The sequence below is a fragment of the Heptranchias perlo genome, chromosome 25 (genome assembly GCF_035084215.1).
Source record: "Heptranchias perlo isolate sHepPer1 chromosome 25, sHepPer1.hap1, whole genome shotgun sequence".
NCBI lineage: Eukaryota > Metazoa > Chordata > Chondrichthyes > Hexanchiformes > Hexanchidae > Heptranchias > Heptranchias perlo.
In genome coordinates, this window is record NC_090349.1 from 3,871,446 (window position 1) to 3,929,062 (window position 57,617).

Genomic DNA, 57,617 nt, shown 5'->3' on the forward strand with positions numbered 1-57,617 from the left:
CCTGAACGGCCTAGTTCTAATTTTAAGATTATGTCCTCTTGTTCTTGATTCTCCCAGCTGAGGAAAGAGTTTATATTTCTCTCCATAGGAATTGTTAAACAAAAACAGACCGAGGTCCATCGAGTTCACCTTTGACCACCCTGGTATTCACAATGTTAGTAGAGTTGTCGATGAATAATCATCATAGTCTCTACCATCTATCCTCTCAATTGCTTTTTATAATTTCGCCCCCCTCGGCCTGCTCTCAGGGGTTGTGCGACACCCGCTCACTGCCTGGACTAACGGACGCTTCTTACCTGCCGCCGCTTTTGTACTCTTCCCGCCAAAAGTCCCACGCACGACGTCCCTTTGACGTCATCGCGCCACCCGACGCCAAAGGCGAAGCCCAGCGCGGCCGCCATCTTAACCATAGCCGAACCGATCCCCAGTAAAGTGGAGCAGCGAGCGAGCGGGAACCCGGAGCCAGCACCGAGCGACCCACCGGCCGGCCGACCGACCACTCCGTCATGCGGAGGCGGCTGTGAAGGGGGGCGGGGAAGGAGCGACCCGAAAGCAGGCCGCGCCCCCAGCGCTACCTGTGAGCGAGGCCCACCCTCGCCTGGCCGCGGGCCCCGGGAAGGCGCCGCCGTGTGCTTTCCTAAGTGTGTCCCGGGGCCTTAGGCTTGGGCCTCGGGCTTGATTACCTCAGGGTGGGGTGGGTGGGAGAGGGGGGGGGGGAAAGGGATCATCGTCGTCATGGCGGCCGCCAAGTTCGAATCGCACGACCGGACGAGCTGGTACTTCGGGCAGCTGAGCCGGCAGGAAGCGCAGGCCAAGCTGCAGGGCCAGCGGCACGGCACTTTCCTGGTGCGGGACAGCACCACCTGCCCGGGCGACTACGTGCTGTCGGTGTCGGAGAACTCTAAGGTGTCTCACTACATCATCAACAGCCTGCCGGGCAAGTTCAAAATCGGCGACCAGGAGTTCGACAACCTGCCGGGCCTCCTCGAGTTCTACAAGATCCACTACCTGGACACCACCACCCTGATCGAGCCGGCTCCCCGAACCGCAGGCCCGCCCGCCTCGCTGGGGAAAAGCCAAGGCCACGGCCTGGTGGGGTCTGGCTCATCCTCGGGCGGCGGCGAGGAGAGCGCCGAGTACGTGCGGACGCTGTACGACTTCCCCGGCAACGACATGGAGGACCTGCCGTTCAAGAAGGGCGAGCTGCTGGTGATCGTGGAGAAGCCCGAGGAGCAGTGGTGGAGCGCCCGCAACAAGGACGGCCGGCTCGGCATGATCCCCGTGCCTTACGTCGAAGTGGTGGTCAAGTCGCCCCAGCAGCAGCAGGCGCCGGGCTACCGCAACTCCAGCAGCTACGGCATCCCCGAGCCGGCCCACGCTTACGCCCAGCCCCAGACCAGCAGCCCCCTGCCCACCGGCACCGGCGCCAACCCGCTGCCCACCACTCAGAACGGACCCATCTACGCCAGGGCCATCCAGAAGAGAGTCCCCTGCGCCTACGACAAGACGGCCTTAGCATTGGAGGTAGGTGCAATATTCGGTTGGCCAAAAACTTGGTTCAAGATCCTTCCGGGAGACTTTAAAAGAAAGTCCTTTGCTAAATTTATTTTTACAATTTTTCTACTTTTCAAAACAAAAGTGATGAGGGACTTCAGTTATGTGAAGAGACTGGAGGAGCTGGGATTGTTCTCGGAGCAGAGAAGGTCAAGGGAGATTTAATAGAAATTATCAGGGGTTTTGATGAGTAAATCGGTGCTGTAAGATTCTGTGATACTTCAATTTTAAAAAAGGTTTTGCATCTAGGTTAAAATGTGAAACTAATTCCTGTGAAAACTAGTGACTAATATCAGTCTTCAAAAGATTGAGGTGGGGGGGGGGAACTTCATTCAGATTCACAACATACTAAATGGAGCAAACCCTGAATACTCATTGTAATCGGCCAAGAAAGCAGGAGCAGAGAACATGAATTTTGAATTAGTTTTAAAACTTGTCGTGTTTGGAGTAAGCTGCCAGGTGTGGTATTGGAGGCACAGACAGGCTGTTCAGAAAATGCCTAGTTTTTAAGACGAGAGTTCAGGAGAGATTCCCACGTTTTTGACTTCACAGACTCCACCCTTTACAAACCTCAGACTGTAAAATTTAAACCAACCTAGTGAGTGAGAAAAAAAAAATGCAAATATGATTGAGATACTAGAGTTGGGAGTGGGGCATGGGTTAGGTTAGGTAGCAAGTTAGGTCACTAAGCGTTGAGGCTTGATGAGCTCAAAGTTTTGCTTTTGCCTATTTGAGAGGATTATTTTAAAAGACAGTTTACGTTGTACTTTGTGTTTCAGAAACCTCTCCCAAGTCATTCAAGACTGTTTTATGGTCTATGCAGCAGCTGTTATTTTGTATTTGCAAGCTGCCTGTTTGCATATTGAGGTTGAGTCCATGGTTTGCAATGGCTAGTCCTGGCAACAATTCTATTGAAGTGTTTGACGGCCTGGAGTTCGCCAACTTTATTGCAGCGTGTGGTCAGTGGTGGGAGAGTTGTATGTGCGCAGTTGACAGTTGTTCTGGTGTAAGAGCCTAAGGGATTTTAGGTTAACAACCTCAGATAATTTTTGGCTCAAAAGTGCACACACATAGATAGTGTGTATGCTGATTGGATCTTCAAAACTAACTCGGTGATTTTGGAATGTGCCATATTTTGAAGATGATGTGGAGATGCCGGTGATGGACTGGGGTTGACAATTGTAAACAATTTTACACCACCAAGTTATAGTCCAACAATTTTATTTTAAAATCCACAAGCTTTTGGAGGCTTCCTCCTTCCTCAGGTGAATGTGACATTCACCTGAGGAAGGAGGAAGCCTCCGAAAGCTTGTGGATTTTAAAATAAAATTGTTGGACTATAACTTGGTGTAAAATTGTTTACAATATTTTGAAGAGGCAGATGAAAGAATAGAATTCTAAACATGTAGTTCTTTCTGTCACCTGTAGAACTAAAGGTGAACTGTGGAGAGAGCTTTAGGATGAGCACTTCAGAGGCAATCTAAAGTTTCATCCTTGCTAACCTCTGATAAATGGAAATATGTTGAATGTATGAAATGGTGATCCTTGCGAGGGAGGACAATGAACCATCTCCCCAGGTGGGTTGTGTAAAATCTGAGTTAGAGCTTTCTTGAAGCAAGACACAATGGAATTCTTGAGCAGATATGCTCATAGCCAATGAAGGCCTTCCATTTGAAACTGCAGTGTCATTTCCTAAATTTGCTTCAAGTATTTTCTTTGGGTTTGCAAGTTGGTATTGCAACGAGATTTTCACAATTTCATTGTGTGTTAACCAGGTGGGATGTGGAAGTGGAGAAAAGCCACTGCTGCCAGCCCTTCTATTCTTCCTTGGGTGAACAATTTAACGATATATACACATTGGGATGTGCCAGAGTAATTGGCAATTTATATTACATTTTTTTTGTCTTTCAGTATGATCTGGTTGTTAGTTTTGTATCCAGTAAATGTGCTTTTCATAATTTTTTGCCATATAATCTCCATTTATATTGTGCTATCTGTCTGATTTTGAGCTGGTTATAAAACCAAATGATGGCAGATCTGGCAACTTGCAGGCAGCCATCAACTCAGTGGCACTTGGGCCACAACTTGCCATAACCAAGTTATGGATATGATGACTGCCGTGAATACAGCCAATGGAAGTTAGAGGGTTCCTACTCCAACCATCTATGCTGTTCAGGCCAACTTGGTGCATTGAAATTCAACTAAACTGACTTGTATACTCTTGCATTAGAGTTAGCTTGGTAATCAATTTTTAAGAGGTTGAGGGTTACAAAGTGGTGCTAAGGATTTTTGGTTAGCCTGAATACTCTTCTATCTTTGTCAATTATTGTTTAGTTTGACACGGGGGTTACTGACTTTGTATGAGAGCTGAATCATCAGTTGGAATCATTAACTTGTATTCCTCATGGTACTGAGCTCTCTTTTCTCTATAAGGTTTTTTCCCTCCGTGTGAAGGTCATTGTTGAAACAGAAATAGAAAGACATTAACGTTAATCTTAATTGGCTGATTTTTTTTTTAAAGTACTTCGAGTCCCTGAGTATTGTGACCTGATCATAGAGTTATTAATTCTGGAGAAAGTTATTTGTGCTTGCAGGAAGAGGCCATGTGGAATATTGAATCTGATTTTATAGTATCACTTAAATTGGTTTTATTGGACTAAAAGAGGTCTTCCAGATAGCACCTGTGCAATGCTGGCATCTGGCGTAGAGATTCTGTATTTAAACTTGTCCCTTGAAGTGTTTGGCCTGGCAGGAGTTCCCCTATTGTAATGTTCATATACTGCTGTGCTTGCAGTGCAATTTGAAAGATGTCCAAGATCCTGATGTTTGGATTCACTCTTGAAGAGGAGTGGGGAGAGCAGTAAGTAGGGTCTCTGAGGTTAAGCTGGCTTCAAGGTAGTTCATTTGGCAATGGAAGATTAGCACCATCAGTGATCTGTTATCTGAGCCAGGTAGATCTGCAGTATTCCAAGACATTGTTGAAGATTGGTCAGCCAGCCTGGTAAATTGACTTTCTCCAGGCCTTGTCACTTGGGGGCTGGTATTCTTTCCATTTTGCTCCAATGTCTAATGAGCGAGTGGTCCTAGCTGGCTAACCAGCAGGCAGCTTACCAGAGTTGCGTGGTGGTGAGCTGTGCAGTTTTACCTTGTTAACCTCTAGCAAAACACACACACACACCACTTGTTTGGGGGGGAGGGGAGGAGAGATACTAATCCTTGTCAACTGCATCCAAGTCCTCCTAGATAAGTGGAGTCTGTTCCTACTGGGAGAAACTGAATTCCATAGTCTTGTGTGGACTTCTCATTATCTTAGAGGCTCTTTAAGATGGTCATGGATTCTGTGCATCTCTGACCAAGAAATAACAATATTTGCCTATTGGATTTCTGGCCCCATTTGATCTTGCATAGAATCATCATATGATAGAACACAGGAGGCGGCCATTTGGCCCATCGTGTCTGTGCTGGCTCTTAATGAAGAGCTGTCCAATTAGTTCCATAGCCCTGCAAATATTTCCACTTCAAATATTTATCCAATTCCCTTTTGAAAGTTATAATTGATTCTGCTTCCACCACCCTTTCAGGCAGTGCATTCCAGATCATAATAACGCCTCATGTCAGCCCTGGTTCTTTTGCTAATCACCTTAAATCTGTGTCCTTGGGGTTACCGACCCTTCTGCCACTGGAAGCAGTTTCTCCTTATTTACTCTATCAAAACCCTTCATGATTTTGAACACTTATCAAATCTCCTCTTAACTTCCTCTGCTCTAAGGAGAACAACCTCAGTTTTTCAAGTCTCTCTGCATAACTGAAGTCCCTCATCCCTGGTACCATTCTAGTAAATCTCTTCTCCGCCCTCTCTAAGGCCTTGACATCCTTCCTAAACTGTGGTGTCCACAATTGGACACAATGCTCCAGCTGGGACCTAACCAGTGCTTCATAGTTGAGCATAACGTCCTTGCTTTTGTACTCTATGCCCCTATTTATAAAGTGAAGGATAACGTATGCCTTTTTAACATCCTTCTCAACCTGTCCTGTCACCTTCAAAGACTTGTGCACATACACCCCCAGGTCTCCGTTCCTGCACTCCTTTTAAAATTGTACCATTTAGTTTATATTGCCTCTCCTCATTCTCCCTATCAAAATGAATGACTTCATACTTCATAAATTTCATCGACTACGTGTCTGCCCATTTCACCAGTCTGTCTATATCCTCCTGAAGTCTGTTACTATCCTCCTCACTGTTTACTTCATTTCCGAGTTTTGTGTCATCTGCGAACTTTGAAATTATACCCTGTCTACCCAAGTCCACATCGTTAGTGTATATCAGAAAGAACAATGGTTCGAACACCGACCATGGGGACACCACTTCACACTTCCCTCCAGTCTGAAAAACAACCGCTCTCTGTCCCTTAGCCAATTTTGCAGCCACTGGACCTTTAATCCCATGGGCTTCCATTTTGCTAATGAGTATTATGTGATACTTTGACAAATGCCCTTTGACAAGTCCTTATGAATGTCAGCCACACTATCCTCATTAGCCCTCTCCGTTACGTCATCAAAGAACTCAATCCAGTTAATCAAACACTCTTTGCTTTTAACAAATCCGTGCTGGCTTTAATTTACTAACCGATATTTTTCCAAGTGCTGATTAATTTCCACACCACCAATGTTCGGTTGACTGACCTGTGGTTGCTGGGTTTATCCCTCCTTTTATGAACAGGGGTGGAATGTTTGCAATCCTCCGGTCCAGTGGTACCACTTCCATATTTAAGGAGGATTGGAAGATTATGGCCAGGGTCGTTGCAATTTCCACCCTTACTTCCCTCAACAACCAAGGATGCATCCCATCTGGACCATGTGACTTTTCTACTTTGAGCACTGCCAACCTTTTAAGTATCTCTCTTTTTAATTCATATTTGAGCTGTTTAACCATGAATAGAATCATAGAATGGTTACAGTATGGAAGGAGGCCATTCGGCTTGTCGAGTCCGCGCCAGCTCTCCAAGAGCAATTCAGCTAGTCCCACTCCGCAGCCCTTTCCCTGCAAATTTTTTCCCTTCAAGTACATATCCAATTCCCTTTTGAAAGCCACGATTGAATCTGCCTCCACTACTCCCTCAGGCAGTGCTTTCCAGATCATAGCCACTTGCTGTGTGTAAAAAAAAAAAAAGCTTTTTCTCATGTTACCTTAGGTTTTTTTGTCAATCACCTTAAATCTATGTCCTTCTGCCAGTGGAAACCATTTCTCTCTATCTATTCTGTCTAGATACTTCATGATTTTGAATACCTCTATCACATCTCCTCTCAACCTTCTCTGCTCTAAGGAGAACAACTCCAGTTTATCCACATAACTGAAGTCCCTCATCACTGGAACTATTCTAGTAAATCTCTTCTGCACCCTTTCTAAGGCTTTCACATCTTTACTAAAGTGCGGTGCCCAGAGCTGGACCCAATACTCCAATGTGGCTGAACCATTGTTTTATAAAGGTTCAGCATGACTTCCTTGCTTTTATACTCTATGCTTCTATTTATAAAGCCCAGAATCCTGTATGCTCTTTTAACCGCTCTCTCAACCTGCCCTGCAATCAAAAATTTGTGCATCTATACCACCAGATCTCTGTTCCTGCACTCCTTTAAGAATTGTATCCTTTAGTTTAGCCTCTCGTTCTTCCTATCAATGTATCACTTCACACTTTTCTGGATTAAATTTCATCTGCCATTTGTCCACCCATTCCACCAGCCTGACTATCCTCTTGAAGTCTATTACTATCCTCTTCACTGTTTACTACACTTCCAAGTTTTGTCTTATCTGCAAATTTTGAAATTGTGCCCTGTACACCCATCATTAATATATCAAAAAAAGCAGTGGTCCTAGTACCGACCCCTGGGGAACACCACTGTATACCTTCCTCCAGTCCAAAAAACAACTGTTCACCACCACTGTTTCCTGTCACTTAGCTGACTAATTAGAGCCTTTCAGCCAATAGTGTCCGATGGGCAGTTTCCCTGCTGCTTTAGTGCCTGGTCAGATCTTTCCTGCCCTGTTTACAGTGAAAGCATCTTTTGAGGCAAATATTACATTCTTGAAGATAATAGAATCCATCTAAAGATTTAGCATGATCTTGGGAGGATGGGAGTTGAGATGGATGGATAGAGACCGAAGCAAATGACAACATTAGAGGCCAAAGAGAGGGACAGATGAGGGGGTTAGAGGACTAAAGGAGAAGATGTCTAAGAGAAGCCTGGAAAGATAAATCCAGAGGAAGGAATGGGGACCAGAAAAGGTGGGTAAGGAGCTGGAAGATAGAGAGCAGCAGATTCAGGCTTTGGAAGTGGGGGTGCTGGCAAGAGGGCGAGGCTGACCTCAAAAGATGTAATGAGGGGAAAAAGAAGATGGGGCCCTTGCATGTTCTTTTGTGTTAAAGGATGGGGCTCACTCTTTTGTGTGACATCGTGTGTGGGCCACTCATTGATATTGATATATAATGTATATATTTGGCCCACAGCTCCAAACGGTTGGACATTATGGCTTTAATATATTCAAGATAATGATTAGGGAACAAGTCCTCAGAATTTCCTGGTAGTTCCTTTTTTTAATTCTTCATTTGATAAAGGAACTTTTCTCTCCCTTCCTGTCACTGCCCTATTCTGACTCAACTTAACTTTGGAACTTGAAGTGGGTACAGCAATTTCTATTCAACTGATAAAAGTTTACTTCAGTAAGAAGCACAGTGAGGATGGAATGTTAGGGTAGATATCAGGAAAGTGGAAACACAGGCAGACAACATCTTTAAAGAGAAAAGATAGGTTACGATGATTTTGGGCGTGTACCCTTTAGTCTTGCAGACCAAAAGATAAGCAAGTAATGAAGATTGTGGACTTTCTGTATAGGAGGGGTGTTTCAGGGTGAGGCTTTAATTGAGTGTAACTGGTTTCAGTGGGGTCACTGGATGATTGTTTGGGCTGTAAGAGAAGCTACAAGTTGGGGCATGATCTTTTAAAAAAAAAAAAAAATTAAATACCAAACTGGCAACAATATTCTAACTGCCCACATTAAGCACATTCCAGCTGGGTTCACTGTATGCACCAGGATACCAGTGAGTTGCTGCTCGCCTTCTAATCAAAGTCCATAAATGAATGTTTCCACAATTATTTTTTAAAAACTTTATAAAAGACTTTGAAACTTGTGTAAGAGATCTACAGGGCTTTCTTATGCCTGAAATATTTGTGAATTATGCTTATGGAAGAGTGCTGTTCAATCCTTTTCTGTGAATTCTAGTCAAGATTGGTGTGTTTGTTTGTCCTGAGGTTTTGCTGTGATAGGAAGAACGTAAAACATCAACATGTAAATGTGCTCACAGTTCTGAGCAGGATTTTATTGAAATGTAACATTAGGGGTAAGGACTCCTCAAAGCTACACTGCAGATTTTTTTTTACTATTTTAGTTAAGTATCATACTGAAGTGAGCATAATTATACAGAGAAACATCTTGCATTTATATAGTGCCTTTTAAAGTAAATATACCATTCCATGGCACTTCAAATAGGCATAGGGAAATGGTCTAGACAGGAAAGGAGATATTAGGGATGACTGAAAGCTAGGGCAAAGAGATGGGTTTTGAGGTTTCGGGAAGGCGTTCTAAAGATTGGAGATAGCTGGGTGCTGTACTACCAATGGAGGGGTGGGGATGTACAGGGGCTGGAGTGGGAGCAATGAAGGGGATAGAGTTGAAGGAGGAATTTAAAGAGGAGAGTGAGGATTTTGAATTGAATATGTTGGGGGAGCGAGTGTAGGGCAGAGATGATGGCAGGGGTGGGGTGGAGGTGATGATAGGCGAGTAGAACTTGGGGCAGTCATGGATATGTGCGACAGGTTGGAGTTTGTTTAGGATGGGAGGCCAGCAAGGGAGGGTGTCGTAGTCGAGTATGTGACTAAGGTGTATAAATTAATCAGTAGTACAATTAAAGATTCTTTTTACTAACTGCAATTATAGATTCTGTCCCTCCAAACTTGGAGACAGTATTTTGAGAATATTAGGGTGAAGTATTTGATTAAAAAACTGTCATTGACTATGAAAGGAATTTGAGAGGATTAAGAGCATGTCAGAGAACAATGAATTGTCTTGGCTTAAGTTTTTTTTCAGTATGAAGCAATTGGTAGTTTTTCTTGGGGTCCTAGCAATCATTATGGTGACAGATGGCTATGAGAGAGGAAACAATACAATTGTCTACTGATAACTTATTTTTATAGCGAGACTTGTTGGTTCAGTAAAGTCTTAAAACCAGTTGTTTTGGTCCAGGACAGTTTCCTGTAAATACAGTAATCCCTGGATTCAGGAGACTGGAGTATTTGGCCAGTCAGATTTTTTTTAAAAAAACAATTTAAAAAAAATGAAGCTCAAACTGATCTTCCTGAGTCCTTTGTGCTGTGGCTTGGTTGAGTAATTACTTTGTAGTTTCTTTTTAGTCCTAGAACTTGTGCAAACTTGGACAAGTTACTTTGACGAATGCAGTTACTGCAGTTTATTTCTCTTGATTCAAATTATTGGGTAATTCTGAAAAAAATTAATGGCAAAAAAGGACTTTGATTTTCAGATATCTTGCAGTGTAAAATCAAATTTGTCCAACTTTTTTTAAAAAAATCTGAGAAATCACCACTGAAGCACTCTTAAATTGTAGTACATGTTCACTTGCCAGTCATGCCTTCCTGTGAGTAGCAGTGAAGGACTAAAGCCCATATTTGCAGTAGTGGAATCAACCTATTTACCAAGCCATATAGATTAAAGCGTCCCAGGTTCAGAGCAACAGTATCTTGTATTTGTGGTGATTTTAACATGAAGACATTCGAAGGCAATTCTCAGAGGGGAGGCAAAATAATTGAAGGATTGGATGCTGATAAAAGATGGATTTAAAAAAGAATACATAAAGCAGCAGATTCTTGTTCTGTGCCTAGTTAGTTTATCTGGGGTGGGGTAGAGATAATACAGACAATTTCAGCGTCCTTGGGTACAGAGTGGGAAATCAGCCAGAGTTTGTACTGTCACTTTCCTGCTGGAAAGGGCATGTGTCATGTGTGGGGACGTTGGATGAGGAAAGAATCAGGATCTACTTTGATGGTACCCAACATTGAATAACCTGCTAACATTAACTGATGACACACACACACACACACACACACACACACACACACACACACTATCTGGGCAATGTACTGGAGCTTACCTGGTAACTGCGGAACTACAGTAGCACAAGTCAGTGCTGGGAGAGCCATTATTTGTGCATACAGTAATATTTTTTCCCCCAAAAAAGCTTTACGTTGGACACTTAATGATATTACAAGATAGACCTTTGGTTAGTTTGGACCTCCAAGATGTGTTTAGAATGCACCCAATGTAGCACATGCTATAGCAGAATTCTCTTTCTCACCATGTTTGAATTTGTTTGTGTGGCAGATGTGCTGGCAAATTAAGCCTATATCCAGCCATCATTCATTTGTTTTAAGCTTGCTCAGGGGGTAGAAATTAAGAATAAGCAACACAACAGTGTGAATGCTATTGTAGTTCTGCAGCTGTTACAAGGGTTATGTTTGGATTTTGGGGGGAGGGGAAGAATCTTGAATTAAGAAAACTGCTGATGAAATACTTCCTCAAGTCATGAATACTTGGCTCGAGTTCCTTAATGTCTTTTGTCTTCCAGACAGTGCAACACATAACTGTGTAATTTAGACATCTTTGCCAAATCAAATGGGGTGTAGCCAATTTTGTGTTAGGACATAGTAGTGCTTTAAAAATGGTTTTGTTTAGAAGGGTAATAAAACTTTTTTTTATTTATGGTGGGTCTCTGAGGTGAACCATTAGCATACACGATTTGGAATATCTTTTTATAGTCCAGTTTTATTCCCCTCTCAAGTTGTTGATATGCTGGGGTGAGGTTCCACGGATCCCAGCAGTATTCAAGTACTTCATCCAAGTGCTGCTTTGTGAGCCTATAATGCATGTTGTAGGCTATTTGACTGTCATGCCATCAGACCAAAGCCTGAACCTAGGCTCCTGTAATGTTCATGTGTTAAAGGGGTCATATATTAACTTGATGAATCCATCAACTTATATACTGTCGAGCCACACTGATAGGGTTTGATTGATCCCTGGCTGGCACTGCGTTTAGCTGAACTCAAATCGGGCCAGTGATTGGGATATATTCCTCCTCCCATCAACATTGTGTTATTCAAAATCAAGGCCTTGGGAGAAGACATCCAATATTAGCATCATGCATTCCCACATAAGGCACAGCACAGTTCAATAAAAAGCTCTATTCTGACCAGTGTGCCTCAGCCCATGCTAGATCAGTGCGATATTTCTATGTCCCACCCACAACTTCATTGCTTCTCTGAACTCGTGTGCCAAATGAGGGGCAATTTTGTGCTTTGCCCACATCAACCAGGAAGGAAACTGAGGTCCCCCATTCACCACCCCCCCCACCCCCGACCCCAAAAAAAACTTTTCATATAGGAGCCCTATGGTCAAGCTAACAATTTTTATGTAGTGAACTAGATGGAATCACAGATCCAAAAGTAAAAGCCCAGCATCTAACCTGCTGTGGCACTGAGTCTCCTCTGCCCGCCGCCCCCCCGCCCCAAAAAAACCCAGTAACCCAAGCTGTAAAATAGAGCTTTTTAGTTAACTTTGCTGTGCCTTATCTGGGAATGCATGATGCTGACATTGGATATCTTTTCCCAAGGCCTTGATTTTGAATAACACAATGTTGACGGGAGGAGGAGTACGTCCCAATCACTGGCCCAATTTGAGTTCAGCTCAATTCAATGCCAGCCAGGGATCAATCAAACCTGACTTTGGGTGGGGGAATGTGACCAAAAGGAGGGTTTCAAGAAGGGCCTTAAAGGAATGGGGGGTAGCAGAGGTGGAGGGGTTTAGAAAGGGAATTCCAGAGTGTGAGGGGAGAGCAGGAGAGTTTTGGGTGACCATCCCTCCCCCCCCCAAAACCCCAAAACCAGTCATTAGCACTGAAGCCAATTGCAGTGCCTCAACTGTTGCTACAGATGAGATCCATTGAGTAAGAAGAGTGTTAATCAGTAAGGTATTTCTGTACGGTTCAGTTTGTCTGAACAAAAGCAAAATGCCGCAGATGCTGGAAATTTGAGACAAAAACAGAAAAAGCTGAAAACACTCGGCAGGTCAGGCAGCATCTGCGGAGAGAACAAACCAACTAACGCTTTAGATGTGGACCGTTTGTCAGAACTGGTGTAGGCTCCTCTTCTCCACGGATGCTGCCTGACCTGAGTGTTTCTAGCATTTTCTGTTTGTTGATTATCTGAATTTGGCTACAGGGTGCTGCCAGTTGACAGTTTGTTCCTTGCTGCTGAAATAGTTGGTGGTTCACAGAATGATGTGGGCGGGTTATAGGTTTGCCGCATTGGTTCTTGATCTTGGATTGGTCATCTTCGAGCAAAGTAGGTCTCTCCTACCACGGAGGGAGAATCTGGAGTAACTGCATACATTCATAGAATTTTGCAGCACAGAAGGAGGCCATTTGACCTGTGCAGGCTCTCCCAAGAGCTATCAACTTAATCTTTTCTCCCCCATACCGTTCCAAGTTTTTTCTTCAATATTTTTCCACGTACCTTTTTAAAAGCTATTGTGAATCTTGCTTCCATCATTCTTTCTGGTAGAGCATTCTATATCTGACCTAACAATGTTTTGTATATTTAAAAAAAATACACTTCTAACTTCTCTCAATTCTTTTTGGTAATAATCTTAAATGTTTAGTTACCGACTCACCGTAGCAAATTCTCATAATTATGAGCAGCTACCAGATCTCATAACCATCTGTGTTCCAATAAACAGCCCCAGTTTCTGCAGCCTGTTCGCATAAGTGAAGGCAGGTATCATAGAAAATCTTCTACAGATTGCGGGGGCTCTGACACATATATTCAGAACCTCTCTGGCCACAGGGGATGTGCCAGAGGACTGGAGAACCGCTAATGTAATACCATTATTCAAGAAGGGGAGTAGGGAAAAACCGGGGAACTACAGGCCAGTGAGCCTAACATCAGTGGTAGGAAAATTATTGGAAAAAATTCTGAAGGACAAAATTAGTCTCCACTTGGAGAAGCAAGGATTAATCAGGGATAGTCAACATGGCTTTGTCAAGGGAAGATCATGTCTGACTAATTTGATTGAATTTTTTGAGGGGGTGACTAGGCGTGTGGATGAGGGTAACGCAGTGGATGTGGTATACATGGATTTCAGTAAGGCCTTCGATAAAGTCCCCCACAGGAGACTGGTCAAGAAGGTACGAGCCCATGGAATCCAGGATGCCTTGGCACTTTGGATACAAAACTGGCTTAGTGGCAGAAGGCAGAGGGTGATGGTCGAAGGTTGTTTTTGTGACTGGAAGCCTGTGGCCAGTGGGGTACCACAGGGATCGGTGCTGGGTCCCTTGCTGTTTGTGGTCTACATTAATGACTTGGATATGAATGTAAAAGGTATGATCAGTAAGTTCGCTGATGATACAAAAATTGGTAGGGTGGTAAATAGCGAGGAGGATAGCCTCAGTCTGCAGGACGATATAGATGGGTTGGTCAGATGGGCGGAACAGCGGCAAATGGAATTTAACCCGGAAAAGTGCGAGGTGATGCACTTTGGAGGGACTAACAAGGCAAGGGAATACACAATGAATGAGAGGACCCTAGGCAAGACAGAGGGTCAGAGGGATCTTGGTGTGCAAGTTCACAGATCCCTGAAGGCGGCGGAACAGGTTGATAAGGTGGTAAAGAAGGCATATGGGATACTTGCCTTTATTAGCCGAGGCATAGAATATAAGAGCAAGGAGGTTATGATGGAGCTGTATAAAACACTGGTTAGGCCACAGCTGGAGTACTGTGTGCAGTTCTGGTCGCCACACTACAGGAAGGATGTGATCGCTTTGGAGAGGGTGCAGAGGAGATTCACCAGGATGTTACCAGGGCTGGAGCGCTTCAGCTATGAAGAGAGACTGGGAAGATTGGGTTTGTTTTCCTTGGAGCAGAGGAGGCTGAGGGGGGACATGATTGAGGTGTACAAAATTATGAGGGGCACAGATAGGATGGATACTAAGGAGCTTTTTCCCTTCGTTGAGGGTTCTATAACAAGGGGACATAGATTCAAGGTAAAAGGCGGGAGGTTTAGAGGGGATTTGAGAAAGAACTTTTTCACCCAGAGGGTGGTTGGAGTCTGGAACTCACTGCCTGAAAGGGTTGTGGAGGCAGGAACCCTCACAACATTCAAGAAGCATTTGGATGAGCACTTGAAATGCCATAGCATACAAGGCTATGGACCAAATGCTGGAATATGGGATTAGAGTAGACAGGGCTGATGGCCGGCGCGGACACGATGGGCCGAAGGGCCTCTATCCGTGCTGTATAACTCTATGACTCTATGACCCTCTCCATCGCCTTGATATTTTTCCAAGATGCCCAAAACTGGATGTAATATTCTAACCAATGAGTTTCTCATTTTAGCATTACATCTTGTGCTTTGTACTCCATGCTCCCATTTATGCAAACCTAGGATTCTATAATCTTTTTTTCAGCTGTTTGTCCTCACTCCTGCCCCCCCCCCAACCTCACCCTTGCACCTCCTGGTAAAGAGCAGCACTGTCCAGGATCTTGGAGCAAATTGTCTACCGACCCTGAGCAAAAGAGTTGGACAACCTGAAGGTGCAGGAGAAGCAAGTGGAGTTATGAGCTGTTTATTTCAATATCACTTAATCAGAAGTGATGGGCTAACCAAACTGGCAAGAACTTCCAGAATGTACCTTGTATACTTTCCCTGATGGCTTAGTCAGTTTATCTAATGAGTAGCTACGGTGCTGCAGTTGGCTTTGGTGTTTCTGGGTTAGAAGTATGTGTGCGCACATGTACCCCCTGAGGTCAAATAGTCGGCAGATACTTACTGTGCAGGCTTACACCTGAGTAATAGCACTTGGACAAGATACAGGCAACTGACTGCAACTCACCAAACTGTACCCCAGCAACAAGCTCATGTCTTCAGGAAAGGGAGGAATTGGGAAGAGAAGAGGATTTTTTAAAATTACACTTTACATACTAATTCCCCTCAATATAATCAGCGATCCAAATTATTTACTTGTCTACTTCCTGAGCTCCCCTCACACACAACTGAGTGGCGAAGGTCAGCTAATGTAGCAGAGACCTGGAACTGTAATGCTCTGTACGCTTGTGTTCCACCACACAGCGCACTTGCCCACTGAAGGTGACGCTTACTTTAACCATTGAGCATTTTTGTGACTCCTTAACCCATCAAATGTCTGAGCACCAGGCATTACTTCTGGACTGTGGTTACTGTAACTGCAAAGTCTCTCAAATAGCAGTGCCCTGTTAATCTGTGCTTCTGTTCATAGCATTGGTTGAGGAAGGAACATTACTAGGTCCAACTAGTTTTTTGAGTTGTACCTTGAGATCTCTAATGTCCACATGAACCTTTGTAACATGCAAATGGCCTCAGTTTAACGTCTCATCTGGTGAATGGCATGTCTGATGATGCAGCACAAGGAATATGGGCTTGGATTGATTTATATGTTCAAGTGCTGCAGTGGCATGAACCCAGAGCTTTCTGACTCGGTGAGATTAATATCAAGTAAGTCTCATGTAAGCCTTGTCGATGAGTATCAGCTGGCTGTTAGTTAGTGGAGAGCATCACGGCTGAGGCCGAGCCCATCATCACCTAATGTCCACGTGATATAGCAGGGAATCTGGGAAGTGATTAGGAGAGGGAACCCTAACTCGCTTTTGTTTCTGCTACCTTGCCCTGGGCACTGGGGCGACCTGAAACATCGCACCTGCTGTTTGTCAGAGACTGGGGATCAAACAGGGACTTTCTGACTTGACTATCCAAGGCCTTTACCCACTAAAGGCCTTGGGTGGTCAAGTTGTACTTTGTAATCTTGTATGGATTCTGTAATTCATTTGTCCTATTGTGGAATATTGAAGAGCCCAGTTCTGTAGTTTCTTGTCATTTTAAAAAAAACTTGTAGTGAGATTTTCAAAATTCGTTGTACTATTTCACACTTCCTGAGACATTGGATGTTGAAATAACGGAAGTTGGTCAGCTGTATGGAAGGTGATGTCATCCAGGCTAAACTGGGTTAAAATTTCAATTTTTAAAATTCTCATCCTTGTTTTCAAATCCTTCCATGGCCTCTCCCCTCCCTATCTCTGTAACTTCCTCCAGCCCTACAACTCTGAGTTCTCTGCACTTCTCCAATTCTAGCCTCTTGCGTGTCCCTGATTTTAATCGCTCCACCATTGGCAGCTGTGCTTTCAGCTGCCTAAGCTCTAGAATTCTCTCTTTCTCCTCTCTCCTCTCTCTCTCTCCTTTTAAGACGCTAATTCAAATCTACTTCTTTGACCTGGTCACCTGTCCTAATATCTCCTTGTGACTTGGTGTCAAATTTTGTTTGGAAATTGCTCCTGTGTAGTGACGTTTTACTACATTCCAGGTGCTATATAAATGCATGTTGTTCTTTAATCAGGTGATCTGACCAAAAAAGTGAATGAAAATTAGCAGTTGCATTGAATAACCGGAGTGAGTTCACTGGGTGTAGGCAGGATATGGCTTTGGATCTTGAGTTTGTGTTAGATTAACAAAGATATCCACTTCATCTGGCTGCAGTAAGCTGGGGTTCCTTTGACATCTCAGGGTTGCTGTTTAACTGCTTGTGAAATTGAGCGGTATATCCTTGTACTTGACTGTGGATAAGTGTACCTTTTCAGACTTGATACCCTACTCCTGATTTACAATAAAAATAGTGTTATTTTGGACAGCATCTTTTTGTAGTGTTGACTGATTAGTGAATACAGGCTGACGAGGCCAAGTTATTCCAGTATTGCTCATGCAAAACGAATGAGTTGGTTATGTTGACGGTAAAGCTGATTCACAAATTTCTCTCTAATCTCCAACTTGCTCCCCCACCCCTCTTTGTATTTGTCGTCTCTTCCCAGCACTGATTTGTGCTTGGATGGTTCCATGGGCACTGGTTGCCCTCCAGTACCCCATCAAGTGGTCCTTCGTGTGATAGCCCAGATCGTGACAATTTTCAGGCTGAAGAACTCCTGCTTCCCTGGCCTCTAGAGTGCTGAGGCCAATTATAGACCCTGGCTGAGATTAGCTAAGTCCATGCAGACACCGGATCAAACTTGCAACCTTCCTGGCCAGTACGGTTTCACAAGGGGTTGTGTTTACCCACTGGGGCTATTGAGGTATCCCAGGAATACCTATTTGCACTTTATTGAAAGACTTGAAGATTCTGTTTACATTAACTTGAGATGTGCTACTTCTGAAGATCACTAGCTGTTTTGAAGTAAAGATGGGGTCAGTTTCAATTCCTTAAGAAGGTAGAATGGTTCTGCTTAAGAGTCATCTGCCTACAGGTAGAACTCTAACTGGGACAAATATACATTTCTTAAAATGTAACTGTTCCAAATATATCTAGGCCAACAATTAATGCAAGTATTCTGGGGCTTGGAGATTACGCATTTGACCCAAATATAATTGTATTTCAGTTCTGTGAAATTCTGTCTTGCTACTTGTATCCTATCCTTTTCCATAATTAGACAATGCCTTATGAGCAATGTTCATTTTGTGCAAGTGCTCTCTGAAAGCATCAGCTACTCTTTGCATGTTTCTAGTCACCTTCCTTGTAGTTAATTGTACATGTAATTTGTTTTTATGGACTGTTCTATCCTGATTGTGTAATCCAGGTCATGGTAAGCTTTTGGCTATTCAGTGATGTAAAGCAAAGTACTAACTTAAAAAAAAAAGGTACTTCCAGAGAAAATGCTTATATTGAAGGAGAACCGTGGATTATTTAAATACGTAACACAAAACTTTCTGTGGGAGAAAGAAGAAATATTTCAGGCCCGACTCTGGTCTGGCACAGGGCCAGCTGTTTGAGTTTAAACCATGATCAGTGGTCACTTAATAATATTTGCCAATAAAGAACTGTTGCTCTGGGTTATAGACAGTTGCTGATGTTGAGCACCAAATCTGCAGCAATTTTTATCTGGCCAAAGTGGTGTTGAAGCCTTTATCAGCACTGCTGGCATAGAAGTAAGCAATACAGACCGGAGTTAGCTGGTCTCTGCCACATAGCACTTGGAGCACTGCACATGGCATCTGTGTCCTTTAGTAAAGGAGGGGAAGAAATCAACCACTGTTCCTGTTCCTCATTGGTAGCCAGTGGTTCCTGCTCAAAAATTCATGTGATGTTGGGTAAGGGATGTGGTGCTGCCCCATAGTCAAATAGCTCAGTAACACTTGCTATGAAGAATGGCAACTTGGATTGGAGGGCTGCCGGTGCCTGTGGAAACATAAGTCAATGCTTTTAGGAGTAGAGGGAAGAAAATCAGAATTTGTTTGGGTTGGCGGGGGGGGGGGTGGTGCGGAGAGGAGAGCAATCTGTTCCAAAGGTGTATCTTCCTCATACCTGCTTTGGACCTGTATGTCGTCTTTAATAACAGGGCGATCAATATTTCCTGTGAAAGCACCAATTCCGATTACTGTGTGTGTTTGAAAACGGGGAATGGGTGCAGTCCAGTCCTGAGTCAGGAGGAGCTTTCAGAGCTGGGAAAGGACAGTTATCAGTCAGGAATGGAATTTTGTATTGATGGTGGATACATTTCTGCTGTAATCAACATCAATTTGTACTTGTACTCTGTCTTCAACATAGCAAAATGCCCCAAGGCCTTCACTAAAGGGGCCGGAAAAGGAACTGACAGTATAAAATTTAAGCTGCTCAAGCCCAGATGCAAGGTCTAGGCGAGGGTTAGCTTGTATTCCAGTTTTTAGAATGCTGCGTTACAAATTGTGAAGGACAAGGAATAGTAATGGTGTATTTTGATGCAAACTGTATCCAGGATCCTTATCTTGCAGCACCGGAGGCCAATTTCTGCAGCAGACCCTGCCAATATTTTGAGGCAGGGCTTTCTAATTTCTAGGGCATAGCACGCCAATAAATGTTCTAAACATCTTAGTTTGCAAATTCAGGGTGCATTTACTAGTAGGTTAGCAGCTCAAGTTTGAAATCCAGCCAAGCAGAACCCTGTTTAAATTGCTGGCTCCTATCTGGTTGGAACGCAAATTGACCTGTTTAGGAGGGAGCTCTTCACATACCTGGATACATGTATGTGCAAACGACTCACTGCTCACTAAGCATTTAAATTAAGGTCAAGTAGGTTTTCAAACTCCAAACACCTTAAGGACTTTGTAAATCAGGTTTCACCCTGATAATGGATTTACAGTACATGTAATGTAAACTGAAGTGGTGTGAACAATCCCCCCACCCCCCCCATAGAGTCTTGCTCCACTTTAGCCTGGAGCCTGGTTGGTCCTGACTCAATTTGCCCTGTTGCTATACCAGTGTGGAGCAGAAATTGTACAGCAAATTTGGCATTTTAAAGACCGAAGGGCTGATCCCTATTTGCAGAGCCTTGGTCTACCAGAGCACAGATTTGGGAATCAGTCCAGCTGATTGGTGGTGCTCCTGATTTTCTGTAAATTGGGACAGCTGACTTGTGCATCAGATTCTCTTATCTGGAATCATGTAGCGTGAGAGGCTCTGCCAGAAATGGAGCCTTTCAAAGTCGGTCCTAAAGTCTCTTGAGGGAGGAAAAAATACAATCAGTTAGTAATGTGGAACCCTATTAAACATAGGATCAAACCACTTAACGTGTTAAACCACCAAACCACAAAAAAGAGCAAATGCAGCAGCAGCAGCAAAGTGTTCATGCAGAAGCACCACCAGTAACAAGCAACCCTCTGGAGCAGCGGATGAGTTCTCGGAGCAACCAAGCACTTCATGTCCAGGAGCAAATCTTGCTGTGGTTTTCCTGCTGCTCTTTGTTAAAGTTCGTGCCAAGCCACCTGACTGGCATCACGTGGTATTCTGTAACCAGAAGAGAAACTGCTTTCTCCAGAACAGAGGCCACTTTCAGCTGTTTTATTTATCCCACAGTTTTTTTTTAAAAGGCTGGGGAGCATTGTGCAGGGTCAATTTTTCAACAGGGGTAAGGGGGCGCAGCTTAACAGATCTGTATAAAAATTTTGTGGCTGATTCCGCAGTCACGGAATCATGGGCTTGAGTTAGTACATCTAGATTAAATGTCCAATATTGTACACTTGATCTGATTGACAGTCATGTTTACATAGTTAGATTTTGGACAGCAAATAAGGCGCGATGGCATTTGTGTAATCACCAAACTTGGATTAATGTTACCAATGTGTTATGGGGGAAAAGAAGTGCATCTCAGCTCAATGCGCTGTGCTGTTGTGTGATGCTCTTCTCCTCTCTCTTTATGCTCTGCACTACCACAGCTAGTACTTTGCCCTAGTGTTATACAGCTCAAAATATTCTTCACATCAGTCAACATGTATATTGCATCTAATATGCATTTTGTCTGCTGTATGCTCTATTTTGTCATACTTGTACCAGGTTGGATGAAATTTTGTATTCATAAAAAAAGCAATGAATCACAACTGAGCAGGTAGGGAGAGTGCCAATCAAAAGCAAGAGCAAAAACTATCAGAGACATAGCTTTAAAAAAAACCTACCAAATGACCAATCGAAATAGGGTGGCCAGCTGCCATTAGTGAGGTGTAGAAAGGGAGCCAGTGAAATTACTTAAAAACTTTTTAGCTGCCATCTTGCTTTCTGAGGACTTGTGTTGGAATAAGATTTCTGATATACAAACAAGTTGGAAAATTCAGTAAATTCACATTTGGAACAAGATACTTTGAGGCCTGTCCCTCTGCGAAGCCTGAGTTGAGTTCATGGGGCTTCAGAGCTATCACTGTCACTTGAATGAAGAGGTCAAACAAGTAGAAGACTACAGCTCCCAAGGGTGCACGTGAAACTCTGCAGGACAACTCCCAGAATGCAGATTTAGGCTGCCTCCAGAGTCCAGTAAATGCCACACATTTTGGAGGGGGGGGTGGGGCAGGAAATGCATAACACTGGGTTTTTATTAATTGACAGCAAGCCATTTTTAGAGCCAGGGTCTGCTGTTTCTAATGTTGTTTGCTTGGGAAATGATGACACCAAGAAGCAATTAGTAAAACTGATTTTGTTCTTGTCTAACCGTAACACGTATTTTTAAAAAAATCGAAATAAGGTAAAGGAACGTAGCATTTTCTGATCTCTAATGGACTTTAGGATCTACGTAAGAGCAATGAGTGGTGCCTCTGTGGTGCTTTCAAATTATGACTGCAGTGTTAGTGGGATGCGATTCCACATTGCACCAATACTGCAATTACAGTATAAATGCAGCCTGAATCCTAATGCCATAAACTCTGTAGCGAGGAGGAGTCTTTACTCCATTTCAGAGTCCGTTCAGGCCTTAATGATCAATTTGCACTCCACAGGTTTGGTGTCAATACAAAATTGCTTCACACCAATGCTAAACTTATGCTGTGAATGCACTGTGATTAACATAGGAAACCACCACCATTAGGCTTATGGCTTCAAGGGGATATACCTGTGCCTTAGCAACAGAATAATACGTTGAATGTTGCATGGTATAATGCTGATTTCTTAAAGTATGTCCTCCGACTTTCCAGGAGCAAATGAGATCCGTGAGTACATCTTTAATTGTACTCTTTCCACTTGAACTGTCAAAAACACATTTAGTGATACCATGGGACTCCATTGCAGTGACGAGCACCTGATTCTTTAGTCAAAGAGTTTCAAACTCTCAAAGTTAATATGCAGGTACAGCAAGCAATTAGGAAGGCAAATGGTATGTTAGCCTTTATTGCAAGGGGGTGGAGTATAAGAGTAATGGAGTCTTGCTGCAATTATATATAGGGCTCTGGTGAGTCCACACCTGGAGTACTGTGTACAGTTGAGGTAAAAGATCAACCATGATCTTAAATGGCAGAGCAGGCTTGAGGGGCTGTATGTCCTGCTCCTGCTCCTATTTCTTGTGGTCTTAAACTGAGAAACAGATATGCAAACTAGTTAATCTGACAAAACATTTACAAAAGATGCATAGTCAGCCAACGGTGCCTGCTGTGGATTTTTAGAAATGTCACTTTTACTGGAAGTAACACAATGTCTTTTGTTTGTTCTTTGCTTGTGGGTAGTGCGAGCAAGGAAAGTTTATATAGTGTATTGGTACTGATATGCTTTTGGAAAAGTTGCCAGTATGCTTAAATATTGGGTGATGCTTGTTTGTCTTGTGACACTCTTTGCCCCCATCACCAGAGACAGACTTGTGACCAGCAGTACTTCACCCCAGTATTCGAAAGCACAAAATGCTCTCTCCAGACACACACGGTTGGGAGGACAGAATTGCTAATTGTACTGTTGTAATTGTTCTGGTGTACAAAATTCAAGTGGATGTCAAATAAAAATTTCACACTATCATTATTACACTTGGCTGACATCCCAGTGACGAGGAAGAATTAAGCCTGGGATGATTGAGGAACAGAAGGGATGTGACTGAAATCTGCTCTTGATCAGAATTGAATGATTTAAAGGACAAGTGAGGATGCTGACAATCATTGTGGAAGTTCTTTTCAGTACCCCCCCCCCCCCCCCCCCCCCAAGTTGATGTCAGACACTCTGTTGTATTATGTTGTTGAAGTCTCAAGAGTGCACTGCATGTGCTGCTGTCCCTGTTTATTTTGTTTTTGTTCTGGTCTCTGTTTAGCCTCATTACAGACTGACTACTTGGGGCAGATGTATCCTCATTTGCAAACTGCAGTATTTAACATCCTGTGGAATCCTTAAATGAGGTGCGCAGAGAAGCAGTTCCCACATAATGTCAGAGATCGTCTACAATGCCATTGGCTTCCTGAACCTGGGCTTGTTTCCATTCAGACTGCAGCTGCGTGAGGGAGATCGGCACGTCAGCTGCTCAGTGCACTCCTTTAGTATAAAAAACATGTATTGGAGTAGCCTGCTGAGAGGGAGGCCTGAAATGGTAAATCCCCACGGAAAGGAAAACATGCTACAGAATGAATATCATCTGTGAAGCACGTTTTAAAAGTTGCTAAGAGAATTTCTGTTGCCCTTTCTCTACATTCAGTGTTGGTTCCCAAGATCAGCAGCCTTTTTTTTGCCCCCTCATTTCATGCTGGGAGATGTCTCGTACCGTGGCCATCTTTTATGTATGGACCCAGACGGTGGATTTTGGCAGGCTCTTTGATCACAGCCAAGCCTGAGCTTGTCCTTACCCACTGTCCCCATGTCCACACTTCCAGCAGAGGTCAGTGGATAATCATCAGGAGCAGGAGGCACTGCTTTCTTTTTCTCCCCTCTTCCTGAAAGTGGCACTTAGGCCCGTTGCCCCATCCTGTACCCTTTAAATTAATCCTCTGTTTTGAATATTGATTGGCTTGTAGTTACTTAGATTTGTCACCACCTTTAAATCCAGGTTCTACATTTTCTTCTAGCTTTGAAAACTCACCAGTGCTCAGTGATTCCTTTGGGGTGACATTTGCTAGCAGCAAACATCTTCCTTAATCACCTTTAGGGATAATGCCGTCTGGCCCAAAGGATTTGTTAGTCTTAACTTCAAAATCCTCCATAATATTGGGTGTACTTCAGATATTGGAAAGCAAGTTGATATTTTCTAGAAGTGTTCAAAGAAGATATTAATTTTCATCTTTGATTTCATTCTCAAGAATTTTCAACTGCTTCCCCCGCAACTGAGATAGTGAGTGAATTTTTTAAAATATTGATCTCTGCAATCTTTATTACCATCAGTTAGGCCCCTTTTGCACTTACAATTTTGACCTGTTTGAACTGAAGCTTAGGGTCTTGAGTTTTCTGCTGCCTTTTCCCCCTGCAGACTTTGTACACATGTTTGTTTTGATTACATTTTTATTACTGTATCATTCATTCTGGTGGCTGCTTGTTAAATTTACACTTAATTTTTGGGAGTACATATTTTGCCTATGTATTCAACACAGATCTTTTAGTTAATTTCTTCCAGTTCATCCTGTTTCAAAGTCATATATTCCTCCTCGTCCTTCATCTAATTGCCAGATTAAAAAAATGTAATTGTATTGAGGTCCTTAAAGGCCCCACTGATGCTGTATTATGGGTGTTATCCTCATCACTCAAAAATGTGGCCTAGATATGAATTTGCTCTTAACATAAACCAGACCCTCTTATTTTGAGTTTTCCCAGTGCTATCCATTCAACTTCCTTCATATCCAGATCATTCTGAAAATGTACGGCTGAGTCTCTTAACCTTCCTTAACATATACCTCTGCAAAATTAGTTAACTTCTGTCTTCTGAGATGAGCCAAGTTTCTGTCATACCAACATTGTAATTTCCTGTTGCAGCCTTTGCCTCAAATGTTTTTATTGAAAATGCTTCTAGTTTTTTTTTTCCTCATAATTTACTTCTTGTTTATTGGGCCTCAGTTTTTTTTTCCCTTTTGGTTTTCTCCCTGCTTCCAACCTCCCTCTGCTTATCTCTAATTAAATCTTATCCCCTTTCCCCCCTCTACGTGGTCCAAACCTTAGATTGTTCATCTACATTTAACAGCTAGTCTTCCCTGTTTAACTGCAGCCCACCTCTCCCGTACGAAACTGGTTTAAAAAAAGAACTGTTGTAATGTAGGAAACGTGGCAGTCAATTTGCGCACAGCAAGGTCACACAAACAGCAATCAGATTATGACCAGATAATCTGTTTGTGATGTTGGTTGGGGGCTAAATACATCTTTCAACCAATATCACTAGAACAGTTTACGTCCAAAAGAGCCCCAGCTTTGGTTAAACCAGCACCACTTGACTGCCAACAGGCCTGCCTCTCTTTCATTCCCATGATTCTATTGATGTCACTTCCTTTCCAAAGGTCAGTAATAGGTTTTGCACACCTTCCCTTTGTTTCCTGGCATTGTGCTTAAACCTACCTTTTGGAGTACTTCTGTCTGCCTATTCCTTGTGTCACTTTGACACATGGCTGACCACATTGGCTCCTCCCCTACTCTAAACCTTTCAAACTATCTTCAGCATCTGTAACATTCGCCCTGATAAGCAAATTGCCACTGGTTAGCTTTATTTCAACTTCACGTCGCACCATTTCCTCACTGCACTTATTTGCTCAATTTTCCCCTGCTCTTCCTGAATGCAGTGTCTGAAATCTATTTGACAATGCTATTACAGCCTCTCTTTACTGTAACTGCATCTCTCTAGCTCCATTGTCCACTTCTCTTTTCACTCACTTTCCTAAGATGTTCAGTGCCCCTCTAGCTGATCCTCATCCTCGGGTGTCTCTCCTACTGAATTCTGATAAAGGTTCTCACCCGTAATCTGTCGTTTTTAGTTAGACGATTGGTATATTTCCAGCGTTTTTTGCTTCTATTTTAGATTTCCAACATTTGAATCTTTTCTTGTGTAATTGTACTGCTCAGTGTTTTTCATTGTACATCCACCTATTCAATATATTAGAATCGTTAGGTCTACTTCAAGTGTGATAGTGCTTTGGTCCTCCAGTGTTGTGGTTAAGTGCAGCTTTCCATACTTGCTGCTTTAACCAGGTAGGTTCCTCATTCCTGCTGTTGTCATGTGGAAGTGCTAAATGGAGGTTAGATATGGGCCCACAGGAAGAAACATTAGTGGGAGTAATTTGCAGATCCCAGTCCCCATGGCCCTGAAATGTAATGCCCTCCCACAAGCTGGCAGAAGGGAGACATTAGCAGAGGGCTGTGAACGTGCAGTATGTTAGAATGTGCCATGGAGCTTTCAAAAAGGGAGAGACTGGCATCGACAACAAGAAAAATAAACTGGGTTATTACAGTACTGGGTGATTAAAGAATGCCGCAATGTGGTTTTTAACTAACTGGAGAGTAAAGTATTTAAGTAACCTCAGTCCACCTACTCTAATTGTTAGAAAGATTAGTGTCCTATTTAAATTAAACAGTAAGTGATGTCCTAAATTAATTTCAGAAAGAAATTACAGTAATGCCAAAGTTCAGAACTAAGCAATCTATTTTATTATGCCTGCACAAAATACTGAATTGAGCCCTTGCTCTCATGTTTAAATGTTCCAGTGAGGGGTTCCTGGTCCATGGGGTATCACGACTCTCCCCTCTCCCCCTCCCTCAACAAAAAGTTTTAAAGAATCCACAATTTCCCAAAATGTTGAGTTCAGGAAGTATTTGACATGCTGGTAAGCATTCGCCTTAATGACTTTGGGGCTGATCTCTCTTGAGCAGCTTGCTCTTAAATAGAGTTTGAGTTATTGCAAGGTATAAGATTAGTCCAAGTAGTTCTGTCCACAGGGATTTTGCTTTGCAGCAAATGAGCAGATTTCTCTGTCTGCTCTTCAAAATTGCCAGTTATGCAGTGGTCAGTTTTGTTGACATTGTGGAACATGCGGGATTTGCACACTTTGCTCTCTGGGTACTTTTCTACAATCTTCATAAGTTAAAAATCTCTATTGGAAACTCCTGCTGATTGTTGGTAAATACATTGCCCACTGTGGAACTGAGCCATGCTGATTGGGTAGAACCCAGGTTTAATCCCTGGGCTGTGCTGAGTTAGCTGACCTCAGCACGGCTCCAGTAGCCCCATAACAGTTGACTTTGCTGTCTCTGGGCTAGGGAAGGGTGGAATCAGCCAGGGTTCCTATTACTAATCTCTTCCCAGTTCCCTCCCTGCTGAAAAGTGCGCGTTGATGGATGAGTAATGATGGGTTTGGGTTGTGTGGTAATTCACTCCATGTACGATGCTCAGGGTTCTATTAGCACTAAAACATTGGCTTCTGACTAATTGTAGGAAGCTGGAGGACAGTGCTGGGTGCTTTACCTGTCTCAAAGAGCGAGTATTGTTGGTACCCAAATATCTTAAACCCTTATTTTGTTTAAACTGAGAGTTCTTTTGCCAATGACTTTGGAGAAAAGAGCTGATAACTACTGATAGTTGATTTGTTTGCTTTCATGAGGCAACTACAAAATTAGACACACAAATATCAATAAAGCATCCTGGATAACAACTACATCCTCCCAGTGGTATTGAGTATGTGGGTTGAGAGCAGGGTCCTTTTGCAGCTGATTCTGTTCTCGCCTCATATTTATTCAAATAGGGTTGACAATGCCATTGGCTTGGACCAGAACGCTCAGTCTCCCGACAGCCCCACTGCCCCGATGCTAATGTAACCCAGCCCTCTACGGACTGGGACGACCAACTGTCCAGCCACCTAAAGTCTTCTCAGGGCAGGATGGATGTCCACCCCAAGATCTCTCAAACACACTTCACAAGTGATTCTGAACTCCCAGACTAAGTTGCTCTCTGTCAGTGAAACTTGGCAATAGACTGACACTGGTGTGCTGAACATCAGAAAACAGATGTTTGGGGAACATTTTGTATTGCGCTTGAAATAGTCATTGTGCAGAAGGAGTGAATGCGTAGTGGTTTGGTAAATAAGTTTTTAAGAAAGGATAAACAGGGCTGTGGATAGGACTTCAAACTAGTTAGACTGGGGGGGGTGGTGGGGGGGGGGGGATCAGATTTAAAAATAACAAATCTGAAGATAAAAGAAATAATGAGAGTAAAGGTCAGACCAAGGTAAGGAATAAAGGTAACAAACGGTCAGGGAACAAATAGTTATAGAACACAAGTACAAAATGACTTAGTGAGGAGAACAATTATTTTAAAAACAAAATAAATTGTATGGCAATGTGCACAGCATGCCGAACAAAACCGGGTAACTGGAGGCAATAATTCATGGTGAGAAGCCAGATGTAGTAGGGATAACTGAAACATGGGCTACATTGTAGGATATAACCTATTTAGAAAGGATAGGGTAGGAAGATTGCGGGGGGGGGGGGGGGGCGGGGAGGGAAATGGGGTAGCTGTACTAATTAGAGACAACATAATAGCAATAGAAAAAAGGGACATAAGAAGTAATAAGATAGGAACAGAATCCATGTGGATTGAAATAAAAGATAAGGGATCGATCACGCTAAGAGGGGTATACTATAGACCACCTAATAGTGTAACGAAAGTGGAGGAAGAAATATGTAGGCAAGTCTGTAAAATGAGTTTTAAAAAAGGACATTGAATAATAATCATGGGAGATTTCAATGCCCCCCCCCCCCCCAAATAAACTGGCAAGAGAAAGGGAAAAGGGAATGGAGTTTTTACTGTGTGTAAGGGATTCCTTTCTTACCCAGTATGTGAGAAGCCCAACAAGAGAGGAATCACTGCTGGATCTAGTCGTGGGAAATGAACCAGAACAGATAAGAGAAGTAAGGATAGAGGATCATCCAGGCAATAGCAATCATAACATAAAGTTTAAAATAATGATTGAGTAAGACAAAGACCAAAGTAATAGATTGGAAAAAAACTAATTTTGAAGGGGTCAGAATGGAACTAGGGAAGGTAAATGGGGGGAAAAAATTGACACAACAGCAGTGGGAAATATTTAAAATGGTGATCAGTAGAGTTCAGGAGAAATATATTCCTCCTAAAGAGCAATAATGAAACACCATGGATGAGTAGAGATAATGGTAAAGTTGAAACTAAAGAAAAAGGCATACTCCAAGTACACAAACCTGGTGTTGTAAGATTCCTTACAAACAATAAAGGAGAGGATGACAAAGGGGAATACAAAGAGATTAGGAAGGTGGCTACAACACAAAGCAGAGTAGGGGTTAAGGGTAGCTACTCAAACTGGCAAAAGGTGGGAAGTGGTGTTCCGCAAAGGATTGTGCTGGGACCACTGTTCACCATTTACTATATTAATGATTTGGATTCGGGAATCTGAAGTACAATTTCAAAATTTGGGGACGGGGATGTAGTTAATATAGAGGAAGAATGCGTCAAAATGCAAGAAGACATTAATAAACTAGCAGAATGGGTGTGTAATTGGCAAATTAATTTCAATAAAGATAAATGTGAGGTGGTGCATTTTTGGTTGGAAGCATAAGGAGGCCACATACTGCTTAGATAAGAGTCTAAATGGGGTAGAGAAGCAAAGGGATCTCAAGGTACAGGTACACAAATCACTAAAGTAGTGGCACAGGTTAATAAGGCCTTAAAGGCAAAACAAACACGGGTTCATTTCTAGAGGGATATAATTGAAAAGCAGGGAATTTATGTTGAACATGTATAGAACCTTGGTTAGACCACATTTTGGAGTACTGTGCACAGTTGTGGTCTCCATATTATAAAAAGGATAGAGAGGCATTGGAGAAGGTGCAATAAAGATTCACAAGGATGATACCAGAACTGAGGATATCCTTATCAGGAAAGACTGAACAGGCTGGGACTGTTTTCTGTAGAAAAGAGAAGGCTGAGGGGTGACCTGATGGAGGTCTTTAAAATTATGAAAGGGTTTGATAGGGTAGACCTAGAGAAAATGTTTCCACTTGTGGGGGAGTCCAAAATTAGGGACCACAAAATCTAAGATAGTCACTAATAAATCCAATCGGGAATTCAGGAGCAACTTCTTTACCCAGAGAGTGGTTAGAATGTAGAATGCGCTTCCACAAGGAGGAGTTGAGGCAAATAGAATAGATGCATTTAAGGGGAAGCTAGATAAACACGAGGGAGAAAGGAATAGAAGGGTATGTTGATGGGGTTAGATGATGTAGGGAGGAAGGCGGCTCATGTGGAGCATAAATCCTAACCCTAACCCAGTTGGGCCGAATGACCCTTTCTGTGCTGTAGACTCAATGTCATTTTCTCCCCTCTTTGCTGGTGTACGGTGCCAAGGATGTAGGGCAAGCATCTGGTACCTTGCCCACATGACTCTTCCTTGAGTCGTGTGCGCGTGCGTGCGCGCGCGTGAGACATTGTATTTAGAAGAGGGGTGAAATTACCCTGACACCAATGGGAATGAAAGGAGCTCGATTGGCGTATGGGTAGCTAAGGAGAGATGCAGCTTAACAACCCCCGCTGCCACCGGCTTCTTTCTGTGGTTTCTCTTTGTCTCCCCCCACCCCCCCGCCCCCTGTTTTTCCCCTTATGATGGAATCTGTCCCCTGCGCATGTTTAGATTGTCTGTCTGTTCCAGAGGACAGTGAGTCTATATAGTTCCAAGAATCAACCTTGGACCAATATCGTGTTCCAAGTCCTCCCTGCTGACCAGTCGGCTCCCTCCCCATTGAGGTTATTTCCTCTTTTACACGCCCCCCCCCCCCCCCCCACCATGCTCCTTGTGACCTAACGTATCCTTTCAACTGCATTCCAGTCCATCCCCTAATCCCCTATTATTCAACTAAAGGTTGAGATACCTCTAATATCTCAATTCTCCATGGGGAGCATGCATTTCTACTTCCAGTATTACCATAAAAACATTCCATGCATGCTTTACATGTTTGCCTCCTTGTTCCCTGTAATTGAAATCATTTAATTTTCATTAGCATCAGCTATGATTTGTTCATGAGTCCGGTCCTAGAAGTACACAATGCTTGTCCCAACTTGTTTAAATACCTCCCAGTGACACTTCCTACAATGAGAGCTAACCTTTCAGCCCTTGGTCAATTCATATTGAACCCCTTCCCTCCTGAAAAGGTTATGTTCCACAGCAAATGTCCTCTAGTCATCCCACACACACCTGGTCTTCCTTTTGTTCTATGCCACCAGCAATGATGCTGTTGTTCCTGTCTGATAAATAAACAAGAGACCACCGCCCTAGCCTTATCTGCAATTTTACCCACCATTCTTTGGTAATTGACCTTTACATAACAGCCTTCCTTTCTTTTATATCATGAATACCTTTGGTAAAGCAATCACAATTCCTCCCTTTGTCACAGCATCTACCCAACTACAAATATCTTTTAGCTCCTGAAAAACGCATAACTGCTGTGTCGAAAGTCCTTCCTCTACCCAGCACGCCAACTGCATATCTCATAATGGCGTCTCCAACTACTTTGGTTTGTTTGGAGGTTCCAGCTTTAGAAGCTCTGTGCTTCCTCACCTTGTTGGACTTGCACGGATGTTGGTGTAAAGATGGAAAATCAAAGTTTCACTAAGCTGAGAAATATTCACCAAATATTTCAAATCTTGCACCTTCAGTTTAGTGATTTCCCTTTTTAGGAAGTGAATCTTATTGGGACAAATAAACTGAGCTCAGTAACTCCGTTCAACATTTCTCCCCCACCCCCCTTTCCAAAGGAACTTCAACCGAAAGTGTACATATCACAGTCCTAGCATTGAGGTTGTTCTCCATTATCTATAGCCTTCAAAGTGGTCATAGTTCATTCCTGCTCAGGGGGATAAAACAATCTAGCACAACTCCCCAGAAAAAGTAACAGTAAAGCACACTAAGTCCCTCAGACCAAGTTCCTGTGGTCACAGCTCCCTTTTATGGAGAAAAGAGCTTCCTTACACCACCAAACTTTCTCCACTTGAAATCTCCCTTAAGTGATCAGTAGCTGGCTGGCACGTCCCAAAATTGGGAATGAATAATGTCTGAGATAGGTCAGCATGGCTCATTGGTAGTGCACTTGCCTGAGTTTGAAAGTTGTGGCATCAAGCTCCATTCCAGGGTATTCATCGTATAAGTACAAAACTGAGGGTGTCCTGCGTTGTCGGAGGTGCATCTTTCAGTTGAGACGTTAAACGCAGACCCTGCCTGCCTTTTCAGGAGGATGTAAAAGATCTCATGACACTATTAGAAGAGCTGGGGAGTTCTCCTGATGTCCTGGCCAGCATTTGTCCCTCAACCATCAAAACCAATCAACTAGTCATTTATATCACAGCTGTTTGTGGGACCTTTCTGTGTGCCAATTGACTGCCACGTTTGCCTACAAAATAAGTGATTGCTTTGGGATATCTTGTGGACATGAAAGATGCTGTGTAAATGCAAATTTGTTCTTTTTTTTCCCTCACTGTTGCACCCTGATGCTCACATGCTCTTGCTCTCCCTCAAAAAAATATATAGATTAAGAACCAACAATCAGATGGTATGTTGTATGCAAACCAGCGCATGGTACCTGGGTCCGTAAAATTAGTAGTTTGAGTTGGTATCAGTTTCCCCTTCCAGGTTCTTGTCATGTCACGGTGGTAATTCTCCTCCAGCAGTTAAGGGTATCCAGGTTATCCCACAATGGGGAAGTAGCAGAGACTGATGTGGAAATAACGGTACATATCACCATGTTAGAATTGCTGCAATACACTAGCACAGTGTTTAGTCCAGAGTCTGTGCTGCAAAAATTAATTGCCAATACTGCAATATTTCTGCTTCATCCATAGGCACATTTCAGTTTATTTAATTGATCTGGCCAGAAGCATATAAATCAAGAGAAGGGACCCTGTCGGCATGCCTGTGCTGGACAACTGCATGTAGAGGGGAGGAATACATGCCTGCTGACTATTCCAAACAGATTTTAAATCTGTTGGCCTAATTCCGTGTAGATCGATTTAGGGACAGATATCAAGAGCGTTCAGAAAGCAAGTTGTGTGTGTTGATTCTTTCGTTCCAGTGTTAATTCTGCATTAATTTGTGACATATCTTCCAACGTGCAAAAGATCAGGGGCAGCTGACCTGCTTTGGCACGTGGAAAGAGAATTAGCTAAGAAACAGGAAACAGAGATTAGTGGTGAATGGTTGTTTTCCAGACTGGAGGGAGGTGTACAGTGGTGTTCCCCAGGGGTCGGTGCTGGGACCACTGCTTTTCTTGATATATATTAATGACTTGGACTTGGGTGTACAGGGCACAATTTCCAAATTTGCAGATGTCACAAATCTTGGAAGGGTAGTAAACAGTGAGGAGGATAGTGATAGACTTCAAGAGGATATAGACAGGCTGGTGGCATGGGCGGACACAGGGCAGATGAAATTTAATGCAGAAAAGTTTGAAGTGATACATTTTGGTAGGAAGAATGAGGAGAGGCAATATAAACTAGAGGGCACAACTCTCAAAGGGGTACAGGAACAGACATCTGGGGGTACATGTGCACAAATCGTTGAAGGTGGCAGGGCAGGTTGAGAAAGCAGTTAAAAAAGCATATGGGGTCCTGGGCTTTATAAATAGAGGCATAGAGCACAAAAGTATGGAAGTTATGATGAACCTTTATAAAACACTGGTTTGGCCACAACTGGAATATTGTCTCCAGTCCTGGGCACTGCACTTTAAGGCCTTCACATCTTTCTTAGAGAGGGTGCAGAAGAGATTTACTAGAATTATTCCAGGGATGAGGGACTTCAGTCACGTGAATAGACTGGAGAAGCTGGGTTTGTTCTCCTTGGAACTGAGAAGGCTGTGAGGAGATTTGATGGAGGTCTTCAAAATCATGAAAGGTCGAGACAGAGTAGATCGAGAGAAACGGTTCCCACTGGTGGAAGGGTCAAGGACCAGAGGACATAGATTTAAGATGATTGGCAAAAGAACCAAAGGTGACATGAGGAAAACCTTTTTACACAGCGAGTGGTTAGAATCGAGTGTAAAATCTGTCCGAGGAGGTGGTGGAGGCAGATTCAATCATAGCCATCAAAAGGGAACTGGATAAGTACTTGAAAGGAAAAAATTTGTAGGGCGGGGGAGTGGGAAGAGCTGGAGGCTCTTGCATAGAGCCGGCGTGGACTCGATGGGCCGAATGGCTGTAACTTTTCTGTGATTCTGTGTTCAGATTGTGGACGAAGGGTTGACATGCAGCCTTCTTCCTGCACTTTCATTGCTAAAACCAGTTATCTTATCTGACGGAACCTTTTTTGTGGATCTGTGATTCTGTTACTGTGACAAGGAAGACAGTTTAAACAATGGAAGCCAGACACTGCAATCTTGTAACCCAACAAAAGTGCCAATGTAAAGGTGCCTATGAAGACGGGGTGCTAATTGGGATAATGGGAACCCCTCGGATGTTTGAAGCCAGAACTGGAGGGCTTTCACATATGTGGGGCACAGTGGTGTCTGCCCCAGCAGTTGATCTTGTACCAGATAATGTATGACCCTGTACATTGGCCAGGGTGAGAGAGAACCTGCTTTTAGTGTTAAAGTGCATAAGCTCCCCATTCAAAAAATCAGCTGATGGCAACCCAAAATAAAGCTGCTGGATTTGTGAAGGCTGATAGCCAAAAAGAGTTGGTCTTAAAGCAAGAAAATTGGCCTTGCCAGCTCCTGGCCTCCGTTTACTTTGAAGTTTCTGTTGGCAGCGCGGGAACGTGTTGGGAGCCAGGGGTCCCAAAACCAATATCAAAGCAGCCAACACATCTACATACAAAGACAAGCTATATGTTACATTCTGTTTCACTTTGCTTTTTATCGCAAAGGATTTAGTTGTCTTAGAAAAGATGAGGAAGGATATTGGACAGCTCGGCTAAAACCCTTAATGAAAAGGATCAGGAGGCCTCTGCAATGTTATTGTACGAGCGTGTAGGGAAGACTAGACCCGGCTCATGGCAGACATTGTGAATTGTGTGCTCCCTGCTGATGAACCCCCAATGCAGTGACCAGGTGTAGTTGCTGCAGTGTGTACCATCCACAGGATGCACTGCAGCAACTCGCCAAGGCTACTTCGACAGCACCTCCCAAACCCACGACCTCTACCACCTAGAAGGACAAGGGCAGCATGCACATGGGAACAACACCACCTGCACGTTCCCCTCCAAGTCACACACCATCCCGACTTGGAAATATATCGCCGTTCCTTCATCGTCGCTGGGTCAAAATCCTGGAACTCCCTTCCTAACAGCACTGTGGGAGAACTGTCACCACACGGACTGCAGCTGTTCAAGAAGGCGGCTCACCACCGCCTTCTCAAGGGCAATTAGGGATGGGCAATAAATGCTGGCCTCGCCAGCGACACCCACATCCCATGAACGAATAAAAAAAAAAGTTGTGTGGCCCCCATATAAAAATCAGTTCACTTAGCTTGATGCAATCATCATGGGCGATTTTAAATTGCACACAGATTGGACAAATCAAATTGGCAAAAGTAGTTCTGAGGAGGAGTTCATAGAGTGTATTTGGGACTGTTTTGGACCAATACGACGAGGAACCAACCAGGGAACAGGCTATTTTGGATCTAGTAATAGGTAACGAAACAGGATTAATTAATGATCTCAAAATAAAGGATCCCTTGGGAAGCAGTGATCATAACATGATAGAATTTCACATCCAGTTTGAGAATGAGGATCTTTGGTCTGAAACTACTGTATTAAACTTAAATAAGGGCAGTTACAAAGGAATGAGGGTGGAATTGGCTAAAGTGGACTGGGTAAACAGATTAGATGGTATGATGGTGGATAAGCAGTGGCAAACATTTGAAAAGGTATTTTATGACTCGCAACAAAAATATATCCCTGTGAGGAGGAAAGACTCCACAAAAAGGGTGAACCAACCATGGCTAACGAAGGAAGTCAAGGATAGTATAGGACATATTAAAAGAAAAAGCATACACAATAGCAAAGATTACTGGTAAGCCTGAAGATTGGGAAAACTTTAAAAACCAGCAAAGGATGACTAAAAGAATAATAGAGGGAGAAAATAAATTATGAGAGTAAACTAGCACGAAATATAAAAACTGACAGTAAAAGCTTCTACAAGTATATAAAAAGGAAGAGGGTAGCTAAAGTAAACATTGGTCCCTTAGAGGATGAGACTGGGGAAATAATAATGGAAAACAAGGAAATGGCAGAGGAATTGAACAGATATTTTGTATTTGTCTTCACAGTAGAAGACACTAATAATATACCAATAATAGTAGAAAATCAAGGGGCAAAGGGGAGGGAGGAACTAAAAACAATCACTATCACTAGAGAAAAAGTACTCTGTAAACTAATGGGTCTAAAGGCTGACAAGTCCCCTGGACCTGATGGCTTGCATCCGAGGGTCTTAAAGGAAGTGGCTACAGAGATAGTGGATGCATTGGTTGTAATCTTCCAGAGTTCACTAGATTCTGGAAAGGTCCCAGCGGATTGGAAAACCGCAAACATAACACCCCTATTCAAGAAGGGAGTGAGACAGAAAGCAGGTAACTATAGACCAGTTAGCCTAACATCTGTCATTGGGAAAATGCTAGAATCCATTATTAAGAAATTAGTAGTAGAACATTTGGAGACTCATAATACAATCCAGGAGGGTCAACATGGTTTTATAAAGGGGAAATCATGTCTGACAAATTTATTAGAGTTCTTTGAGGAAAGTAACGGGCAGGGTGGATAAAGGGGAACCATTGGATGCAGTATATTTGGATTTCCAAAAGGCATTCGATAAGGTGCCACATAAAGGATTACTGTACAAGATAAGAGCTCATAGTGTTGGGGGTAATATACTGGCATGGATAGAGGATTGGCTAACTAACAGAAAACAAAGAGTCGGGATAAAAGGGTCATTCTCAAAATGGCAATCAGTGGGGTGCCGCAGGAGTCAGTGCTGAGTCCTCAACTATTTACAATATATATAATGACTTGGATGAAGGAACAGTGTCTTGCAGCCAAATTTGATGATACAAAGGTGGAAAAGCAAGCTGCGAGGAGGAGTGTCTGAAAGGGATATTGACAGGCAAGCGAATGGGCATAAATTTGGCAGATGGATTATAATATGGGAAAATATGAAGTCATCCACTTTGGGAGGAAAAATAAAGAAAGCAAAATATTATTTGAATGGAGAAATACTACAAAATGCTGCGGTACAGAGGGATCTGGGTGTCCTCGTACATGAAACACAAAAAGTCAACATACAGGTGCAGCAGGTAATCTGGAAGGCAAATGGAATATTGCCTTTATTTCTAGGGGGTTGGAGTATAAAAGCAGCGAATTGATGCTACAACTGTACAGGGTGTTGGTGAGACCACATCTGGAGTACTGCATACAGTTCTGGTGCCTTTATTTAAGGAAGGATATACTTGCACTGGAGGCAGTTCATAGAAGGTTCACTAGGTTGATTCCGGGTATGGAAGGGTTGTCTTAGGAGGAAAGATTGAACAGGTTGGGTCTATACTCATTGGAGTTTAGAAGAATGAGAGGAGATCCTATTGAAACATACAAGATTCTGAAGGGACTCGATAGGGTAGATGCTGAGAGGATGTTACCCCTCATGGGGAATCTAAAACTAGGGGGCATAGTCTCAGAATAAGGGGTCGCCCGTTTAAGATGGAAAGAGGAGGAATTTCTTCTCCCAGAGGGTCGTGAATCTTTGGAATTCTTTACCCCAAAAAGCTGTGGAGGCTGAGTGATTGAATACATTCAAGGCTGAAGTTAGACAAATTTTTGATCAGCAAGAGAGTCAAAGTCTATGGGGAAAAGGCGGGAAAGTGGAGTGGAGGTAAAAAATCAGATCAGCCATGATCTCATTAAATGGCGGAGCAGGCTCGAAGGGCCAAATGGCCGACTCCTTCTATCTCTTTTGGTCTTATAGTGAAAATTAAAGATTTTCTTGGAACACTATATGACATTAGACCAGGTAGACACTTTATTAACATGGGGTTTTGCAAATTCTAACCCCTTTCCCCATGCTTGATTGGTAGCTCCCACATCTGGTCCATTGGTTGACCATCGAATTAATAGTACTCCTGACTCCACCTGGTGTGGAGTATTTTTAGTATTTTGTTGATGTAACTAGCACAGTAGATGAAGGCGAACTAGTGGATGTCGAATATTTGGATTTTCAAAAGGCATTCGATAAGGTGCCACATAAAAGGTTGTTACACAAGGTAAGGGCTCATGGGGTTGGAGGTCATATATTAGCATGGATAGAGGATTGGTTAATGGACAGAAAACAGATTAGGGATAAATGGGTCATTCTTAGGTTGGCAGGCTGTAACTCGTGGGGTGCCGCAAGGATCAGCGCTTAGGCTTCAGCCATTTACAATCTATATTAGTGACTGAGTTGAAGGGACCGAGTGTAATGTATCCAAGTTTGCTGACGATACAAAGATAGGTGGGAAAATAAGCTGTGAGGAGGACATGAGTCTGCAAAGGGATATCGACAGGTTAAATGAGTGGGCAAGAAGGTGGCAGATGGAGACAAATATGAGGTTATTCACTTTGGTAGGAAGAATAGAAAAGCAGAATATTTTTTAAATGGTGAGAAACTGTTAAATGTTGGTGTTCAGAAGGATTTGGGTGTTCTCGTACAAGAAACACAAAGTTAGTACGCAGGTACAACAAGCAGTTAGGAAGGCAAATGGCAAGGGGTTTGAAGTACAAGAGTAAGGAAGTCTTAGTACAGTTGTGGGGGAATTGGTGAGACCTCATCTGGAGTACTGCATACAGTTTTGGTCTCCTTATCTAAAGAAGGATATGCTTGCCTTAGAGGCATCGCAATGAAGGTTCACTAGATTAATGAGAGGGTTGTCCTATGAGGAGAGATTGAGTAGAATGGGCCAATACTCTCTGGAGTTTAGAAGAATGAGAAGTGATCTCATTGAAACATATAAGATTGAGGGGGCATGAGAGGGTAGATGCTGAGATTGTTTCCCGTGGCTAGAGAATCTAGTCACAAGAATAAAACCGGTTGGACCACTAGGCACCGGACACGACAACGGCAAAGCAAGCCCAGTCGAGCCTGCAAAGTCCTCCTCACTAACATCTGGGGACTTGTGCCAAAATTGGGAGAGCTGTCCCACAGACTAGTCAAGCAACAGCCTGACATAGTCATACTCACAGAATCATACCTTTCAGCCAAGGTCCCAGACTCTTCCATTACCATCCCTGGGTATGTCCTGTCCCACCGGCAGGACAGACCCACCAGAGGTGGCGGTACAGTGATATACCGTCAGGAGGGAGTGGCCTTGGGAGTCCTCAACATTGCCACTGGACCCCATGAAATCTCATGGCATCAGGTCAAACATGGGCAAGGAAACCTCCTGCTGATTACCATCTGCTGCCTCCCTCAGCTGATTAATCAGTCCTCCTCCATGTTGAGCACCACTTGGAGGAAGCACTGAGGGTAGCAAGGGCACAGATGTACTCTGGGTGGGGGACTTCAATGTCCATCAAGAGTGGTTCGGTAGCACCACTACTGACTGAGCTGGCCGAGTCCTGAAGGGCATAGCTGCCAGACTGGGCCTGCGGCAGGTGGTGAGCGAACCAACACGAAGGAGAAACCTACTTGACCTCGTCCTCAGCAATCTACCTGTCGCAGATGCATCTGTCCATGACAGTATTGGTAGGTGTGACCACCGCACAGTCCTTGTGGAGACGAAGTCCCGTCTTCGCACTGAGGATACCATCCAACGTGTTGTGTGGTACTACCACCGTACTAAATGGGATAGATTGAGAACAGATCTAGCAGCTCAAAACTGGGCATCCATGAGGTGCTGTGGGCCATCAGCAGCACCAGATTTGTATTCCACCACAATCTGTAACCTCATGGCCTGGCATATTCCTCACTCTACCATTACCAACAAGCCAGGGGATCAACCCTGGCTCAATGAGGAGTGTAGAAGAGCATGCCAGGTGCAGCACCAGGCGAACCCAAAAATGAGGTGCCAACCTGGTGAATCTACCACACAGAACTACATGCATGCTAAAGAGTGGAAGCAACATGCTATAGACAGAGCTTAGCAATTCCACAGCCAAAAGATCAGATCAAAGCTCTGCAGTCCTGCCACATCCAGTCGTGAATGGTGGTGGACAATTAAACAACCAACGGGAGTAGGAGGCTCTGTTTTAAAAAAAAAAAAAAAATCCCCATCCTCAATGATGGCAGAGTTCAGCACTTGGGTGCAAAAGACAAGGCTGAAGCGTTTGCAACCATCTTCAGCCACAAGTGCCAAGTGGATGATTCATCTCGGCCTCCTCTCGATATCCCCACCATCACAGAAGGCAGTCTTCAGCCAATTCAATTCACTCCACGTGATATCAAGAAACGGCTAGGTGCACTGCATACAACCAAGGCTATGGGCCCCAACAACATCCCAGCTGTAGTTCTGAAGACCTGTGCTCCAGAACCAGCCGTGCCTCTAGCCAAACTGTTCCAGTACAGCTACAACACTGGCATCTACCTGACGATGTGGAAAATTGCCCAGGTATGTCCTGTCCACAAAAAGCAGGACAAATCCAATCCGGGCAATTACTGCCCCATCAGTCTACTCTCAACCATCAGCGAAGTGATGGAAGGTGTCGTTGACAGTGCTATCAAGCGGCACTTACTCACCAATAACCTGCTCACCGATGCTCAGTTTTGTTTCTGCCAGGAACACTCAGCTCCTGACCTCATTACAGCCTTGGTCCAAACATGGACAAAAGAGCTAAATTTCAGAGGTGAGGTGAGAGTGACTATCCTTGACATCAAGGCAGCATTTGACCGACTGTGGCACAAAGGAGCCCTGGTAAAATTGAAGTCAATGGGAATCGGGGAAAACTCTCCAGTGGCTGGAGTCGTAACTAGCACAATGGAAGATGGTAGTGGTTGTTGGAGCCCAATCATCTCAGTCCCAGGAGATTGCTATAGGAGTTCCTCAGGGCAGTGTCCTAGGCCCAACCATCTTCAGCTGCTTCATCAATGACCTTCCCTCCATCCTAAGTTCAGAAATGGGGATGTTCGCTGATGATTGCACAGTGTTCAGTTCCATTCACAACCCCTCAGATAATGAAGCAGTCCGTGCCCATGTGCAGCAAGACCTGGCCAACATCCAGGCTTGGGCTCATAAGTGGCAAGTAACATTTGTGCCAGGCAATGACCATCTCCAACAAGAGAGTGTCTAACCACCTCCCCTTGACATTCAACGGCATTACCATCGCCGAATCCCCCACCATCAACATCCTGGGGGGTCACCGTTGACTAGAAACTTAACTGGACCAGCCACATAAATACTGTGGTTACAAGAGCAGGTCAGAGGCTGGGTATTCTGTGGCGAGTGACTCACCTCCCGACTCCCCAAAGCCTTTCCACCATCTACAAGGCACAAGTCAGGAGTGTGATGGAATACTCTCCACTTGCCTGGATGAGTGCAGCTCCAACAATACTCGAAGCTCGACACCATCCAGGACAAAGCAGCCCGCTTGATTGGCACCCGATCCACCACCCTAAACATTCACTCCCTTCACCACCGGCGCACTGTGGCTTCAGTGTGTACCATCCACAGAGTTCACTGCAGCAACTCGCCAAGGCTTCTTCAACAGCACCTCCCAAACCTGCGACCTCTACCACCTAGAAGGACAAGGGCAGCAGGTACATGGGAACAACACCACCTGCACGTTCCCCTCCAAGTCACACACTATTCCGACTTGGAAATATATTGCCGTTCCTTCATCGTCGCTGGGTCAAAATCTCGACCCAACAGCTCTGTGGGAGAACCTTCTTCACGCGGACTACAGCGGTTCAAGGCGGCGGCTCACCACCACCTTTAAGGGCAATTAGGGATGGGCAATAAATGCTGGCCTTGCCAGCGACGCCCACATCCCATGAGCGAATTTTAAAAAAATATTGCAGGATACAGGGTTGGCTCTTCAAGACTGAGATGACAAGGAATTTCTTCAAGCAGAGGGTTGTGAATCTATGGAATTCTCTATCCAAGGGCTATGGATGCGGAGTAATTGAATATATTCAAGGTTGAGATGGATAGATTTTTGGACTCTCGGAATCAAGTGATATGGGGATCTGGCGGGAAAGTGGAGATGATGTCAAAGATCAACCATGATCTGATTGAATGGCGGAGTGGGCTTTAGGGGCCATGTGGCCTACTCCTCCTATTTCTTAGGTTTTTATGATGTATTGCCAGAATGCCATGGGCAGTGTCGTTTTGGGATTTCATCTCAAGCTTTTTTAAAACTTGTCTGTTAGTGCACCAAGTGACTCAACAATCTTGTAATCCAGGTTTTATGATGGTCATTGTTATGTGATAATGCTGAGGCCAGTAAATACTTCAAGTCTCTTGAAGCAGGCCTGTAGTTTCAGACTAACTTACAACATACATTTATATAGCTCCTTCAACGTAGTAATACATCCCAATGCACTTCACAGGAGCGTTATTTAACTCCGCACTACATAAGGAGATATATTAGGACAGCTTAGTCAGAGGTAGGTTTTAAGAAGTGTCTTATAGAGGAGAGAGAGGCAGAGGGGTTTAGTGAGGGAATTCCAAAACACTGGGCCTGTACAGCTCAAGGCACAGTTGACAGTGGTGGAGTGAAGAAAATCTTGGATGTGCAAGAGGCCAGAATTGGAGGAGCGCAAAGATCTCAGAGGGTTGTAGGGCTGGAGGAGGTTAGAGATAGGGAGGGGCAAAGCCATGGAGGGATTTGAAAACCAGGATGAGAATTTTTAAATCCAGGCGTTGCTGGACCAGAAGCCAATGTAGGTCAGCAGCACAGAGGTGATGGGTGAATGGGACTTGGTGTGAGTTAGGATATGGGCAACTGAGTTTTGGATGAGCTCAAGTTTACAGATAGAAGCAGAACGGAGCTGAAGTTGCAGTTTATCTTTAATTTAACCTAGTATACTACCAAGAATTTGTTTTGATAGGAAAAGCCCCAGAAATCTGTAACTGGACTTAATCCAGAGTTGTGGTTAAACGTGCGGAGCAGATGGTATGGTGTACCCATGCGAGATGTTTCCCCATCGTTGCAACTCCACGGTGGTTGCACTCGGTCAGCACTGAATCATTCTGGTAATTTGTGTTTACAACATTTGAGATTCGGAGAAAGCTGTGCTCAAGGGAGCACTGAGCCGTGGTGCCAGACTCTCAGAAATGGTGGCCCGTTACTCCTGGATATGGGATGGCTTGCCTTTAGCAGGAAGTAGCTTTTAGTTAATTGCGCTGCTTCATTGCTCATACCAGTCACTGGCTTGTACATTTTTAAACCTTAACCCTTGTAGTGTAAAATCCCCATTTCACATCAAATTGCTAAAACAATGGGGTGATTTTTGGAGCAGATGAGTTGGAGAATGACTAACGTCGGCTGGAAACAGTGCTAACTTGAAGCTAATGTGTCCTGTGTATTGGCCACATGATCAATGCTCTCAACAGGACTACTTTAAATGTGGGCCTCACCATGTGAGTAGTTGCAAACAGATTCATCCCATCAGTGTCTCTGTGCCCACACTTCAATCCTCTTAGTATTACTACTTCTCTTTGGTTCCCCATTCTCCACACCTTCACTGGATGCTGATTTTTGTCGTTGTCGCTATTCCTATTCTCTGGGAATCTTTCTCTTCCAAACCATACTGTCTTGCTACATCTCTTGCCTTTAAAAGCCCCCTAAAACACAACTGTGTTCAGTGCCCCCAATTCCTGAAATTTCCCCCTGATGACCATGCACCCAAACTTCCCAGCAGGGTTCACTGAATAATGATCCGGAGCAGGAACATGGGTTGAAGATGTTGGCTAAATGATCAACGTGAAGTCTATAGCTGGAGTATTTTAGGGCACTGCTTATTAATACACCAACAGAATTCAAAGTGAATTTAAAAAAAGGTTACTGTGCAGTTTTCCTGTAGCAGCATCAACATCTACAGCATATAAGGTGGCCATTTGGCCCACAGTGTCTATGCTGGCTCTTTGGTAGTGTAATCCAAAATGAATCCTACTGCCCTGCTCTCTCCCCATAGCCCTGTATTATCACCTGCTTCAAATATTCATCCACTTTTCCCTCAAAAGATGCAATGGTCTCTGCCTCAACCACATTCCCTGGCCAAGCATTCCACTCTTTGCTTAAAGAAATTTCTCCTAACCTCCCTCATTCCCTTGGTAATTTTAAATTGATGACACTTCATCATTGAACCTTAGCCAGAGGAAATAGTCTTTCACTGGTCACTCTGAAAGCCCTTCATAATTTTAAACACCTCTGTTAAATCTCCTCTTGGCCTGCTCTGCTCCAGTGGCAGTAACTTGTCTTTAAAACATGAACAGTGTAATGTCATCAGTGTACCACTTTCACTGTCAATGTTAATTTTTAACTAAGTAACCTTGGAGTAGTTCTGTGTACTTGGATACATAAATGCTCGTTTAGCAGAAGTTATTAATGGGTAACAATGACTTGGCAATAACTGCGGTCTCTATTGTATCCCCATGCACTTGGCCTCTTGATCTGGCCACTTTGTCAGTTTCTCATAGTTGTAACCTTTAATAAGAGAAGGTTGTATGGACTGCCAACTTTATTGTAGGTCACCTCTCGTTTTGGATCAGCTATGAAAGGAAATGATTAACAAATGGGTTTGTTTATTTCTTTCACCTCCTTCTCTTCCTCCTCCCTCCACCCGACCCCCGCCCCCCCCAAAAAAAAACGTTCATGTTTTTGGCAGACAGACTGCTCCGGTCTGCAGATTTGTAGATCTGGTCAGTGTGCTGCTTGGTTGAAGGAACCTCCTTTTTTCTCTCCCTTCCCCACTGTGGCGCCCCCCTCCCGCCCATTTCCTCAATGTCATGGAAGTGCTTCATGTAGAATGGGGGGGGGGGGGGAAACAAATCTGCATTTATATAGCACATACCAAAGCACTTCAGGAGCCCATGTTGTGCAGTTATTACATAGTTAAGCCTGGCAGCCATTTTACATGCACCAAGATCCCACAAACAGCAATGATGTGAATGGCCAGTTAACTTATTTTTGATGGAGTTGAATGAGGGAGGAATGCTGGCTTGGGCGAAGAACTCCTTTCCTCTACAGATAGTTCTGCAGGATCTTTAACATTAGTGTGATTGAGCCTGTGATTAATGTGACCTCCCCCAGTATAGCACTGGAGTATCAGCCTTGATCATGTGCTTCAGTCCTGGAGTGGGCTCCAACCCACAACATTCTGACTGAGGCCAGAGCGCTACCAACTATGCCAAGCTGACACTAGATGTAATGGTTTGAATTTAGAGCAGAGGAGCACATTACTAGTTCTCGAATGTATGAAACAGTCTTGAAATTGTCAGACATTTTAAAGTTATGCTAAGGAAGAAAATTTATAGGTGCATCACAATACCGTGACCCTTCAAATAAATGGGCATATGGCACCAAGGATGAGTTTTTATTGTGCTTAATATGATTCAGCTCTATCTCTTTCCTGGGATCAGAACTGCGTAACTTTTTTGGAGGATTTTCCATTCTAATTCATAGTCTGATATTAAATTGTAATGGGTAAAATGTCAGTGTTTCCAAAAGAAAATTAATGTAATTGATAGTTATATTTGGGGCTGGAGAAAGAAAACTAGAGAATTTCATGACTAGAGCATTTGTGCAACTTTGGGTTGTCAACCATAATTGTGATTGTCCAGTTGGCCCCCAGTCTGGGGTGTTATGGGTGATGGAAGAGATGATGCAGTATTGCCTAGGAGGTAAAATAGGAAGGAGTGAACCCATGCCCCCTTCTCTTAAACTCTTCAGCTTTGCTACTTCTCTTTCTCATTAACCACTGTCTTTAGTCACTTCTAATTTTTCTCCTGCCCCTGCTTGGTATACATTTCACCCACCCACCATGTGTATTGAACATTTTGTTATTTAAAGAAAGAATTGACTCTTTGTCAAGTCTTTCAAGTCCTCTGGATGTCCCAGAACACTTGTACTCAATGAATTACTTCTGAAGTGTCGTAATTCGTTTCTATAAGCTAATGTGGCAGCCAGTTTATGTAGAGCAAGGCTGCACTAACAAAATGAGTGAAATAGCCAGCTAATTTTTTGGTGGTGTTCGCTGAGGGGTAAATGTTGGCCAAGACACCAGGAAAACCTCTGGTGCTACATGTGCAAGTTACTGGAAGGTTAGAGTGAGAGCTTCAGAGGTACTGGCTATACCAGTGAGGACTGAGTTCAGCTTTGAGGTCTGATATTGCTAGGTCCAATCATCTGTGCTCCTTCCCATCTGACTTTTTAGGTAGTGGTACAAATAGAAATTGGAATCAGCTTTGACATGCTCTCTTCCTCCTGAGGATGACCAACCTTATTTGAATTATCGGTTCGGCTTTTATAGAAATATGGCTATTTGATAGTACACTGAAATGCCTAATTTTTTTTTAATGGGGAGAGATTCAACACTATGATAGGGAGTTAATTGAACTTCCCTCATCGATTTGTCCAGTTGCATAACCCAATCCAGTGATGCAACAAACTCATTTATGGTAATGCTGACCACACAGGATTTTCCTACGAAATTGGAAATCTGCCAAATATGCAATATCTTTGATGTAATCCAACGTTGTATGTTGCACATTGGCTAATGATTGTACATGGATTAAGAAAACATGATGCATGTAAGCTTTAGAAAAATGTTTGTGAATTTCACCTACTGACCACATTAAAATCCGCTGGCAGATTCTGCCAGGCTAAGTATCTGCAGGAACTGGAATATAACACTGGGTCCTCTCAATAAAAGCTCTGCTGTGGGCCTCCCTCATTAATGCAATTTGCTAGTTAAATGATTCTGTTGTACTTGTGGATTTTTAAAAATTATTTTTATATTGCTAGTTATCTGGTTTTTACATTGGCTGAATACTATTGGGTTGTGTCAAAACTTTAAAACCTGAGTGTTTGCAAGGTATGATTCACTTGGCAGCAATCCCACTGCCCTTCAGTCACCAATAAGCTCAGGGCTTCAGCGTGTACAACATCCAGTCAAGTCCCTCGTTTTAAAGAAAAAGAAAACTCCGTCTTTAGTGCTTAGGATCCCTGTAAAGATATGCTGATCTTCAGTACTTGAGGCAATTCATGGAGAAACAGCACAAAACCCCCACTGTCTGGCTGGAATGAATAGGAAGCGCTTTGAAAAGTTTTTGAAAAACATTTGTTTTTAAATGTTTGCCTCTTTCCATCAACTATTCTTTTGCCTCCTTCTGACAGCACAAACTGGTACTAAGGCACAGTTCCACAGGCAGTGGCCACCCTCTGGTACCTCATCCAAGTGCCATTCATGTGAGGGGTGAGGTGAGTGTTTACGGAGAGCCTCATCCTGTCCTCCGATGGTAACTGAATTAGCGGTCGTAAGCAGGAACGCTGATCTTTGTCTCTCTCTTTCTGTGGCCCTGGGTGGCCTGAGGCTAATTGTAGCCCCATGGTGCTGCTCCACCTGAGCTTAGTTAATTGCATGCTGTAATGTCACCTGTATTGTTTAGTGCCTTTCCACACTGAGCCATCAGTGAATCCATGTGCCCAATTGTCTCCCACATGAAGTAAGATTTTAAGTGCAGAAATGAAATAGGTCATTATACCAGTCCATAACTGCATGACCTTTTCTGTGAACTGAACAGCTATACTCGTGCTCCATATAATTGAACTCTGTTGTGCAGAATTCTGGGATCTCATGAATTCCAGTATGCATCACAAAGTTTTGTACAAGGCAGTTTTGTTTATTCAGGGCTGCAGTTAGATGTTTATTTGTTGGCTGGGTACACTTCTGCCAATAGCTGCACCTGTCAATGGCAAATTCTTTCTCTCCCTTACGAGAAAACAAAATGAATAGATTCATGCACTAGCAAAATGCTGCTGAATGTGAGTGGGTTTTAAAAAAAACTTGTATTTATATAGCGCCTTTCATGACCTCAGGATGTCCCAAAGCACTTTACAGCCAATGAAGCACTTTAGAAGTGTAGTCACTGTTGTAGGAAACACAGCAGTCAATTTACGCACAGCAAGGTCCCACAAACAGCAATGAGATCATTATTAGATCATCTGTTTTTAGGTGTAAAGGATAACTATTGGCCAGGAAACTGGGGAGCACTTGCCTGCTCTTCTTTGAATTAGTGCCGTGGAATCTTTTACGTCCAAATGAGAGGGCCAATGAGGCCTTGATTTAACGTCACGTGATGTTTAAATTGAAAATTGTTTAGATGCTTGTTGTGTGCTTCTGGTCTCCAGTAGCATTGTCGGTATCTTGGCAATGATGACACAAATGCAGTGTTTGTGTTCGTTGACCCGGACATTGGTCTGTTACACTGATAGCTTTTCAGACACCTTGATTCACCAGCTCATTTCTTCCCTCCCCATCCCGAAAAACACCGCACATAGTTCTACTTCGACACAGGGAATAGTTGAGGCAGAGGCCATTACATCTTTTAAGGGAAAATTGGATTAATATTTGAGGCAGAGAAAAATCCTGGCCTCTTTTGTCTTTGAATTGGTTTTGGATTACTCTAGCAAAGAGCTAGCAGACAGTAGGTGAGAGGTTGGTTCCTGGGCTGTTTGTTCATGTGGGTATATGGCTCAGTTTCTGCTGAGGAGTGATGTCAGTGCTACATTGACGGTCGGTTTCATGAGCGCACGATGGGTACTATAGGGAAATCAGTGAATCAACAGCTGTTTGGAGCTGGTGATTGCTGCAGGTCCGGTTCCCTGCAATTGCACTATGATGCAAAATGTGTTTATTTGGCCAGTACTGGAGGTACCTAATCCAACAGCAGTTCACGAGACCAGTGAAAACCACTGCGTTATGGATCACCCCTCGAAAAAGAAACTGAAAATGGGCCTAGTATTTCAGAACTATTTTTGTATTTTAACAGCATACTTCTGGGAAGGGGGAAGCAAAAGCACTTCTGCTCCTGGAGAGGTTCACATATTAGTTGCATCTGTTTGATTTAACTTCCATGGGGTGAGAGAATGGGGCAAAAACACTCAGTTGCATATTTTTTCTCCCCCCACCCCCCCACCCCCCCCAAAATATCATTTCAAGATTACTGAAGACACTAATTTATAAGTCTAACACATTAGTGCAGATTTACTGTAATTTTGTTTCAAAGCCTTGCCAGTGTTAATTTCAGAATATTCCCATCATAAAGGTTTAAATTCACATGAATCGAATCTCAAATTCTTCTCATAAGTGATCATTGTATTCCACGTGTCTTTTCAGTAAATGACCAAGAGCATAGACATATGTTTCTCACAGGAAAAAATGCACAGATTTGAAAAATGTGATGGTCGGAACAGCAGTTTAGAAACTAAATTCCATTTAATAAAACAGCATTTGAGACCTTTTCAGTCACCGTGGCTCTGCTAGTGACTCATCTGAGTTTAATGTCCCATTTCATGCAGTCTTGGGAATTGTGCGGAGTTGCTGATTAGAACCTTAAGTCCTAGGTTTTCTAATGTGGGTCCTTGGGAGTCTCCCCTTTACCCAACATTCCAGCTGTGTCCATCTTCTGTCCATCCTTCCGAAATTGGTAGTGGGATATATGCACTTGGCATTTCCACAGTTCGACTGGACCCGACAGCAAAAATTAGAGTTCATTCTCTCCGGCCACTTCTTGAGTCAAAAAGTCTATGGTTCCTCAAGGTTATGTATAAGCCAGCTACTAGGAGCAGTTTGTGCCCTCACCAAACTGGTCAGCACAAGGGTTATCTTGCTGCTGTAGGGCTCTAAAGTAGCAGGTGATCAGACTGTGAATGTGGAAGGATGTCAAGTTATCGTGAGGTTTTTATGGGTGCAGGTTTCCTCAACTTTTTAAAGTTTACTCTTCACATGCAGAGCTTGCTCCAAATTTATCTGTTTAGTATTGTTGTCACTGACTCCTTATATCTGGTTGCTCTCTCTGGACAAAGGCCTGAAGATCTGGGGAAAGACCACCTAATTGGCCAAGGCAATGTCTTTGAGATCAGGTCCTGAGTGATTCACACCAGTAGGGTGAAGGTGACTTGTACAAGTGAAGCACGAATGTGGAAGGCCCTACCAGCAATGAGTCATCTGCTGCTCTCGTGGATTCTCTTAGTCACCGCCACCTGTACCAAACTGGTCTTCAGCTCCCAGTGGAACCTGGTGTTCACCTCTGTAGAGACTGACCAGGTTCTTTCCCAGTGCCCTACGCCAATAACTCTGGAACTGTTTGTATACTGCTGCTGTATTGGACTCTGAGACTGGTCAATGAGCAAGCAGACCAGCAATTTACACTAAATCCCGGTGGCAGACTCGTAGGCCCAGTATTATTTGTGGGTCCGTAAGTTTGTTGCTGGGATATGGGAGCCAATTTACCAGCATGAACTCTGGAAGCTGTTTTGAGCCCCACTTTCCAGAATCTGAGCTGCTACAGCGCCAGTATAAAAGCAACTTTCGAATACTTGACTTTATTTAAGTGTGAGCCCTGTTCCAAACTGAGCAAAAGGGCCCATTGTTACTGGTTAACTTGGAGGACTACACTTCAGGTAATAATCGTCTGCCTCGATTCCTACAATTTGCGATTGCTCGTAATGCTGGACTATCTAAGCTTCTGTCGTGTGTGTGTGTGTGTGTGTGTGTGTGTGTGCATGCCACAGAATCTCAAGTGGGCGCCAGTAAAGTTTAAATCCAGGTTCCGTTTAATTTGTATTTATCTCAAATTGATGACACTAAGTGGGTTCAAGTCCCACTCCACAGACTTGAGCACAAAATCCAGGCTGACACTCTCACGTAGTACTGAGCTGCACTGGGAGAGGTGCCATATTTTGGATGAGCTATTTAACTGAGGTTCCGTCTGCCCCCTCAGGTGGACATGAAAGATCCCACGGCACTATTTTGAAGAGCAGGGGCGTTCTCCCTGGTGTCCTGGCCAATATTTATCCCTCAACCAACATCACTTTAAAAATATATATATATCTGGTCATTATCTCACTGCTGTTTGTGGGATCTTGATGTGCAAATTGGCTGCCGGGTTTCCTAGATTACAACGATGATTACACTTCAAAAGTACATAGTTGGCTGTAAAGCGGTTTGGGATGGCCTGAGGTCGTGAAAGACCCTGTATAAATACAAGTCAGTCTTTCTAACCAATCTTGATGTTTTGATCTAGGAATTATCCAGCAGTGAGTAAGGATTTTAAGACAACTTGTTTCAAGCCTCCATACCCATTAAATTCATACAGCTCAAACCAATAAATAGGAAATGTAAGCATAAATATGACTCAGTAGGCTAGAATTCGAGGGTCAAATTGTGTGGGGTTTGAGAGCCAAGGTGCCAGGGCTTGTGAACCATATTTGGACACCCCTGTTACAGTGGCATGCTTGCATTGTGGAATCCCACCGTGTGAAAGGTGGCTGGTATGGGTAAAGTAAACCATCCAGCCCAGGCAGAGACAGCCATTCTCGTTTTCCCTTTGGAAATGCACCCTATGAGAGAGTGCTATTTATAAATGCCACGTAGACGCACGCCTCCGTCTCAAATGATCCAAAGGTAGCGCCTGTCTGCTTAAAAAGGTCCAGGTGTTTGGCCTGTTGAAGCTCAGTCATCTCCTGTAATTCCAGTTGTAAATGTGCTAGGGCAGTGAGAGGGGACAGATGGAAAGGTGCTTGCGGGGAGGGGACTGGTGGTCGAGGGAGGTGGCCGGTGGGTCGGGGGCAGGGAGTTACTAATGTGACTAGGTTTGTGCCCTTTGCAGTAAGGTGTTTGTTATCTGTACATTTTGTTTTCATTCTCAATAGGAATTTGTAGCTAAAATGGTTAACCCAGCAAATGTGTAACCTTTTTATGTTTCACAATGTTTGGAGCCCAAATATGACAGAGCTATCTCTACCACAGGAACAATCACATAGTGTTAATACTCAGTAAACTTGTATGATGCTCTCGATTGATCAACTTAAATGATTGCATTCTTGAGTGACAGCCCTGTACCCACCAGCACTCCACCCTAATGTCATACAACTCAAAATCCTCTCTACAGACACAAACTGAGTCTTGAGACACAGCTCACAATTGGGTGTTTGTCACAGTTTGAAAACTTCCCCTCCCCATTACACTGCAGCAGTCCACATGACACTCCAGGAGCTGGTTGAATTCTGCACCACCTTTTTAATTTGAAGAGCTGGGAAAATGTCAGTGTTGTCAGTGTGCTAAGTAACGAGTAATTTGCAGACTTCTGGTCCAGAGTGGAATTTTTCACTTCTGCATTTTTATTTTCTAATCCGCTGAATTGGGAAAACTCTGGGCTTCCTGGGTGCTGTGTTTTAGTTTTCAGATCACAGGCTTTTCAAATGTTAGTGATAGCTGAAGTAAATGTGTACAATGCAATTTGAAATGAAAGTGAATTTTAAACGTTTCCTGCCTTGGCTTCCCTTACTCTCCATTCCTCTGTCTTTTTTATTTTAGTTTTTATAATCCAGTGATTGCCTGTGAGTAATCTGGGCTGGTAGTGCCATTGTGTCCTGAAACAACTTGGCAGCACACCATAGGTTAATTGCTAAATTACAGTACCAGAGTGCACCCCTTGTAACTTTTCTAATGTGTTTTCTGTTTTCTTTACACCTTATCTTTGTTTTTTTGGTTTCCTCCAGTGTTTGTGGTTAGTCAGAAGCAGCAGTTCTAATTTGAGCTAATTATGGCCTGTGGGGTGCTGCTGTTACAGGCTGCACAGGGTTCAGATGGAGGGGCCAGTGCAGACCTGGCCAGCTTCTAGTGTCAATCACCCACTGAAAACCCCTTTATCTCTGTTTCAAGTTAAACCCTCATAGCTGAATATAGTGCTGAATTGACTGTGGAAGGGGGCCCCAGGTGTTGTAAATACAAACTATATTGAACCGGTTTCAATATATTTTAGGCAAAAGTGCAGCCTGTTGGACAGTCAGTGCGTTGGTCAATAGCAGCTTTAAATGTACCGTAGTGCAGAAAGTACTCTGCACATAGACCTGTTAGAATTGGATCGTCAGTGTGTCACACCTAAGATGAGATTTTTTTTTAAACACTGATGAGGATGTGTGCAGTGTATTAGGGGTGGGTGAGTGAGGATGTGGGCTGTTTATTGGGGGGGGAGGGGGGGGAGGATGTGGGTAGTGTATTGGGGGGGAGGAGAATTTTTGCAATGCGTGGAACTGTGGAAAAATAGCCGGCAAAACAATGATAGATTATGTCCTTCCAATCTGGGGCTGTCAGTGTTTTGGGCTGTGTAAGGTGGGTGAAGGATGAGTGGATGCAGACCTGTCACTGTTGGGTTTGTGATGGAGAGGCTATAAGGTATCAAATTAAGGTGTCACGCAACAAAAGGTGTATTGGCCTGTTTTTAGTTATACAGTCTACTGACAATAAAAGGTTTTTTTTTCTGCTCTTAAACAGAATGATCTAGTTATTTGAATTGAGCAACATAAATAACACAGCAAAGTGGGAAATAAAAACAGAAAATGCTGGAAAAGCTCAGCAAGTCAGGCAGCATCTGTGGAGAAAGAAACAGTTAACGTTTCAGGCCAAAGACTCATTCACGTTCTGACCAAAGGTCTTTGACCTGAAACGTTAACTCTGTTTCTTTCTCCACAGATGCTGCCTCACTTGCTGAGCTTCTCCAGCATTTTCTGTTTATTTCAGCTTTCCAGCATCTGCAGTATTTTGCTTTTGATACAGCAACGTGGGAATTTGGTGCTAAAGCGACTTTCAGTTGAGTGGACTGTACATGCTGTTGTTACATAGACCCAGTGAGAGCACTGATGTGGACTGCATACTCCTGTGTAGCCAACAGAAGGTAGCCTCCATGTGGCTGTACCATTCTTGTAAATGGATTAGATTAGGTAAGTGGCCACTTCACTCTGATTCCACGCAGTGATTTGAACTCTGGGTATTTTTTTCTCCAACAGGTTGGTGACCTTGTGAAAGTGACCAGGATGAACATCAGCGGCCAGTGGGAGGGTGAGGTGAAAGGCCGACAAGGACTGTTCCCCTTCACTCACGTCCAGATCATCGACCCCCAGAACCCTGAAGAGAACGAGTGACCCGAAGGTCTGGGAACATGTGGTCGCCTCCATCTGCCTGTTCATCGCACACGGTATCAGCATCACATCTGGTGCATCGCTTCCAGACTAATGGGGAAACCATCATTTTGCCATGGAACCGCGATTGGATTTTTGAGTATCTGCTTACCTGCTGGAATTTAACGTTTCTGTCTGAGCTCTTCCCATGTACCATTAAAGCTACATGATTACTAATAATAAATGGAGAAAAGAACGGGAGAGGGACAGTCTCAATCCCAGTGCCACGATAGATCATACTTCAGTATGAGTTTAAAGACAACTGGGATAGCCGAGTGTAAACTTGGCTGCACCCTCACATTTGGAACACTCGAGTGGATATTCCTCTTGCCTATGAAGGGCATGTAAATGTAGTGATGCCTTGCCAGCTTATTAATTGTGGCATGTAGGGATGCTACTGGGACTGGATTCATCTAGCCTCAAATATTATCTTGAGTGCTCACTTAACGTAAAAGAGCTGAGTGAATAACTGAGGCAATGGACTCTTAAGAATGTTTTTAAATGGTTTGGAGTACAGCCTATATAACGTTAGCCTGTGGTGCCATATCCAATATGTAGAGGAGTCACAATTTTTTTTGGATACAATCAGATAGCTGTAGAACACAATCATGGATAAGTCACTTTTACAGTTCTGTAACACCTGTAAAAAAAAAACTGAGCTTTTAAAGGGGAAACACTCTGGGTAAACAGGAACAGAATTGCTCACACTTGCAAATCCAGTAAAGTTGCCAGGTGTAGGCTGAGTGGGGCACAAAAAGTGCTGGGCTTAGGAACATGTAACCTGCTAAAGGACTGGCCCGTGGGCTTCCAATTCAGTAAGGCAGAACCTTTTCGTCTCTCTAAATATGGAGGCCATGGGTTCATTGTTAACGAATGGCCTTGTGTTTGTGGTTCAGAAAATCTAGAAAGTCAGATGTTTTGTGCGAAACAGGCAGAAAATATTGTGATGGAGATATTTGTGCCTTTTCTCTTGAAGTGGTTTCTAAAATGAACAGTTTCTCGAGATCTGCATTTGATTGATGACGCTCTGTTAGAAAGCGCTCTTGGTAAGCCCATGTCCAGCGCACACGCAGTCTGCCTGACTTAGAATGTTGCCCAGGTAGAGTCAGATGGTCGTCGCCTACTCCAGGTGACCAGAGATGTGAGGAACCAGCAGTCGAGTCAGTCTGATATGGGTGTGGTGCGTTTTACAGACCGAGTCCTGCTCAGCCTCTGATCTTGAGAATTGACACTTAAGCTTGCATGTACTTTCTCACACACGCACACTCACTCACCCTTGCACACACATTCACTTTCATGTGTGCACAAACACACGCACTCACACACAAACACACACAGGCTCACTTTCTCTCTCTCACATTTACTTACACAGCGGGAGAACGGAGTTGACACCCCTTTAAACAATCCTTTTACAAAAATAGCCTACGGTAATTTCTCTTGAAATGGGTTTCCTTTGACTAGCTCCTCATTTTTAGTCTGTATTATACTTTTCTTTAATGATTCATTTGAAGAAGTTCAAGCCTTGTACGTTATTTTAATACCTGTGCACTGACTGTGCTTTATTTAATGACCTGGGTGGAAAAAATTGTCACCCGCAGTGCAACACTAAAATCAAACACTGTCGACAAGCTAATTCATCCTACCTAGTGCAGCAGCACCATGGCGATTAGTGGGGGTGCTGCTCTCATTTTGAGGTATTGGGCCCGATCCTTTGCTGCTGTGGAAGTGTTACTTTCTCAGTAGTGTCAACACAGATGACACCTGTGGAGTAACTGTACATAAACTACTGTCAGATTGAACAGCATTGCACCATTGACATGTCCACAGAGGTTACTATGGGGGATTGGTCTGTTGCACCTGTTGCTGCTCTATTCCGGTCAGTCTATGGGGAAGATCAGTTGACTATCGGATTCCAATATCTGGTGAATGAATGGGCAGCCGTGCACACAGCAGTTTAACAGGTGGATGTACAGTAGCTGCCAGTAATGGGCACTTGCAGTTTTTTTTCCCTATGGAAAATTGTTATTGACTGGATTTTATCCAGTTGCAGTGTGTATTTAATGAATCCACGTGAGCTTTTTTTCTCCCACTGAGTGACTGGGAGCGGCCATTCCCCACGAATAACTTTTCGGCAAGTGTGTGCTATTGTTAACCAGTTGCTGAGCAGTGTTCATTTTACACTGTTACTGGTTATTAAAATGAAGCCTTGGTGTCTCTACAGCAGCTGCATATTCTGAATAATGAGGAAATCACCTGGTGGGGAGGGGGAGCGACTGACTTCCTGAGGTCAGTTCACCATCAAACCAAAGTATGTACCTAGTGCCTAAACATGGTGTCGACTGTATGGGAGGAGCAGGATGAGGTAGATTAGGTATCACTGACCTGGTTACTTTTTGAAGATTTTTAGAACTACTAACTTTTTTTTAAAAATTTGCTGAGGAGCCATCTTATTGTGGCTCCAAAGACGTTTCAGTACCAACCATTTTATTTGCCTTCCCCTCAACTTCTCACCTTGCTGAGGTCTTTAGGTAGTTAATCATGTCCTGGATGTAGGTCTAACCATGATACAGCAGTATTGACCCAACGAGCTTTTCATTACAGAATCACAGACGTCTTTGGATATGCCTCAGTTTCGTTACTCTTACTAATGTGACTAGGTTTGTGCCTTGTTTTATTTTTTGTTTCCTTCATCAAACCACTATAGATCCCTTGGCTTGCCTGCCAAGCTATTACACTGGACTCCTAAAATTCTGTCTAGTTGCCAGAAATGCCTCGTGAGAATGGGCGATGCCCCACGTTTTAATTTTCTTCCCCCCCCCCCCCCCCCCCCATCTCTCGATGATTCGGTTCCAGTTTGTGAGTGTTTCCCCTTTCAGGTTAATAGCACCTGGCCCGCTTCTCTTCCTGCTTAGCTTATCGGCTGCCATAATATTGTAACTAGGCTCGTGTGTTACAGGAAGGAAAAATAACTGGTGTCGCGCCTCGCAGTGACACAAGCGAAGCTATGAATGGTACTGTGGAGGGCGAGCCCACACTCAGCCTGCATCACATGCCTGCCTTCCCATTGCATCTGTCGCCAATGAAAATTGTTTACAACACAGCAAATTCACAACAGGTTTTTAAATAAGTCCTAATGAGCTTAAAAACTACAGAAAATGTTTGTCTGTGGCCTCCATGCATGCTAGTCTCACTTTTATTTTTGTAGAAAGCTTTGTGCTGTCTGTTCCAAGAGAATTATTAATGCATTTTGTTTTAACATTCTGGGAATGGGAGCTTTTTGCCTGTGTACAGTACAGATTATGTCTAACCCTTGACTGAATAAATCTAGTGTTTGGAAATGCAAGTGTCTAGAACTATAAACTCTGCTCGCGAACCCCAGTAACCTATAAAATGCTGTATGCTTAAATGGGCTGTTTCAGGATGCTTTTGTTTCCTGAGTTTCAGAAGTTATCAGTATTACAGTACTTAGCCTATTTCAGGTATACTGAGGGTATGTCTTTTTTTTTCCTTTACAACATAGTGTCTAATTTTGTTTTCATTTAGG

General features: G+C 43.5%; 1 protein-coding gene across 1 annotated transcript; it reads left to right on the plus strand.

The window, feature by feature from the left end:
* Window positions 1–722: 722 nt before the first annotated feature.
* crkl (v-crk avian sarcoma virus CT10 oncogene homolog-like) lies at window positions 723–57,411 on the plus strand. Its single transcript, XM_068005457.1, has 2 exons — window positions 723–1,524; window positions 53,903–57,411. The coding sequence occupies exons 1-2, from the start codon at window positions 736–738 to the stop codon at window positions 54,035–54,037; spliced, it is 924 nt and encodes a 307-aa protein (XP_067861558.1). The 5' UTR covers window positions 723–735; the 3' UTR covers window positions 54,038–57,411.
* The last annotated feature ends 206 nt before the right edge of the window (window positions 57,412–57,617 follow it).

Bases quoted from the DNA above. Each gene is read 5' to 3' on its own strand.
- crkl (XM_068005457.1), top strand. From the start codon at position 736: ATGGCGGCCGCCAAGTTCGAATCGCACGACCGGACGAGCTGGTACTTC. The intron at 1,525-53,902 runs GTAGGTGCAATA...TTTCTCCAACAG, and splicing joins AGACGGCCTTAGCATTGGAG to GTTGGTGACCTTGTGAAAGT.